This window comes from Schistocerca americana, chromosome X, assembly GCF_021461395.2.
Source record: "Schistocerca americana isolate TAMUIC-IGC-003095 chromosome X, iqSchAmer2.1, whole genome shotgun sequence".
Lineage (NCBI taxonomy): Eukaryota > Metazoa > Arthropoda > Insecta > Orthoptera > Acrididae > Schistocerca > Schistocerca americana.
The window spans coordinates 525,638,285-525,710,373 of record NC_060130.1 but is presented as its reverse complement, the minus strand read 5'-3'; positions in this window follow the sequence as shown (position 1 = coordinate 525,710,373).

Here is a 72,089-nt window from a genome sequence, read left to right as displayed (position 1 = left end):
TAAGGAATGTATGCTTTGTTTATTGTTTTTCAGTACACAAGAGAAAGCAGCTAGGCACCTTGAGATGAATGAATGGAGTGTCTTAGCGCTCCTACAGATTCAATCCGGGATGAGGAGCAGCCGTGGGGCTCTAGGTCAATGGCCCAGTGGATGTGCTGGCGCAGATGGCCGAGGGTTGAAGCAAACAGTGATGTACGGTGACGTAATCATACACACATATCTCTAAGGAGAAGAGAAGTATGCTCAGCTATAACATAAACAATGACTTAATAATATAATAACATGATTTTATTACCAAATAACTCATATGAACAGTGTAATTTTAGTAATTTAAAGAAATTTTAAAACGTATAATTTACTGATATGGGGTTTTAATAATTCTTGTATGCCACGTGAGCCTAGTAAATGGTTAGTATGTCAAAGTGTTCTATTTGAAAATGTAATAATATGTACAGTACGTTAGTGAATATGTTTTGCAGGTTCTGGTCTACTGACGTCATAAATAACATAACCGAGAAGTCATGAAATTTTCCTCCTCGACACCTTCAGAAAAATTGGCGGCAGCCCTATGCAGCAAAAGGCGAGGATTCAAATTTTGGCGAGAAATTCCCCCATCTGACAGGAATAATTACGGTACGTATGAATGTCGATAAATACTAATTTAATTGTAAAATTAAAAAATGGTCGGAAATAAAAACATGGCCCAACTGGGCTAGTGTGTTTCCCCACTCCTGTGGAAGTAGGGTTGTTGTCTATACTTATTTTAATGTAAAATTAAAAAATGGTGGGAAATAAAAACATGGCCCAACTGGGCTAGTGTGTTTCCCCACTCCTGTGGAAGTAGGGTTGTTGTCTTGAATAAATTGGTGGGAAATCCAGTATATCGCAGTCTCATGTTGGTTTCTCTGGAATACTGCCCCTGGCTCTGCGGCGTCGAAAGGCAATAATTAGAATACCATATGACACTTTCCACATCATTAGGAAGTGTCGTATTCATGATCTATGGAACAAGTACTAATCTAATCTAATCTAATCTAATCTCTAAACGTTATAATCCAATATGGCTGACTAGGAATACAAGATGGCCATCTACGATGGCGACCAAACCATAACTGCACAGCTCTATGATGGCAACAACCGAGGTTTGGGATTCTGGCGCAGCCTTAGTTGGAGTTCAGAATCTGCAATCTCTATTATTGGCACTGATTTATTATGACGTCATTATTCGAAATGCTATAACGAAGGAAAGCAACTTGCCTGTAGAGACCCATAGGAATATTAATTGCAGCCAGATCACTGTGTATTTCCATCCTCTCATACATCTCATACACAAACAGCAGTTGACCGGCGTTGCCTCGTGAAACGCAGTGTGATGCCTCGTGTAAGGAGGAGAAATGCGTACCATCACGTTTCCGACTTTGATAAAGGTCGGATTGTACCTTTCGCGATCTCGGTTAATCGTATCGCGATATTGCTGCTCCCATTGGTCGAGATCCAATGTCTGTTAGCAGAATATGGGATTGGTGGGTTCAGGAGGGTAACTCGGAACACCGTGCAGGATCCCAACGGCCTCGTATCACTAGCAGTCGAGATGACAAGCATCTTATACGCATGGCTGCAATGGATCGTGCAGCCACGTCTCGATCCCTGAGTCAACAGATGAGAACGTTTGCAGGACAACAACCATCTGCACGAACAGTTCGACGACGTTTGCAGCAGCATGGACTATCAGCTCAGAGACCATGGCTGCGGTTACACTTGGCGCTGCATCACAGACAGGAATAATTAATATTGGGTGATGGTTTTAAAGTAATTCGCGCTACATGAAAACTCATTAGAAATGCGTCGATTTACTGGAGGCTAGTTTATCCCACGGAAGTATTCAGTGTTGACCACGGCTGGGGGCGCGTGCGGCTGGGGAGCAGCGAAGGGAAGCGACAATAGGCAGCTTAGGGCGGCTCAAACTCTGTGAGAATGCGGTAACGGGGCGTAGCCTCCAGTTGCCTTAAGATGAGTGACAGTGAAGGAGTGGTTGACCCCATCCTGATGTACCGGGAAGCAGACAGAGAACTTGTACGCCTCTTGATAAATGTCAGTCGTCATGTTTTCAGTGAAAGGCCCGAAAAGCTATGGTGGAGCGGTCAGCAGAGCCAAAACATTCATGTTCGTGACTATAGCAACTTCATACTGAATTTATGGTCCGCAGAGTCTGAAGTAAATCAGGTGGAGAGCGACAGAATGAATTACGCCGGCCTCCGATGGGAACATAGGGAAAAGGAATTTGAAGTGCTCTCCTGAGAGTCAGAATTCCGGAAAAATAGGTGTTTTGTGCAGACGATAACTTTGATGAGTAGCCTGGGAGGAGCTAAATAGCAGAGGTTGAGAGGAAGGGATATTTTCTGGGAATTTGTTCACTTTCCAGAGCAGGCATTGGTCGGCGCTGGGAAGTGACGCATAATTAACGAGACTGGCGTTGCAATTGGCGTAAGTGATTTTGCTGGATGGGAAACCGAGGCGATGAGCAGACTTGCAGAAGTCTCCGTAGAGGACTTCCGTTCCCGGCTTGCCTAGAGTGTGGACGTGGCGTTCTTTACTCAGTTTTCCTGAGAGAGAGTGAGCGTCTCTGCAGTTTAGGGCTTAGCAAACGGAATGATTGAGTTTGGAGATAGAAAGTTTTGGTTCAGATATGTACTGAGCAAGATAGCTAGGAGTGAATAGACGAGCGCAGCCTTGCAGCACCATAAGGCCGACCAACGTCCGCACAACGACGACGCCCCGCCACGCTGACTTCAGTGATGTTGCACCCGCTCCGGCTTGAGTTAGGCCACTGATTAATTTGTTGAATCACGTCGGCAAAGTTTCCATGAGGGTTGCATGGGCCGTGTATTGTGGAATTCTTCTCGCACTTCGCATTACGCCTGGGTTTGTTGATAGGAATTAATTTTGATTTATCGCACTTTACTCCAAGTAAACGCAATTTATTACCACTGCCTGTTAGGAGAGTCATGTAATGTGATGATTGAAGGTCGGGAGTTAAAATAAATTTTTGCTAACCGACTGCATCTGTTTTCAATCAAGTAGTTGAAATCCCGTCACTTTCTTAATTAATTTTATGTTCAACACTTGCATCTGGTGTTCAATCAATGTGCACCCAATTTTAATTAAAAGTGATCAATTCTGAATCAGTTAATGTCAACACTGCCACCGCAGTTCAATCAGGAGTCACAGGGCCTTATTACTTTCTTTGCGTTATCCGATATTGCGGCGGTTTTGCACTCTCTGTTGATCTGTTAGTCAATTAGATGGGGTGAACACACTCCAAAACCAGGTAAGTGACGGGTGGGGGGTTACAGTGTAATAAAGAATCAAATAATCTGTAGGTATACAATTCCTCTGTTTCTTTACAATCAAAAGACGTAAAGAAACGTGTTAAATACATGAGCACAATATGTTAATGCACAAAAATTATCTAAGAAAACTGAAAAAGGGAATAATGATTTATATATATTTATCAGGATTTATATATATATTTATTCCAGCAGTAAACAATAAGATATATTACTTTATGTTGAGTGCTCCAGGAAGAAAGAAACTGAAATCACTGAAATAAGATACGAAGTAAGAAGTAAGTACTGCATCATAAACAGTGAATTGTGAAAATTCATACAAGTTTTCGATGTCATTCTGATCTTGTTAACAATAGTGGATATGACAATAGAAACAAAAATAACTGAATTGCTATTTGATAATGGTATTATCTTAACAGAAAGCGAATGTAAGGAAATCGTTAGAGCTAGAAGATACCAGTCTGTATCGATTAGATGATGTGGTGGATGATGTGCTAAGCAACTTGTGTCGAAAAAGATAAAAGTAACTAGAAGGACGTTGGAAACATTAAAGATTGCGAAAGAAGTTGTTTTACTGGTTGAATTTGAGGGCAATGAATCAGTAACATCTGAAACAATACGTAATACCTTTTCTCACTATAAAAATACACTCTCGGATGTTACGATAACTTGTTCACTTTTCCAGTGCTTGTGCTGAGTTTGTGAAAATATTTAGGAGGGATATAGAATAGAAAATGCTTTCAGATTACGTAATTTGAAGGAATAAGTTTGTAAGAAGAGAGTTCCACTGTAATTTGTTAGGTATCATAGTTTCCTGAACTATTGTAATTAAAGTCCGATTAGAAATTAGACACAAGAGATAAAATACGATTTCTTAATATAAATATGAGAGAAACAATTAATTTATTTAATGTTAATATAATAAGACAATTCTAGCATGTTGTGTGGGTCCTCTATTTACATGTTTTGTTCTGTTTCGAGACATGTGTGTAATGCTATCTTGATGCGGTGCTAAGAGTGTAATAGAATGGTAAGTTTAAAATACACAAAAGGCGCATATAAGTAGACAATATTGTCAGGTAAAGATAAGCAAGTATATTTCAAACTTATATCAATTTCTGTAATTACTAAGTAGTGTACAGTTCCTGACTTCCTTTTTACCGACAACAATGAACAGCGGGTGCCCCACAAGAGAGCAGCGCACATGGGGGCGTTAGATACGTGGGTGGTCTTACATTGTATACGAAAGTGTGAGATCACCCACTTATCCTCATGCCTTCCACGTGATGACGTCAGAGGGTCACCGCAGCTGAATGTCTTCCGTTCAACATGGTGTTGCTGTCACCACAGACATGACTCTGTACAATGCCTGTGTCTTTGCATTTTCTTATTATCACATATGAAGTCTGATACATATCTTTAAAACCATTGTTAACACTTTCTTGTAGAAAATACATTTTGTTTACATAACCTTATATATAAATGGCATTAGAAATTCATGTTTATCAATATTCAGCATATAGTGAACAAATAAATTCCATAACTGAACTAAAAATTGAAACTGTACCGAAATGACATCTAGCTTTTTTTTGTAAACTCACGACTTTCGAGCACCTTCTGATGATTTACATTTATTGTGATTGATAAAAGTCTAATTAATTAATTTCGGCAAATATATGTAAGTGTTTGGCATACTCCAATACTATCTGTATTTATAGCTGAAAACATGAAATTCAGAGTGAGATGTATATCTTTGTATGTGTCGAAGGCCTCATCTTAGTGGTAGTGTACACACACATCTGATGGTACAAAGTGTTGATAATGATCTCTGGCTTTGTGTAAATATCTCTCATAGAGCCACATTTTATTACATTTTCTTACTCTCTTAGTGCTGATAGCTGTTATAAGCGTCAACAGACATGAAAGGGTAGCAGTAGTTGAGAAGGCAGTTAGACCAGGTTGTGACCTGTCCTCGGTATTCAGTCTGTACATAGAGCAAACTGTGAATAAAGCCTTAGAAATATTTAGAGTCTAAATAAAGTTCGCGGAGAAAAAATAAAAACTTTGCGGTTGTCAGCGATATTGTATTTCTGTCAGAGACTGCAAAGATCCGTACCTAAGGATTGGAAAGTGTCACAGGTCACAAAAATATACAAGAAGGGAAACAGAAGTTGTCCACTGAATTTTCGGCTCATGTCACTGGGATCAATTTTTAGTAACATTTTGGTGCTTTACTTTAGTTTACATTTCCGTGTCCAGATCAAATTTTATTTTTCCAATAGCAGGTCACTAAAACTGCAGGGCTCCGGCAGTAGTCGGCACATGAGCAGATGTGCCTCGTCTTGTACGTCTCCGCATCCGCAAAGAACGTCGTCATCGTTAGTCAGCAGTCCCCACTTGCACAGATTAGTTTTGCATCTGGGTACACCAGCCCTCAGCCTATTTAGTGTTCTCCACACTGAATAAGGAAGTTTGTTTCCAGGTGCCATTTGCTCTTTTGGTATTATCTGCAGTGCGGTTTGTTCATTCCCCCATTTACGGACTCTATTATCTTCCTGTGAACCGTCAAGGATCTTGGTTCTTGCAATAAAACTATTTCTAGACTTAAGCCTCCGGGCCTGAGTGACGTGCCCATTCAGTGGGTGTCGAGAATCTGTTTCTTTCTTTGTTCTCTCAGCGTCTGCTGCCAGCTGCCTTCTGATCTTGGATGGGGCAATTCCAGCAAGTAGGTACAAATTACCCGTTGGTGTGGGTCTGAGACAGCCTGTAACAATGCGCATTGTCTCATTTACACTTACATCAACCTGTTTAGCATGTGCAGATGCTTCCCATACTGGCGCTGCATAGTCTGCCGCAGAAACACACAGAGCAAGTGCTGATGTTCTCAGTACTGATGGTAGAGCTCCCCATTCATAGTTTGTCAGCCTGCGGATGATGTTATTCTTGGAGCAGACTTTAGCCTTGGTGTTTTGGCAATGCTGCTTGAAGGAAAGCGTTCTGTCAAGTACAAACCCAAGGTATTTAGGTGTTGGACAGTGCTTTAGCTTCTTACCTTGCCATGTAACGTTGCGCTCAACTCCAGCATCTCTATTGCGCAGATGGAAAGCACGTACTTGGGTTTTGTCAGGGTTTGGCTTGAGGTGATTGGCGTCGTAGTATTGAGCAAGTTCTTCAAGCGCTCTAGAGAGATTTCCAGATGTGGCATCAAAATTGGACCCCTGAACCACCACGGCTGTGTCATCAGCATATACGAACAGTCTTGCATCTTGAGGTATAGGTTGGTCATTAGTGTACATATTATAAAGGATGGGAGAAAGGACACCTCCTTGTCGTAAGCCATTCTTCTGCAGTCGCCATCTACTGTTCTTACCATTTAGGGAGACATAAAATCTTCGATTCTGCAGAAGACTACCAATAACCATCGTCAACCTACAGTCCTCTGTGAGGTGATATAATCTGCACAATAGCTTTCTGTGGTTTACCGTGTAGTATGTTGCAGTAAGATCTATGAAAGCAGCTCCAGTTATTAATTTTTTTCAAACCCATCTTCTATATGTTGCGTCAGATTAAGTATTTGCCCACAACAAGATCTTCCTGGTCTGAAACGGCTTGTTCCTTTATGAGTTTTCCATCTGTAGTTTCTGCCAACCGGCTGAGAATCATCCGCTCCAGTATCTTATAGAGATGGCATAGAAGTGACACTGGTCTGTAACTTTTGGGGTCCTTTATCTCCTTGCCAGGTTTTAGTAAAGCCACCACTCTCGCCTGCCGCCATAGTTTTGGAATATTCAGCTCTTTAACACAGGTGTTCATCATTTGTAGTAACCAGTTTCGAGTTTTGGGCCCAAACTGTTTTATCTGCTCCGTTCTAAGGTCATCAGTTCCAGCGGCCTTATTCAGTTTCATACTCTGAATGGCGTCTTGCAGTTCGGTTGCTGTGAATGAAGCATTGAGGAGTCCGTAATCTTTTTGTTCTTGGGGTATAACTCTTTCCCTTTCTCTTTTCCCTTTGGTTTTCCCATTCTTCAGAAGTTGGCTAGCAGTCTGATTTGCTGTTACCCCGTTGTTCTTCTACTGGCGGTCAGTCGGGTCCCCACTTACGTTTTTCAGTAATTTCCATGCACGTCTGCTGTTATGTTTCATGTCAAGATTCTCGATTAGTTTGCACCACCGTGATCTCTTATCCTCAGCAATAGCCTGCATTAGTTCCTTCCCAGCCTCCATCGTATCTTCGCTGAAGGGGTCCTGAGTGAACAGCTTTTGGTACCTGTCAAGTAAGACCTTGCTGCTGCCGGTCAGACCCTGGATGTACTGGGTACGGCAACCCTTTGGGATGTTTTTCCTTGAGATCCCTTTCACAAGATCGATAAATCTACCATACTCATCTGGTCGAGGAGGGATTTTCTGAATCTCTTCGTCCAATTGCTCTCTAAATTTCTGCCAGTCTGCCTTTTGGAAATTAAACCGTCTTCGGAAAGACACCTCCTCTGGTTTAACCATGGCATTCACAACACAAATGACGGGTCTGTGTTGTGTACTTGAAATAGGTTCTTCAACAAGCTTCATGCACTGTGATGCCAACTTCCTACTCACAAAGATGTTGTCAGCATTATATCCCCTTCTCCATCTTCTGCTGTTGAACGCTGCTGGCTGTTTTGGGTCATGAACGAGTTGTAGGTCATTAGTGTCAGCCCAGGATTCAAGCTGTACACCATTCTCATCAGTCTCATTATATCCCCATGCATCACCATGGCAGTTGAAATCGCCCATGACAAAATTAATATGGTCATATGTAAAATTGTTTGGTTCATGGAAAACAAAGTCCACATATGGTGGTTTATACACAGACGTCACAGAGAACTTCTGGGCGCGAATGGTGAGTACTTAAATGTTATTTACTTCTGTCATTGCGGCTGATGTTACGTTGAGCCCGGGTCTCATGAAAATCGCACTCCCATACTTGTCGTGAGGTCTTTCAATGGCCAAATCCATTCCTGCTAGTTTAGGTCTGTGGCTAGTGGCTCAACGGTGTGTTTCCTGCACCAACAACACGTCGCATTTGTGCTTATAGCACATGTCTGCTAATAAAACACTCTTATGACTAGAGAATCCCTCAATATTTATGGAGATCGTCACAAGGGGTGGTCTTGATAAAGGCCGTTGCATCTTGATGTTAATTTAGTTTTGGACTTTAACTTAATCTGGTGTTAGAAGGATTAGCCGGTGCAATCTTTCACCGTTTCCAGGGTACGCCCGATTGTGCCTATCTTCAGTCTTTAGGCTCACAATCTTCTAGGAGGCTCCTTCTTTTTGGTGCTTATTCAGTGTGTCCAACATTATAAAATATCTCTAAGAAAACGAGCTGTTCATACATATGCAGCTCGGATTTAGAAAAGACCGTTCTTGTGAAACACAACTGGCTCTTTACTCACACAAGTAATGAATACTATCGATAGGGGACCTTAAGTTGATTTCATATTTCTACAGTTGTAGAAGACTTTTGATTCCGTTTCACGCAATCGACTTCTATTAACACTCTTTCTCTATGGAGTAGAGTGTCAGCTGTGCGATTGCATTCGTGATTTCCTGTCAGAACGATCACACAGTTCGTAGTAACTGGCGGGAATATCTAGGGTTCCCCAGTAAAACGTGACAGCCCTCCACTGTTTGCAATTTTTATAGATTATTTAGAAAACAATCTTAGCAGTCTTCTTTTCTTACTGGCGATTGGTGATCACGCTTACCCACAAGTAAAGTTATCAGAAAATCAAAACGAGACACAAATGATTTAGATAAGACATTTGCATCGTGCGAAAAATGACAGTTGACCCTAACCAACAGAAAGTTTGAGGTCCTCCAGATGCGAGCGGTACTAAAAAAATTCTGTTTCATTTCATTTACACTATAAATCACACTAATTTAAAGGTTGCCGGTTCAAGAAAATATATGGGGATTACAACTATGAACAACTTAAAACGGAATCATTACACAGAAAATGCTGTTGGGAAGATGGACTGAAGACTGCCTTTTATTGGCAGAACACTTAGGTCAACAAATCTACTTAAGAGGCTGTCTACGCTACGCTTGTCCGTCCTCCTATGGAGTATTGCTCCACGGGGATTGGGTCCTTACTGGAAAGGATTTATGGAGGACATAGAAAAAGTTCGAAGAAAGGCAGCTCGTTTTGTACTGTCATGACATAGAGGAAAGAGTGTCACGGATATGATAAGCGACTTAGGATGGCAAACATTGATACAAAGTCGTTTTCGTTGTAGTGAAATTTTTCAATTACAATTTTTTTATCTAAATGCCAAAATATTTGGTTGTTTCTCACCTACCTAGAGGGAAATGACTATCATGAGAAGATAAAATAAATCAGAGATCACACGGAAAGGATCCTGCGTTCATATTTTCCACAAGCAATTCGAGTGTGGAACGACCGAGAAATAGTGGTTCTATGTATCCTCTGCCAAACACCTAAGTCAGAATTGCGGGGAAATCATGTAAAAGGAGATTCTTATACAGAATTCGAATCAGTCACTGAATCAGAGCACAATGTCCTCCTGCAGTTTATGAAAGGTAGAGTATCTGGCTCAGCGAGAAGTACGTTGCATGATAAGGACTTAGCAGCAACTGGGCATGGTGTCAGTGGCAAATTAATGGAAAACTACGGTGACAAAAGAACTTCGGACTGCTGTACATGTAAGATGTTTTCAAGCAGACAAGAAAAAATTAATCTGTAGCCCAATAGGACACTTATTTAGATGGTTTGCAGTATGAGATCTCAGAGGCAATTCACAGGCTGAAGTAAATGTCATGACTTCATAGATGCTTACAAGGGGATGGTCCTATCAGACATGACGAAACCTATCCTAAAATTTTACACACAGGAAGACTACGCCGAAAGTATGTCCTGTCAAAATTTTAGCTGACAATGCGCGCTGCAAAGTTTAAAAAAATGTTAAAGCTACTCATTTTTGACGCACTTAGTACCACTTATAAGAGCGGTCTGCATAGCCCTTCGTGCCTAGTGCGTGATTCGACGAATAAGCTGACGTAGCCGTGACGAAAGGAAGTAGCCCCATGTAGCGCGAAGTCCAAAGTGCAAGCAAGCGAATTTTAAGCACTTAAACCATACCAAAATGTCTCCAATCATTAATTTTTTGAATAACTTACCGTTCATATCGACAACGAAACTGTTGGAGGTGTGTTACACAAGTGACTAGCAGAGGAAAAACAATCGAGGCAGTGCATTATGTCACGTTACAGACGACTTCCATCAATGGGGACTTTAATTTGTTGGCACTACATATTTTATAACAATAACTGTAGCACAGGTCTCATGATAATATTTTGCTAACAATGAAGCGGTTCCTTGTTTATTTATTACTAGTTTTATTTAGACATAACTACAATGGAGTAAAAAATGGTTCGGCCGTTGTTGTGCGTACTACAGTGCAGCCTTCCTGACATGCTGATCAAATTCGTAATGTGTGGTGATGCAAACTGACGTTGCAGAAACGACTGAAGTTTAACAATAGTATTTTCCTGACAAACCTGTCATGACAAAGAGCTAACGGAAATTATATTACCTGACAGTTTTCTGAAAAAATCCATCAGACTGACGAAAAATTTTTTCATCGTGAGGCTGAATCACAGTGTTAGCTCCTGGCGGAATCCGTATTATATTAACAGTCCTTTTGTCATCCTCCGAAAGACACAGCTCTCCTTATGTCCAGGCCAAGAACCCAACAAACGCAATGAATTTCACTCGAAATGATTAGGTGTGGTTTGCACGAAACCTGACTGATTCGCTTTATACATGGCATTTTAGGGGATAACAAGAAGCTTCGCCTTCACGTCAGTTACGAATTTCTGTATAGTATTACCTTTTAAAGATGTCCCCTCTACGCGTTGAGTTGAGGTAAACTTCGTAATATTGCGGCTTCCTTTGCCGTATAATTTCCTGAATCTCTTAATTAGGTCGGAAAGCATGGAAATCAGTAATGTTCATCTCACTTGGAAATCAAAGCGCCCAGTCTCCTAGGCCTCCCTCTTACGAGGAGTTCTAAATCTTTAGAATAGTTTTTGTTTCACACTTTTGCAAGTTACATATTGGCTCATATTTGGTACTTCGTATACATCTTTCTTCAGTTTGTACAATTCATGTTCTTATTTTACGTAACGAAACCTGATTTGCACACTGCTTGTATATAAGCGCTTTCTCCCTCTTCGTTTCACCAAAAAAGTTATATCGTTTTCTTTCTCACTTGAAGGTATTACTCTGAATGTTTTCTGTGGACTTGGGAGCTACTCTGGTTTTGCTCTGGACTTCAGTTAGTAGAACATCCATAATCAAGCGATTCCAGCTTTGCAAGAACGCAACTGCCTCCACACCACTATTTTCATGCAAGGTAGAGCGACACTACATTTCGCTTCGAGAAACCTACAGCAGTGACGAACGCGATTTCAAGATGTGTGGTCTTCCAGATTCCACGCCCGTAATGCGTGTGTCTTCGGGTTGTGTGAATATCAGAGAGATGTTGTCTATCAGTGATGTATTCGGACTCTTCCTGATTAGAAGGATTGCACACGATGACATATCACTCTGAGTACACCGGATACACTGTGAGAAACTGTCAACCATGCTGTGTTACGGATGCTCCATATTACCGAGTTGGGAGACCATATTGTACAGATGTTGTAACTTGTAACCACATCCTAAAACATGAGCCACAACCACGGTTGTCATGCCTTTGAATGTCCCTCCCATTTTCTGCATCTATCAGAATTTGACTGCCTACACCGCCATAATTTCACCAGGTGGTAGAAAGTGGAACTATTTTTTTTTCTGTATACTTGGCGAGCGCAAGCCGCCTATGGCGTGTAAATCCTGCACTGCAGCAATCGAAGCACCGTCAGCTTAATTACAACCACCCTGTACAACTGACTATAAAATTTGATACACAGTTGTGACTAACATATCTGTCAGGTCGCAGTCAGGTCTTAGCTAAGACAGTGCTGTTGTCGAATTTGAGCGGTTCTGTGCTCTGAAGTAAGGGAGATACCAGTCGCGGCAGCATATTGAAACTCATGAGGATGTGTCTGTACCGACGTCTGTCATTTTCCGGTTGGAGTAATAGGCAGATCACTCGACATTAGAATTGGAGCGATGCCACTATTCGAAGATTCTGTCAGGAATGGGTGAACAATGGCTGAACACAGTGTCAAGAAGAAGTGGTTGCCCTAGAGAGGAGACGGAAGGTCTTGACTCAACAGTCGTCTGAGATGCACTCAGATCCCCAGATGCATCTCTCTCATCGATCTGACGTGCAACTGGTGCCTGAATGACAACAAGACGTATTAAGGGAGGGCTCACAAAAAGGGAGGTGAGCTCACGGCTCCGCTTGACCTCTGTACACCGTCAAGCCCGTTTGCAGTGACGTTGGGTACATTGAGCCTGGAATTCATTGACTAGAGTAGAATTGTAGTCAGTGATTAGTCCCGCTTCTAACTGAGCACTTAAGATCAGCGAAGACGCGTCTGGAGATGCCTCCGGTCAGCGGAGGGATATCAAAATGACTGTCACCCAGCATATGGCCAACAACCAGGAGAGATAGCCCAGATTTCCATTTCATGTTATAGCAGGACCCCTTCAGTTTATATCAGCAACACCCTTACGGCAAGTGGTACGTCGATGATATTCTACACACCGTTTTGTTATTCTTCATATAAAGTCATTGTGGGCTTACATTTCAGCTAGATAATGCTCGCTCTTACACAGTGAGAGTTTCTTCTGCTTGTCTTTATGATTGCCATACCTAGTCTTGACCAGCAAGGTTACCGGATCTGTCCCCAAGTGAGAACGTTTTGAGTATTATAGGCAGGGCTCTCCAACTAGCTCGGGATTTTGACTATCTAACGCCCCAGTTGGACAGAATTTTGCACGATATTTCTCAGGAGGACATCCAACAAAACTATCAATCAATGCCAAACCGAATAACTGCTTGCACAACGCACAGAGATGGATCAACACGTTATTGACTTGATCAGTTCGTGAAGCCCTTACTTTGATTGCTTGAAAACTGCAGATTCGCATAAAGCAGTTGCTTCGATTTTAAAGTACAATATTTTCTCCTGCCTTGGACCTAACAGAAGCTTCACTTTCCTTCCCGCACAGCGTCTCCTTTGTTGAAAACTATCTGCATCTCCCTGACTGCAACCACTGCATGCTTTGCTTTGTCGCAGCTCTTCTCTGTGCAGTCTGCTTGTGTTTACTCGCTTGCCTTGCAATTTAGGAGCTACTTTCACACATACTTTATCCGACAGTTTCTGATCCAAAAACTCTCATTTGCATAGTCAGTTACGACTGTGTAGTAAAGAAGTCTCTACCACAGGATGGGGCATCACGGCAACGTTTAATTCATGTATCACTTCCGACTACCACATATCGTTAACCTTAAATACCCTTTCACGACCGCTACGGTCGCAGGTTCGAATCCTGCCTCGGGCATGGATGTGTGTGATGTTCTTAGGTTGGTTAGGTTTAGGTAGTTGTACATTCTAGGGGACTGATTACCTCAGAAGTTAAGTGCCATATGCTCACAGCCATATGAACCATTTACTCTTTCTTTTCAGTTTTGTCACTTAGCTTGCTATGCTGTCAATTCTTATTTCTATTTTTTGGATTGCCAGAACTCTCACCCGGGTAGCCATGCAGCATTTCTTGTATATAAGACTGATTTGTGCGTCACTGTCCACAAAAAATTCTCGTCATTACGTTGTGTGTAGACTTAGTCAAATTCATTTTTGTTCTCACAATCTACGGCCAGCACTCTCGCCCAGGTAGCCATGCGTGTTAAAGCGCCTCTTTCGGGAAGGGGAGGTATAATAGCCCCAGATCGTATCTGCCCGGCAGACCAACGAAGGGGATCAGTTTGCCGGCCAGCCTATATGTGGTTTTTAGGTTGTTTCCTACGACCTACAAGGTGAATACTGGGCTGGTACCCAAGTTCCGCCTGAGTTACACGCTTCGCAATTGTTTAGAAAACTTTCGCTCACTTTCAAGTAAATAACGCTACACGCAGGCTGCTTGGGAACACATCTTCCGTCCCCAAGGAGTAACGAGGTGCCGACAGAAAGTACAATTGGCAACTCCTTCAATTAACCCTGACTGATCTGTGTAATCGTGTTCTGCAAATTTTTTTTTCTTTAGGACCAGCAGCACAGTATATGTCTGACAATGACATGATTATTAGAATACATTCCCCAATATAGTTGATTATTAAACTAATATTTGACGGCCGGTGTGGCTGAGCGGTTCTAGGCGCTTCAGTCTTGAACCGTGCGACCGCTATGGTCGCAGGTTGTAATCCTGCCTCGGGCATGGATGTGTGTGATGTCCTTAGGTTAGTTAGGTTTCAGTAGTTCTAAGTTTTAGGGGGCTGATGACCACAGCAGTTAAGTCCCATAGTGATCAGAGCCATTACGAACCTGATCTGTCAATAGCCATTCCGACCACGCGGCGATGCGGGACTTTTGTCCTTGCACAGACCGGGTGGAACATTATTACGTGTCTTTACTTTTCTTCTGTGCAATTGTAACATGCTATTGATTTATCTTCCTTGCAAACACCATTGTGTGTGCCCATAAATTGCACGTTTCGCACTTCACGATTCGTAATTCCTGCATTTCTCTGCAACTACCACGGTAATTCCTTGTATCTATTTGTTCATTTATTCATACTCCCTCTCTCAGTTAACACAGTTCCTTGATTATTTCTTTATATTCCCTGTATGATTGTCTGTATGGTGGCATTGAATCGACCGTACTCATCCGTTTATCTTTTCTACAATCTCTTGTACTGTGGTTACTTCTACTGCACTTTGGTTGTGTGTTCACATGTTCCTTATAATGTTATCTTAATTGTCTCATCATGGATCCCTTTGATGAAAAGAGTGACAATTAACTTCTAGACAAGCACTAACAAGGGATCTGTCCAATTTGACATGTCGAAACCTGCCCTGGAGTTTTTTATACAGCTATGATACGCCGAAAGGAACACCATCTCAAAATATTTGCTACTAAGACACACTGCAAGTATTTTTTTTATTGTTCAAATTTGTCAAATTCACCTGGCAGCTGGCGGCCTGGATAAATGTGCGCTCCTACCACAGCAGTAACAGTCAACACATGCACAACACGATGGGCACGTACTCTATGTTCATGGCACTTCGGTAAACAGACACCACGATACACTGTGATAGTAATTTTTATAGCGAACTTCAGTTTCTGTCCATAATTCCTCTAACACAATTGTTCATAGTTACTATTTGCTCAAATTTGCAACTTATTTAATGTCCATAAAAATAAGAAGTGGCCTTTGCGGTATCTCCAAGTGTTAAAAAAGCAAATTAAGCTGAATTAATTTTCTTTGTAATTTCTTCGTACATGCTTGCTAATAGTATCTGTCTTTGAGCAGGTTCCATAGTGTCACAGTATTGTGGAAACCAGTTAATGTTTCCAGCGTCCCAGAGATGAAATATGAAGAATATGGCATGCAATCGAAATAACCCACTCACTTGAAGACGTACATATGTTTAATTTATTAGTTAATTTCTTGGAGATTCGTTCAAATAATGTGGAATGATTGTGAAAACATTAGAAGAAACAGGAAGTAAGTCCGTTGAGTGCGTGAATTGCAGTTCAGATGGTCCGTACAACGAGCAAATGTCACTGTAAATTCACACCTGCGTAATATCGTGTAGGGCACGCAGAAGTACCGCAACACGTCGCGGCCTGGATCCGACTAATGTCTGAAGTAGCGATGGATGGAACTGATACCATGAATCATGCAGGGCTGTCCATAAATCCGTAAGAATACGAGGGTTGGAGATCTCTTCTGAACAGCATGTTGCAAGGCATCCCAGTGTGCTGATTAATCTTCATGTCTGGAAAATCTGGTGGGCAGCGGTAGTGCTTAAACTCAGAAGAGTGTTCCTAGAGAGCCTCCGTTGCAGTTCGGGACGTGTGGGGTGTCGCATTTTCCTGCTGGAATTGCCCATGTCCGTCGGAATGCACAATGGGCATGAATAAATTCATGTGATCGGGCAGTGCGTCAAGGCTGCCACCTCTCTGCACTGTTGTATGTTTTCGCCGGGGAGCTGTTGCTTTGCAGCCTCTGCCAACGCGTCTCTCGGTGACGTTGTATTCAGCTGAACTGCATACGCAGACGATCTCGTCATCGTTTTTCGTAACGGTGCTGAGATTACGGAGTCGCTGGCATAGGTTACCATCTACGTGAAGCTTCTGCTAGCTGCGTTAGTGTCCTCAAGTCGTGTGCAATGACTATATGTGCAGTGCTTCCTGCAGAGAACGCTGCTCCATTGCGTGTAGCTGTTACTACCCTATGCTCAGGGCTCGATTCCGCAAGTGATCTGCTGAGCGCGATTGCCCTCAACTGTGGGCGTCTCCTGTTCCAACTACGAGCTATGCTCCTAGATCACCGTTTACGAGCACTCGATCTTCTGCAACGTACACGGTACGTAGATGTATTTTTATCGTCACGTATCCCCCATGCGGCATAGACTCTTGCTAGTGGCATTGGGTACGTATGTTTGCCACGGCTTGCTGTTCAAGATAGGGCTCGAGACCCTCACCCTTCCTCAGCGCACAGGTGATGTCCCTGACAGAGCGATAGCCGATTTAGTCAACTCTCAAATGCTACTGTGGCGACGGTCACCTACGTGCCTTACCAGACTGTTTCTGAAGACCATTGCACCTCTCTCCCTCTAGCTCATATACAACTTTCGGACGTCCCGCCGCCCTCCTTTTACTTCCGACATTTTTTCGCGAACGTCCGTACATCGATACTTCTAACGCACTTGACGCCCACGAAAGCGACCTTTGGCTTTCTTCAGCAGCTTAGTTCACCGAATGTTGTCAGGGGATGCATCCCACGTCGACTGGCGTGTCGTCTGGCTATCGGTGTGTTTCCGGTATCTTACCACTGACGTCCAGTCTGCATGGTACTTTACGGACAATTGGAAGCAAGTATGGTGGTCACACCTTCAAGGGATTCACCTTGCAGACATCCCGTTGTGTGTCGCCTGTAATGTTCTGGACACGGACGAACATCGCCTTAAGTGCGAATTGGCGATATGTAGAGTATGTGATCAAAAGTATCCGCACACCTGGCTGAAAATGACTTACAAGTTCGTGACGCCCTCCATCGGTAATGCAGGATTTCAACATGGTTTTGGCCCACCCTTAGTCTTGATGACAGCTTCCACTCTCTGAGGCATACGTTCAATCAGGCACTGCAAGGTTTCTTGGCGAATGGCAGCCCATTCCTGACGGAGTGCTGCACTGAGGAGAAGTATCGATGTGGGTCGGTGAGGCCTGGCACGAAGTCGGCGTTCCATAACATCCCAAAAGTGTTCTATAGGCTTCAGTTCAGGACTCCATGCACGCTAGTCCATTACAATGATGCTATTGTCGTATTGTCGTGCAACCAATCCACCACAGGCTGTACATTACGAACAGGTGATCGATCGTATTGAAAGATGCAATTGCATCCCCGAAGTGCTCTTGAACACTGGGAAGCAAGAAGGTACTTAAAACATCAATGTAGGCCCGTGTTGTGATAGTGCCACGCAAAACAACATTGGGTGGAAGCTTCCTCCATGAAAAGCACGACCACATCGTAACACCACTACCTCTGAGTTTTACTGTCGGCGCTACACACTCCGGCAGATGACGTTCACCGGGGATTCGCCATAGCCACACCCTGGCATTGGATCGCCACATGGTGTACCGTGATTTGTCACTACACGCAATGTTTTTCCACTGTTCAGTCGTCCAATGTTTACGCTCCTTACACCAAACGGTGCGCCGTTTGGCGTTTACCGGCGTGATATGTGGCTTATGAGCTGTCGCTCGACCATGAAATCCAAGTTTTCTCACCTCCCACCTAACTGTCATAGTACTTGCAGTGGATCATGATGCAGTTTTGAATTCCTGTGTTATGGTCTGGATAGATGTCTGCCTATTACACATTACGACTCTCTTCAACTATTGGCGGTCTGTGTCAGTCAACAGATGAGATCGGTCTGTGCGCTTTTGTGCTGTACGTGTCCCTTCACTGTCACATCGGAAACAGTGGACCTAGGGATGTTTAGGGGTGTGGAAACCTCGCGTACAGGCGTGTGACACAAGTGACACCCAATCACTTGACCACTTTCGAAGTCTGTGAGTTCCGCGGAGCACTTTATTCTGCTCTCTCACGATGTCTACTGACTATGTTTTTGGGGGTGTCCGGATACTTTTGATCACATAGTGTACCTGTTTTTTTGTGCTACAGACGCTGGCCCTAGTTTCCCGTATGACACCTCACCAGATACATCCTCACCTGCTGCTCTTTCTGGACTCGGGTTACTTCCCAGAACAGAAGACGAACTCTGTGAAGGGAATTTATGGACCCGCAGTTCAGTTCTTGTTTGCTCAGGGCGAGAAAAATGTCCTTGATTTTTAGCACTTCCTTAATGAACGTCATTGTGCAGCTCTCCGTTTCTCAAATTTCCGTTGAAGTGTCTTACTTAAACCACCACAGAGCTTGAGTCTTCCTGAAATGAGGAGTTCATCCGCGCCTTTTCCAGTCTTAGAACTGCTGCATTCCCTGCTCATCGAAGTGTTCTCCAAAAAACTATGCGGCGAGAGTTAGACTGAGTCAGGCGAATTGGCGCGCCCTCCTCTCGACGTCTGTTTCCTGTTTTGTGTGTGTGTGTGTGTGTGTGTGTGTGTGTGTGTGTGTGAATTTATAACACAAATAAATTTTAAAACAGAATAAAAGAAAAGGAAAACCTGCTGCACTTTCAATGCCGATATTTCACTAGCATATCAGTTTTTTAACATGATATTTTTCAAAATTTTCGTTTAATTATTTCTCAGAATTACTTCCGCAGCTGGAGACGCTCAAGTAGTGATGAATGAAACTTGCTGGAATAGGAGAAAGCTCAAGCAGCTATCCCAAAAATTCCATTATTACAAGGGAAGACATGGGGGGGGGGGGGGGGACGATGAGGGTCAGTTTTTACCATTACAAAAAAAAAAATGGTTCAAATGGCTCTAAGCACTATGGGATTCAACATCTGAGGTTATCAGTCCCCTAGACTTAGAACCACTTAAACCTAACTAACCTAAGGACATCACACACATCCATCACCGAGGCAGGATTCGAACCTGCCACCGTAACAGCTGCGCGGTTTCGGACTGAAGCGTCTAGAACCGCTCGGACACAGCGGCCGGCTTTTTACCATTACCGAGAAAAACAATTTTCAAGCTTCGAAAGCCCATTTTTGTTAACATTTATTTATTAATTCACATTCAGTTGTGGTTAACATGAAGTATGCACATTAGGAATAATACTAACTTGTTTGTAATTAGTACTTTATAATAATAACAACAATGAATACTTTTCTAAAACTGATGAAAATTTAGAAGCGGAAAAGACGATGAATGTTGATTTTTGTTGACACATTTCACATTCATAGCGCTAATTGTTTTATATTAATGAGGTTTATATCTTAAGGAAGTAATACAATATTCAAATTTAAGTTCCCAAGACTGTGAAAAGGAATGAAACCTGTTCACACATTTAACACTTTTTCTTCAGTGAGGTACATTCTTATAACAGTTTTACGATGTCTCACTGGAGAGAAGTCTTGAAATTTCCTCAAAAATATGTGTAAATTATGTTTAGAATACAAGAACTAAGTTTATAGAAATATGCCAGTACATATTTGAGGACAGTTGAATAGTTACCTGAAGAGCTTCCCATTTCAACAGTGGAACTGGTATGAAGTCCGAGTGGGCTGGGCCAGGTAAGATGAATCCTCCATCAGCTACTTTATCTTCTGTTGTCTTCCTCTTCATGGTCATTACTGTAGTTTCATAAGACCCATTGTCGCTTCCTGACATCAGAGACAGGAGTCACGGCATCTCAACTTCAGTTTTAACTTCTTTCAATAGTCTATAAGGTATAGATAGTTTTGGCTTGTACAAATTTCTATGAGAAAAGAATTTTTTCCATTCTCTGAAAAGAGTTTGGTCACACTCAATTATTTTGAATGGGTTAAGTTTCACTCTGCAATCTCTAATAACGGTATTCCAGTCTTGAGGAACTTCAGTAGTTCATTTCTGTGGAATGAGGGCCGTATGTCTGTCGCATTCGTAGTAAGTGTGCCCTCTTTCAGGGAATGTCATTCTGATTTTCTATAAACGGCGACATGTTGTTACAAAGTAATGAATGTAACGGAAAACGGTGCAATTTTTACTCTGTCCACCACAAGAGTCACAGAAAATGTGTAGCTGTGTCATTTTAGGTGGAAGAATATTAAAGATATAGTGGTGAAGCATGGATATTACTTCATCCGATCCTTTCTTTGCAGTGATTTGATCGTAACAGTAAAACAGTGAATCACCAGATGGCAGAACATGGATATTAAACAGATGTATTGTCAACTGGCGTTTGTAGTTCACAACATTGCTTTATATATTTGGAACAGGTAAGTTCTTTGGGAAGTCCATAGCAATATGTTCTTCAGTGTCACTTCTTGAACATCTTTGTCGGCGTTTTCTTTTCTTGTCGTAGAAAGTTTGTGCTCTTCTTAGGTGGAGCTCCTTTCTTATGGATAGGTTTTTTAAAAGGTTTGTTTTCTGGCTGACTAAACTGGGATCGTTAGCTTCTGTTACGAGTGACGGCTTCTCATGCAGTTTCAGCCTTTATTGAATCACATTCACTACAAGTGTATGACCTAGAATAACCAAATGAAATGTTATACTCATTGTTAAAAAAGCGGAAGTAGCTATCATACGAAATGGGGTCGTTTGGATTAATGTCCATATACATTTTGTGTAGTCTTCTTGAACTGCATTCGTCTGGTAAATATATTTTGGATGCTTTTTTCAAGGAATAATGACAATGGCGACCTTTGAGGAACTGAATATGTTTATTGACCTTTAATTTTGTTCCATTACTTGTAGAGTGAGGCCTCTTATCGTGTTTCTCTCTTCCATCAGGACGTACCACCCCATACGTTGTCAATTGTTGAATAGTTTGCGGATGTCGTGCGATTATGCCATGAAGTGCTGTGAAGGCTTTATAGCAGACACTTTCTTCATGTAATAATTCACCTCTTTTTACCCGAACTTTGTATGTGTACGAGTGATTATGAAGATCAGACTCGGCTTGATTCTTATGAATCCGTCTTTATTTGATGAAATGGGCTTTTATTTCCATGATAAATGTAAATTCTGAGCATTCCTACCGGGTAACCCATTAAAACGCTTTATAATGGTCTACCTTTCACTTTCATCAATTTTCTCGAAACATTTTAATCTACTACACTCACATTTGTCCCGTTTCATGCTTGGTTTCTCATCTTCTTAGTAGCATCCTTTACTCGTCTACACTTCTGCCTTTTGCTTTGGATTAACTTTCCACTCTGGAGCAACATTTTCTTTTGGATCCATTGTGGAAATCTAAATAATAACATCTTCGCACTAACAAATTAGGACGTCTTGTCAATATGAGTCTTTCAAGAATGCTAAACTTAATCCGTGTGGGTCTTGAACCTACTGCCATTTTAAACAGTTAAATTAATAGTTCATCTAAACAACAATGGAAATACTTTAAACTGATATACAGCACTACTAACATTTAAATGCGAACATGAACCTGATTTCAATAATATTCAAACAAAATTCATTACTTTGCAAATCACCATGACAATCATCATTTTTCCTGCGTCCTGTGGTTCTAAATTTGTTTATAACTGCTGATATTCATTACTTTTCGAGAAAACAAATATACCAGCAGCCAATATGGACTTCAGTGTGTGGAACAGAAGCGTAAACAATATTTTGATGAAAGGTGGCATTCATCGCTTTTCCCCCCGTGTCTTCATTAGAGAAAAAGAGATCTGCGTGCTTCTACTGCCGTAACGTAGAGACAACCGCATCGGATGGGTCACGTTCTACACGCTAATGGTTACAGATTAATGAACAATAGTAAAGGCTCGGTCGAGCAAGTGCCTTGTAAGCCACTTCTTTAGTGGATGAATTACATTCCCTTAAGATTCTTTCTACGAATCTCAGCGTCGCACTTGCTTTTCTTTTATTAGGTCGTTCCACTTATGTCGCTCCAGTATGGTACTCCTCGATATTTACTGTTTCCAGCAATTTGTCATCAGTAGTGTATCTATACAGTAGTGGGTTTCTTTTACTATGTATGTGCAATGCTTTACATTTATTTAAGCTAAGGGTCAGCTGCCAGTCCCTGCAATATTCATCAATCCTCTGCAGGTCTTCCTGCAAATCGCTGTTGTCCTCGGTATTGCTTCCTTCTCATAGACAGCCGCGTCATCTGCGAACAGACTTAAAGAGCTTCCGACGCAGTCTACTTGATCACTTAAATACTTTGTGAACAGTGACGATCCTATCAGACTTTCTTGGAGAAATTACCCTTACATCTTTCTATTTTATTCCATTAACAGAGGTGTGTAGAGTTTTGTCTGCAAGGAAGTCTGTAGACCAGTAGCAAACCTGATACAATACTCGGTAAGGGTGTATTTTTTTCAGTGGACGGCAGTGCAGGACAGTTTCAAATGCCTTCCTGAAGTCTAGGAACACGACATCAACCAGAGCGTCAACGTCTACAGCACTATGGGTCTCATGGAGGAACAGAGCGAGCTGAGTGTCGCAAGATCTCTGTTTGTTTAATCCATTTTGAATTTTATAGAGGAGCTTTACGTTCTCCAGAAACGTCAGAAGTTGCCCCGTTTCTTCCTTTCTTCGTAACCGTGTACACAGTTTACGAGTATAAACCATAATGATGCTTGCACAGTGGCTCATTAGGTTTTATAACAACCACCTAGATTGTTATTAACACCCCTTTTTAATGTTTCTCCCACTAACGAAGTACCTTCTCGAGGTGGGCTGGGTTGCGTGCTTCTACTGCCGTAACGTAGAGACAACCGCATCGGATGGGTCTCTCTATAGACGCCAGTAATACATATGGGACCTCGAAGGAGGCAGCAGTTTTTTCAGAAGCTGGAGGGGCAACAATCTGAATACGTGATTCATAAGGCCTTGTAACATTAAGCAGCATGGCTCTGCTAAGCTGGTACTACGAACGACTGAAAGCAAGAGGAAACTATGACAGTTATATTTCATAGGGTGATGCAGCTCTAGTGTATAGCCAAATGACGATGTCATTCTGTCGGATAAAGAATTCTGGAGGTAAAACTGTCCCTCATCCGGATCTCGGAGCAGAGACTACTCAGGAGGACACTGTCATCAGAAGAAACATAATCGCCTGATTTACGGGTAAGTGTGTGGAACGTCCAGGTGAGTACGTCAGAGAATCTAAAATGAGAGTTAGAATTAGTGGAAATTAGTGAAGTGCAGTGGTAGTGGTAGGAAGAGCATGGCTTATGGTAGGACAGTACCAGCTTGTCAACACAAAATCGGATTGTACGAGAGATGAGAACGGGCATTTGAAGCTGACTGCCGCCAACATACATTGCTCGTAAGGTCCTTGAAGATAAGATACGATAAATTAGGGCTCACACGGAGGCATACAGAGAGTCATTTTTCCCTCGCTATATTTGCGAGTGGAAGAGGAAAGGAAATGACAAACAGGGGTACGGGGTTCCCTCCGCTACGCACCGTACGGTGGCTTGCGGAGTATCTATGTAGGTGTAGATGTAGGTGACTGTAATTTTCTTTGTGAATATATCTTCACCGTTACAGCTTTGATATCGCCTGCTGATTCACCCAAAGATCTTTGTACTCGGATCTGTACAGACGCGTGGGCTGCACTGTAAGGTTGCATTTGTTTTAGATGGCATTTATCTGTTGTTTTTCGAAGAATATTGGAACTCTGAGTGAAGGTGAAAAAGTTGCTATCGTCATCACTTATACATTGTACGCTGGTGGGGTGATAGGCAAGCGGACAGCTAGGTGGCTTGAGGAATCGTGCGAAGCGTGAGAGTGTACCTATCGTAGGAATTGTAGATGCCGGGGTTCACGCGACATTTAGACATAAACCAATTACTTTTTTCTGTATCAAATATTAATTATTATAATCCACTTTTAACAAAAAAACTGTAAGGGTTAGTCTACGGGATATTAAAGTTTCTTTATTATTATTACGCTACGCTGCAAACTAATTGCAATGTGAGACAAACTATTGTGCACAGGTTACCGACGAAGTAGGAATCCTTCCGATGTCGTACGAAGTATGCCAGCAATTTTTGTTGGTCACTAGGTTAGTTAGTTAGCCAGATAGTTAGTCATATGCTTCATAGATCATTTGAACGATTCTTTTATCGAAATGATGTGGAAACAGTCAGTTTACACGATATGTATATATGATTAGAGTTAACAATAATGATCACATTACCAGATATATATATATATATATATATATATATATATATATATATATATATATATATATATATATATATATATATATGTGTGTGTGTGTGTGTGCGTATTTCTTTTATTTTTCACTGGGGTCCAGTAAGTAGAAATTCATCAGTGGAATAGGAGGGGCTATCCAAGAAAAATGATGTTAAATTAGATTCAAAATTTGCTTCTCTGCCTGTCAGACGTTACGCTAGAAAATGATTCCCTACGACATTATTGAGTGGAAATATGCAAAATATGTCAGGAGGTTGATACGTCTGTTTCCAAGGTTAGCAATTATGCAAAGAGCAAAAGCAGCTAAACTAAGCTCAGTAATATGTTTCTTCCAATTCAAATTTTCATCAATATGTGCACTCAAATATTTTGAATATTCTGCCCTACTTAATGACTCCTGCACGTGTGCTACATCAGCTGTTGGTATTACTCTGTTAGTTGTAGAGAACTCAATTTAGTGTGTTTTTTCAAAATTTAGTGAGGGCCGCTTTAGGAGTACCATTTACTAATTCTTTGCAAAATATCATTTACTAACTGTTGTGTTCCTTTCTCTCTAGTGTGATTCATAGTAACACTAACATCGTCTGCAAAAGCACAAATTTTGCTTGCTGAATGTTAAGTGAAAGACTATTCGCATATATACATAATGAATAGGAGTGGACTCAAAATTGAACCCTATAGGACTTCCTTTGAGATTCTACCCCAGTCACTAAACTTTTCTACCTTTCCGATACTGTCTGAATTATTCAGCACAATGTTTTACATTCTGATCGTCAAGTATGATTCAAATCAGCGATGTGAAAAGCCATCAGTTTCATAAAATTTGTGTTTTCTAGGAGAGTATCATGATCTATAGAACCAAAGACGTAGGAGAGATACCAACTGGCTCTAATTGTTATTTAAAGCTTGCACTATTTGATGAGTAAATGTGCAAATAGCATTATCAGTTGAGCAACCTTTCTGGAGTCCAAACTGTGATAGGGTAATTAAACTGTTTCCATTTCAGTATGCGACTACTCTTGAGTAGTCTTACTTTTTGGAATATCATGGAAAAAGATGTCAGAAAGGAAACTGGACAATAATTTTTTAAGTAAGTCTTGTCACCTCCCTTATAAATTCGTTTAATAACTATATATTTTAAGCTGTCTGGAAAAATTTCCCAGTGATCCATTGATATATCACTAACGACATTACTTATTAAGTTGGAACAACTTTTCAGAATTCTGTCTGAAATTCCTTCAAACACACGAAAGCTTTTGTTTCTTAGAATATTTGTTGTTGAATTAATTTCAGGAGCTCAAAGTTCTGTGAATTGCATTTTCGCTATATTCTCTTGCTTCTTCAATTGAACCGTTTAATGCCGAATTTGCTGCTATGTTTAGATAGTGATTGTTAAAAGTACTTGTATCTTCTGAATTATCAGTCACAAAATTCTCATTTAGTTTGATTTCTGTGGAATGTTGTACACTGACTGGCTGTCCTGTCACCAAGTTGACAATGTGTCATATATTTTCAATCCTATTAACTGCATCATTAATTTCTGTCGGAAGATACATACTTCTGGACATGTTAATTACTTTCCTTAAAATACTACAGTATTTTTGTAATATGCAAATAATTTCGTATTGTGACTTACTTTGACATTTACATAAATTTCCATCTTCCTCTTACATGAGATTTTAATTCCCATATCTATCCACGGCTTCTTCTTAGTGGATCTTTGGATATTTCTTTTGGGAAACCGACTTTCAAATATTGATATAAATTTACTATTCTATACGTTGAATTTGACATTATCATCTCTCTACATATACCTAATCCCAAACCGCTACTTTAACTTACTTTTAAAGTACAGAATCCTCTTCTCATTAATAAGCCTCACTGTTCTGTATGAACCTGCATTCGGGTTGAAACGTTCCACACTGTTTGTTTGCATTAGCTGTGCATCATGGTCAGATGGTCCATTCGCAACTGGGTATACATTATTTGTTTATGCCTGAGCACAGTCTATAAAACCGGTATCAGTCAGTGTCATACCACATGTCTTGGAAAACTGACTGCTACAATTAGATTGAAACACTCTAATAATATTTCTAGTTCACTGTTTGTGTCTGCATCCTTTAAGCAATCTACTTTGAAAACTTTACAATCTACTGTTTCTTGTTGTCTGGCAGGTAGCTCAACAATATATCTAGATTTAATACAAACAGCTGAAAGATTCCTACAGGGGATCTGTAGACAGTTAATTTATCAGAGAAGTATTCTGTAGCAGCAACTGACAAACACATACTTCTAGGTGCTGCTTAACTCACCTTTTCCAATGATAACTCTACACGAAAATGATGCAAGTTTATCATCCCCGATATTTAACTTCTCCAACACTGTAGTTTCATGGTGTTCATAGAGGCACAGCTCATCTATTTCTTAACAGTCTTCCACATCTGCTTGGCATATAGTAAGCTCATCTATGTTGTTTTTCAACCATCTAACGTTTTGATGAAACAAATCAGTTTTACTTTTCTGGAAACTGTTACACGTATCATGGTCTTGCGCTGCTTTAATTTCTTTCACGACTCTGTCTATAACCTGACTCTACCCTAAGAAATGTGCTCCTTGATTCCTGTAATCACAATGATTTTGTCTTGTGTGCTTGTGGCACCACGTACAGGAAAGTCAGCCGGCGTTAGGTGCACGCCTGGTCAACCATGCTCTTGGTTTTCATTATTCTAAAAAATTAAGTGTGTCAAACTCAGTAACTGTAAACTAGTTCACGGTTTTCATCAGTGAACGCATCATAATGACATCCCGGACTATTATTTGAAACAGATTTGCTACCCATACATTAAATCATAGCCACATAATTAAATATCTTGTATCTACAAACGCTATTATATCTGCTGTGAGGCACGACCCCAATGAGAGCACAGCTCCGAATATGTAGGAGGAAGTCGTACATGCTGATTCAGAAAGGTAATCCACTAAAGGACAGCCAGTCTCCTTGCAGTTTAGGATGACAAGCAAAGAACAGTTTTATTGAACATCTCCTATGTCACCTCCTACAGAGCCGTGGTTATTCTGAGAACGGCATATGAAGATTTAGTGCACAAGGGAAACATGCAATATGGCATCCATATGCCAGAGATGATTTGGAATGCCTGTGCTGAGAATAAGAAATACAATTTCACAGTTTATTGGAGAACTAGGTTTAGAGCAAGAAATGATCTCAGAGTTAGAAATGGTTAAAATACGTGACTTGCAGGTAGCAATGGAAGGTTGTGATAGTTTGCGTAGCGGAGTTCACAAGAATAATAAGTCGCGTTGCAGAAAATTAAGTTTGTGTCCAAGGATTACGAACATTTCGTCTGTGGAATGTTACGAACAATAATTTCTAGGTAAACACTACCAAGATGACGGAAGACGGCAGTGGCCGAGCGGTTCTAGGCCCTTCAGTCCGAACCCGCGCTGCCGCTACGGTCGCAAAATCGAATCCTGCCTCGGGCATGGCTGTGTGTGATGTCCTTAGGTTAGTTAGGTTTAAGTGCACTACTGGCCATTAAAATTGCTACATCATGAAGATGAGGTGCTACAGACGCGAAATTTAACCGACAGGAAGAAGATGCTGCGATATGCAAATGATTAGCTTTTCAGAGCATTCACACAAGGTTGGCGCCGGTGGCGACACCTACAACGTGCTGACATGAGGCAACTTTCCAACCGATTTCTCATACACAAACAGCAGTTGACCACCGTTGCCTGGTGAAACGTTGTTGTGATGCCTCGTATAAGGAGGAGAAATGCGTACCATCACGTTTCCGACTTTGATAAAGGTCGGATTGTAGCCTATAGCGATTGCTGCGGTTTATGGTATCGTGACATGGCTGCTGGCATTGGTCGAGATCCAATGACCGTTAGCAGAATATAGAATCGGTGGGTTCAGGAGGGTAATACGGAATGCCGTGCTGGATCCCAACAGCCTCGTATCACTAGCAGTCGAGATGACAGGCATCTTATCCGCATGGCTGTAACGGATCGTGCAGCCACGTCTCTATCCCTGAATCAACAAATGGGGACGTTTGCAAGACAACAACCATCTGTACGAACAGTTCGACGACGTTTGCAGCAGCATGGACTATCAGCTCGGAGACCATGGCTGCGGTCGCATACGTGTTTGGCGACAGCGCGGTGAACGCACATTGTAAGCGTGAAATCGTCATCGCCATACTGGTGTATCACCCGGCGTGATGGTATGGGGTGCCATTGGTTACACGTCTCCGTCACCTCTTGTTCGCACTGACGGCACTTTGAACAATGGGCGTTACATTTCAGATGTGTTACGACCCGTGGCTCTACCTTTCATCCGATCCCTGCGAAACCCTACATTTCAGCAGGATAATGCACGACCGCATGTTGCAGGTCCTACACGGGCCTTTCTGAATACAGGAAATGTTCGACTGCTGCCCTGGCCAGCACATTCTCCAGATCTCTCACCAATTGAAAACGTCTGGTCAATAGTGGCCGAGCAACTGGCTCGTCACAATACGCGTCAGTACTATTGATGATATGTGGTATCGAGTTGAAGCTGCATGGGCAGCTGTACCTGTACACGACATCCAAGCTCTGTTTGACTCAATGCCCAGGTGTATTGAGGTCGTTATTACGGATTGAGGTGGTTGTTCTGGATACTGATTTCTCAGGATCTATGCACCCAAATTGCGTGAAAATACAGGGTGATTCAAAAAGAATACCACAACTTTAGGAATTTAAAACTCTGCAACGACAAAAGGCAGAGCTAAGCACTATCTGTCGGCGAATTAAGGGAGCTATAAAGTTTCATTTAGTTGTACATTTGTTCGCCATTTCAACCAATAAAATTTTTGGTCCCTTTTTCTTCGAAGGTGCTACTGTAACTGGACTACAGTATCTGGAGATGTTAGAGAATTGGCTGTTCCCTCAGCTCGAACAAGAAGCACAACAATTCATATTTCAGCAGGATGGAGCGCCACCACATTGGCACTTATCTGTCCGTGACTACCTGAACGTCAACTACCCGAGGCGATGGATCGACCGCCAGGCAGCCCGTGACAGAGCACTTCATCACTGGCCTCCTAGAAGCCCTGATCTTACCCCCTGCGATTTTTTCTTATGGCGGTATGTTAAGGATATGGTGTTTTGGCCACCTCTCCCAGCCACCATTGATGATTTGAAACGAGAAATAACAGCAGCTATCCTAACTGTTACGCCTGATATGCTACAGAGAGTGTGGAACGAGTTGGAGTATCGGGTTGATATTGCTCGTGTGTCTGGAGGGGGCCATATTGAACATCTCTGAACTTGTTTTTGAGTGAAAAAAAACCTTTTTAAATACTCTTTGTAATGATGTATAACAGAAGGTTATATTATGTTTCTTTCATTAAATACACATTTTTAAAGTTGTGGTATTCTTTTTGAATCACCCTGTATAATCACATGTCAGTTCTAGTATAATATATTCGTCCAATGAATACCCGTTTATCATCTGCATTTCTTCTTGGTGTAGCAATTTTAATGGCCAGTAGCGTAGTTCTACGTTGAGGGGACTGATGACCTGAGATGTTAAGTCCCATAGTGCTTAGAGTCATTTGAACCATTTGACGGAAGATGGTGTCAACAGGCGTGGTGAGTCCAGCCGCATACTCGTATACAGAGGACGATTCGCAGCGCACTTGGAGCGCCCAGAAGGCAGTCCAAATCACAGCAGTAGCAGCAAGGGATGTGCTTGGGACGAACATGCGGACGTCTGGAGTTCAGCGGGCGGTCGCGGCGTCGCACATTCTTCTACCAGTTACGCCTTCTGGAGAAACTTACGAACAGTGAGTCGCGTCTCTCATTGGTTATAAAGTGTGCCTGAATATTAGTAATTAGATATTGATGAGTATGTTTATATTGAGAAAGTCTAATTGAATTAGGGCAGACAGAGCAGGTGATTTTGAGGAAAATGAAGAGCAGGAAATGCCACGGGTAAGTGTAGTTTCAATAGAAAATCTTGCTGAAAATGATCACGTAAATATTAATAAGAAGGAAATGTAGTAATTTTTTTTGATTAAGGAGAATTGGATTTTAATAGTAAATTGGAGCATATCACAGATCCCAGCCACAAAATAGAAGCATCTGCTGTTGATACTAACAGTAAAATATACAACAAAATCGGAAATGTCATTAAAAATACTTGCAGAGGAACTGAAGTGTTAAGAGGTGTTAGGGAAGAACGAAAATTAATAATATATAAGTTGTCAATAGAATGAGTACGGTTGAGGGGTTCCACGTAGAACAGTCTAAAGATACCAATGAAAATAATAAGACTATTAATACCTTACAAACTAACTTCACTGAGGAAACTGAGAAAAGTAAACGGGCAGTCTCTGAAATAAATAGTAAGGTAGCTCATGCTCAGGCTATGTTACTTGTCACAGTAAATTCTGCAATAATTTAGTTTTCAGCCACTCACAGAAAGTACTGGAAAAAGTAAACACTATTCGGCAAGAGATAAGATTTTAATAACATGCTGGAAATTTAGAGAAGAAGTTTAAATCCAAAAAAAGTACAGATACAGCAAATAATAATAGCGGAAATATCGTCACTGAAGACCGCTGTTTGAAAGTAAGTATTTTTCGCAATATTGCTGCTAAAGTAAAATGACGCCATAACGTCTTTATCTTTGATGTAGTATTACTGAACGAAGACATATAGTACGGAAAAGAGATATGCCGAGAGATGTAGTTCTGAGTCAAAGAACTGAACTGGACTTCGTGTAAGGTTCAGTTGCGAACTGAAGTGTTCCCGGGCGGATTGCAATTAACCGGTTAATAAAAGATGATATTGAAGATGTAGAGCAAGCACTTTTTGAAGAAACTGAGACTCAGTGTGATGCAGAATATCTGTTTAGAGGGAGTGTTCAGGTTAACGGTGTTCAGGTAGTATAAGTCACTGACACGCGTAGCGAATTATGTGCAATAGCAGAAGGACTTTACAAGCAAATAATAAACGAAAGGAAAACAAAAGTGTTGCCATTACAAGATTTTAAGGTCGTATGTTCTGTTGAAGGAAAGAGTAAAATAGTAGAGAACTGTTATTAAAAGCGTGAGTTCAAAATATACTATTGGAAATTAGTGTCATGTTGGTAGCAGATTACCCATGGGAAAAACCTAGTGGGAATCTTTTTACGTCAGATACCATTTACGTTGAATGTAAACTGAATAAGGTGCTATCGAAAGCAGTGGGACAGGCTGCTACAGAAACACATCGGGAGGTGATTTCCGTGATTGTAAATGTGAAAGCGAGGAGGGTGACGTCATAATTATGTCACTGTAGGTATGCTGGTAGGGTAAGTAGGGTAACTATATTTAGGAAAGCACAAAAATTAATAATAAATAAGTTGGCAAATAGAGCGGCTATGAGTGAGGATCATCACGCCTAAAAAATGAAAATATAAAGGCCATTACTAACTTACAAACTTATTTCATAGACGAGACTGAGAAATGTAAAAGGGCAGTCTCTGAAATAAATAATAAGTTAGCCCGTGGTCTAGCGTCTGTTAATAACTTAGTCGTCAATCATCCGAAGAAGCTCCTTGAGAAATTAGATAGTATTCAGCATAACACTCGTAATTTTAATAACATGGACACTGATACTGTTACTGAAAATGTAGACAGGAATTTGAATTCTACAATAAAAAGTATGGTACACCAAATAATAATAGTAGACAAATTGTCAATGAAGACCACTATTTTTTCATAGTTTTGCTGCTAAAGGATAATTACACACTAACCCTTTATCAAACAATTTAATGGAGTTTTACCAGACGGAAATAATAACAATGTAAACTGTATGCCAACAAACGAGAACGAAATGTAATGTCTTTCCCAGACAAGGAATAGGTGGTTGGGACAGAGGTGGCTCAAATTTTCATGGTAGTTGACAGACAGTGACCATGACAGCGAAATCACTGAAAAGAGGGGAAGAGAGTAAGGCCAAGAAATATAGTTTTCAGTGAGAAACGTGAAGGGGACTTCGTGCAAAGGTACGATCACAAACTTCAGCATTTCAGGACCAATTGCAATTACACAGGTAATAAAAAATGATGTTGAAGATGCAAGGGAAGCTCTTTTTGAAGAAACAGACACTTAGAATGAAGACGTTTATCAACTTGCGGTTAATGGTATAGAGGCAGTAGCAGTCACTGACGCAGGCAGCAATTTATGTGCCACAGTAGAAGTATTTTACTAGAAAATAATAAATATAGGCTAAGTACCAGTGTTGCCACATAAGAATGAAATGGTAAAGAAACAAGCGTTATTAGTGGTGAGAATTCGAGACACTGTATTGCAAATTAGTGCGATGGTGGTACCAGTTATACGTATTGGTGTTACATAGGCACAGATTTGTTAGTAAAGCAGGCTGGTGTCAAAAAGAATAAAATGAAGTTTGTAAATAGTGTTAGCGCTCTCGAAGAAGCACAGGATAGCAACTACTTCAAAGCGATGTGTGAATGTTTTTAATGAGAAATCAATAAGAAAGAAATTAACTCACAACGGGGGACCGATGACCTCAGCAGTTTCGTCCCATAAGAAGTTACCACAAATTTCCAGAAACTTAGAAAGGAAGGAGTGGTAGGAACAGCATTGTAACATACGTAATGGACAATGAAATAAGGAGTAAAGTAAACGAAATTAAAGTAATTGACAACAGCTTAAAGGGATAATTAGAGAAGTAACCTGTGGAACATCGGAGATCATTCAAGATTAATGACGAGGTAAAGAATTTTTACGAAATTGTTGAAGGCCCATATATGACATGTAGGCCGAATGCAGTAGAAGTGTCACATTTTATGTCCCAGTCAGTAAAAGAGTATATACCAAAGTAGCTGTTAAAAGAGAAATCCGTTATTCTATGAAGAAGACGTACTGGAAAAAAACTGGAAAAACACATAGAAAATGTTGTGGGGAAAGCGAACCAAAGACTACGTTTCAGTGGCAGAAAACTTAGGATATGCAACAAATCTACTAAAGAGATTACCTACACAACGCTTGTCCGTCCTCTTCAGCAGTAGTACTGTGCTGTGTGGGCTCCTTCCCAGACGGGATTAGCGGGATACATATAGAAAGTTCAGAGAAAGGCAGCACGTTTTGTATTACAAAGGGGACCGATGACCTCAGCAGTTTGGTCCCATAAGAAGTTACCACAGATTTCCAAAAAATCATAAAGGAAGGAGTGGTCGGAACAACATTGTAACATAAGTAATAGACAGTGAAATAATGACTAAAGTAAACGAAATTAAAGTAATTGACATCATTTTAAAATGATGATTAGAGAATTAACGTGTAGAACATCGGAGATCATTCAAGATTAATGACGAGGTAAAGAATTTGTTCGAATTTTTGAAGGTCCATATATGACATGTAGGCCAAATGCAGTAGAAGTGTCACATATTATGTCCCAGTCAGTAAAAGAGTATATACTGAAGTATCTGTTAAAAGATAACCAGGTGAGTAAGAGGAATTCGTTAGGCTATGAGAAAGACGAACACCATGTACTGGAAAGAACTGGAAAAACACATAGAAAATGTTGTGGGGAAAGCGAATCCAAGACTACGTCTCAGAAGCAGAACGCTTAGAAGATGCAAGTAATCTACTAAAGAGATTGCCTACACTACCATTATCCATCCTGCTCAGCAGTAGTTCTGCGTGGTGTGGGCTCCTTACCAGACGAGATTAGCGGGGTACATAGAGAAAGTTCAAAGAAAGGCAGCACCTTTTGTATTATAGAGAAGTAGGGGAGAGAGTGTAACTGACATCACAGGATTTGGTGAGATAATAATTAAAACAAAAGCGTTTTACTTTGTGGCGGGTTCTTCTCATGAAATTTCGAACACCAAATTTATGCTCCGAATGTGGAAATATTTTGTTGACACTGACCTGCATAAGGAGAAACGATAATCATAACGAAATAAGGAAAATCAGAGATCGCACGGCAAAATGTAGGTGTACGCTTTCTTACCGTGCCGTTCGAGAGTGGAGTAATAGAGAATTAGTGTGAAGGTGGCTCAGCGAACCCTCTCCCAGGCACTTAAGTGTGATTTGCAGTGTAGCCATACAAATGTAGATGGAAATGGCATCTAATTTGTCGACAAAACACAGTATACGCAACACAAAGTATTGTTAATGAATGGAACACAGAGATTTAAGATTATAAAGTAAAGTAGTAGAATCCTGGTAATACTGTAAAAGCTCATGAGAAGAGCACGACAAATGTACTGGACCAGTAACTGTAAAGAATGTATGCTTTGTTTATTGGTTTTCAGTACACAAGAGAAAGCTGCTAGGCACCTTAAGATGAATAAATGGAGTTTCTTAGCGCTCCTGCAGAGTCAATCCGGGATGAGGAGCAGCCGTGGGGCTCTAGGTCAATTGCCCAGTGGATGTGCTGCCGCAGCTGGCAGAGGGTTGAAGCAAGCAGTGATGTACGGCGACGTAATCATATACACACATCACTAGGAAGAAGAGAAGTATGCTCAGCTATAACATAAACAATGACTTAATAAAATCATAATATGTTTTCATTACCAAATAACTCATATGAAGAGAGTAATTTTAGTAATTTAAAGAAATTTAAAAACGCATAATTTACTGATGTGGGGTTTTAATAATTCTTGTATGCCACGTGAGCCTAGTAAATGGTTATTATGTCAAAGCGAACTATTTGAAAACTTAAAAATATGTACTGTACGTTAGTGGATATGTTATGCAGGTTCTGGTCTACTGACATCATCAATAACACAACCGAGAAGTCATGAAATTTTCCTCCTCGACACCTTCAGAAAAATGGGCGGCAGCCCTATGTAGCAAAAGGTGAAGATTCAAATTTTGGCGGAAAATTCCCCCATCTGACAGGACTAATTACCGTACGTATGAATGGCAATAAATTCCTATTTTATAGTAAATTGAAAAATGGTGGGAAATTAAAACATGGCCCAACTGGGCTAGGGTGTTTCCTCACTCCTGTGGATGTAGGGTTGTTGTCTTGAATAAATTGGTGGGAAAACCAGTATGTCGCAGTCTCATGTTGGAATACTGCCCCTGGCTCTGTGACGTCAAAAGGCAATAATTTGAATACCATATGAGACTTTCCACATCATTAGGAAGTGTCGTATTCATGATCTATGGAACAAGTACTAATCTAATCTAATCCCTAAACGTTATAATCCAATATGGCTGACTTGGAATACAAGATGGTCATCTACGATGGCGACCAGACCATAACTGCACAGCTCTATGATGGCAACAACCGAGGTCTGGGATTCTGGCGCAGCCTTAGTTGGACTTCAGAATCTGCAATCTCTATTATTGGCACTGATTTATTATGACATCATTATTCGAGATGCTATAACGAAGGAAAGCAACTTGCCTGTAGAGACCAGTAGAGATATTTATTGCAGCCAGTTCACTGTGTATTTCCATCCTAAATTAAGCAATTCCCTTTTCTTAAAGAGTTGTTTATGTTTGCTCAGCACATAATACAATACAGCATTGTAAGTGAATGTCTAAACTATAAACTGTGTAGCAGGAACAACTGTGTCTTTATTTAAATAAACGCCAGGGGAGGGAAACGGCACACCACCACGCGCCACCAGCCCGCGATAGTTAACCGGGTGCCGCGAACTACTTGTGCCGCTCTGGAGCTCGGGCCGTAATTGTAAGTCTACTTACTCCCCTTAGTTAAAGTTTAAATTGTATGCTGTGTAGTAGATATAATCACGTCCTTAATTAAAAAATAACTTGCCAAGGAAAGTTCCATATCCACGATCGCAACGTTCGTGACGACCAGACTGGTCGAGAAGTCCGCCACCAACCTGTCTGCGGTACCCCGCTAAAAGCCGAATCATTGCGTACCAATGACGCGATCGGAAGATTGGGCAGAGCTGAACCGTCAATACTCGGAGCCGCCATGCCACGTAAAACATGCAAATACCAAGTTAAAATGACGGGAAACACGAAAAATGCAGGAAACGTACTTTAACCGAAATGACAGGAATCCAAAAATTAATTGAAAGTAACCTCTACCCACACCTACGTTCTGATGAAAACTGAAAAATCCCTGAACACGTGGGCTGAAAGCCATGAAGGGATATGCAGTGAATTAATTCATGGACCGCCCGGTCACAGTAAGTACTTCTGACAAACATATTGTTCTGTTGACAGTTAAAATTAACATGGGAACACAAACGTGTCCAGCAACACAGCATTCACTCACTTATTGACGTCAGTGTTATAATAATTCCAGTACAGTCGGACATACTACCTGTACAAATATATGAAGCCGGCCGGGGTGGCCGAGCGGTTCTAGACGCTAGAGTCTGGAACCGCACGACCGCTACGGTCGCAGGTTCGAATCCTGCCTCGGGCATGGGCGTGCGTGATGTCCTTATGTTAGGTTTAAGTAGTTTTACGTTCTAGGGGACTGATGACCTCAGAAGTGAAGTCCCATAGTGCTCAGAGCCATTTGAACCATTTGAACAAATATTTGAAAATGATCTCCCTGAAAAATTCAAATCAGTGCAAAATTTATCCTTGAGCGAAGGACCTTTCATACCAAATACTTCACACAAAGACACTACTGCAACTCCATTCACCCCAATCCATAAACATGCAAATACCTTGGTATAAAATATCGAAGAATACGATACCAGACAGTGAAAAGAGTAGTGAATATAACATGTGAACATCATCTCTCACTGTGTCACATGTGGGAAGAAATGTGTAGACGCGACAGCTAAAGAACAAGATTTATGTAAGAGACGACATGGCTACATCGTAATTATTCGAAAAATTGACACTCATTGATCGCTGCCACATCAGTGCTCTGAGCATGGAGATAAATATTGCCAGAACATTAGGTTTCCTTCGCACATTCACACGACATACAATACCTTTTCTGTTTCTCCAGCTGTCGAAGAAAGTTGCGCCTGGATGCGGTGTTGAAGGGAGAGTGCAAATGTCACAGGCAGAGGGAGAATTATCTGCGGTTGTACCACAGAGTCTGAGACATTCGTAAGACGTGCGTGATATCCTTCCTTCAGCCGTGGAAGTTGGCTCGACTGGACCGTGTGACTGTTTGCAGAGGTGGTGCCGCATATGACATCAGACAGCATCGGGGCCAACGATTTGCGAGGCAGTACGGAAGGCTCCGCGCAGGGCATCTTTGACATTGGTACGACTGATGAGAGCTCGTTGTCTTATAATGACGCCATTGTTCTTGTCTGGGAGATTGGTGTTACTTTCAACGGTCAGATGACAGAGAGAAGGAATATCTCTTGTACGAGCAAATAGGCAGTGCGTGCTGGAGTAGTTCTTGAGGTGTCAGGATACTACCTTACTTTATGATAGATGTGTTAATAGTGGTGATCAAAGATAACTTCATAATGGCCAATAGTAAGGCTTTGTTCTCCAAATAGAAAACCTGAAATAGTGGGTATCGTGATGAATACAGGGATTAGAGACCACAAGGCAGTTGCTGCTAGGCTGAATGCCGTAACACCTACAACCATAAAAAACGCAAAGTATATCTATTTTAAAAATCTGATAAAAATACTCTTAATGCAGTTTTGAGAGACAGTCTACACTCCTTCCGATCTGGTCATGTAAGCGTAGAAAAGTTGTGGAATGATTTCAAAGAGATAGTATCGACGGCAGCTGAGAGACATATACCGCATAAATTAATAAGTGGTGGTACTGATACCCCATGGTACACAAAACGGGTCAGATCGCTGTTCCAGAAGCAGCGAAAAAAGCATGCCAAATTTAAAAGAACGCAAAATCCCCAAGATCGGCAAAGTGTTGCAGAAGGTCGAAATATAGCGCGTACTTCAATGCGAGATGCTTTTAATGATTTCCACAACGAAACTCTGTCTTCGAATCTATCAGAAAAGAGATTCTGGTCTTACATAAAGCACACCAGTGGCAAGACGCAATCAATACCTTCACTGCGCGATAACAACGGTGAAGTCACTGATGACAGTGACACTAAAGCAGAGTTATTAAACACGGTTTTCCGAAACTCCTTCTCCAAAGAAGACGAAGTAAATATTCCTGAATTCCAATCAAGAACAATTGCCAAGATGAGAAACATAGAAGTAGATATCCTCGATGTCCACCCTCACACGCACCGGTCTACCTCTCGTCTAATTAGTCAGAGATAAGGTTCTGCCAGTGAACTGGTTTGGCACGTGGCTGCGGACGTCCCTCAATAGGCCGGCTAGGGAGAACCGCGGCCATCCGCACTCCAGGAGGGCCGCTTCTTGCAGAGGCCTCTGCGTGTCACTGCGCTCGCACCCTGTGTGATATCTGCCTCGCCCGCTCTCCAGGAAACCGATCACGTGTTGACTTACCATGTGGCCTATCTCCTGGGCGCCACCTAGACAAGTCTTCTTTATGCCGCATAAGCGATCGGTCTCTACAACTCCTATGCATAACATTGACGATTCAAATACACACTTCAGCGATTTAACTTATTCGTAGTTACACATAATAGTATTAAACTAATGCACAAGTTAAGGCTTTGCATCATACACATAATAATACTAAACGTAAAATGGGATGTGGGAGTAACTGTGTGTGGTGTCAGAGTCCAATAATTGGTCAGTTCTAACGACACTTACAAATAGCCCAATATGAGTCAAAATGACTGCAATCTCAATTGCCAATAGCCTGCCCATCACCGTTGGAGCATTAGTGCTTTCATCAGGAATATATATAGTTCCTCTGACAACCTAACCTAACATGCACGAAATCAACAGAACGTAAGACTAACTGGGATCCAAATTACGCAGGTTTCCCATTTGTTCACCAACTCATCGTTGTCTTTCTTGGGAAAGCCCAGATGGTTGCCTTGGCACTTCTGCAAGCAACACAGGGCACACACAAAAAAAATGTAGATTCACATGGCCTCGAAGGGTCTGGTCTACATTCTACTCCTACCTCTTACCTTTCAGTGAATAATTACCTACTAGGATGGATGTATCATGTGCCTTGGGTTGACTGTCCTGTTGCTGCCTCATTGAAGTGCCCACTTAAACATAAATTGACGGATTCCTCATCATGGCTTCCCCTCCCCCCTCCCCCCCCCCCCCCCTCACCCTTTGTTCTGTTACTGAAAATCACTAAGCTACGTTAACCATACACTCCACATTTATAATTCAGTAAGATAAAATACAGTGATCAGACATTACATGCATAACGGTGTTCATTTGTGAAATACAGTAAATGTTACTCCTTCCATGGGAACCAAGTCATCATATTCCTCCTCTTGATCGACCGGATTTTTCGTCCTTCGTTTTGTGGACTAATGGCGCCCTACACTTAATGTGTGATAAACGACGTCTACAGCGAGAGAGAGAGAGCGCCAGTGCGATCGTCTTGCACACGTACATAGATGTGGGGCGTTCACAGATCTCTCGCACATCAGTAAAAACTGGGTGGGACCACTACCCTTGCGCCTTGCTGGGACCAAACCCTTTAGCCTCATCTCGAGTAATACGTATCACCATGCCGGGGCAGAGACGTCAAAACAACCGCCAGACAAAGAAAAAAAAGAAAGAAAACAATCAGAGGCACATAGCCGCAGTCGCTTGGCCATGCATATTCCCACAAAACGGGATACCACCCACGTTATCAACGAAAATGACGAAGTTTAGCTCTTTGGGCTCATCTCGAATAATACACGTATCCCTGGTGGAGACACAGCCGAATACACCCACCAAAATCTAAAGCACTACGCCTCAGTAGTGTGGCGAAACGCAACGACAAAAAAGGGGCACAACGCTGTCTCACAGTGGAAAGACTACCAAGTCATGGAACGTAAACAGTTTGTAACACGGAATGTGGCTCGAGGCAGCAGATTCCCTCATGTAACACGCAATGTGAGTTGAAATAATGGTCCACCTCACTTTCCTGAATCATCACTCCAGAAAAGTAACAACAGTGACGTCTGACTCTGATTTCTGCAGCATAACCGTTTCTTTTCCCTATACAGGGTGTTACAAAAAGGTACGGCCAAACTTTCAGGAAACATTCCTCACACACAAAGAAAGAAAATATGTTATGTGGACATGTGTGCGGAAACGCTTACTTTCCATGTTAGAGCTCATTTTATTACTTCTCTTCAAATCACATTAATCATGGAATGGAAACACACAGCAACAGAGCGTACCAGCTTGACTTCAAACACTTTGTTACAGGAAATGTTCAAAATGTCCTCCGTTAGCGAGGATACATGCATCCACCCTCCGTCGCATGGAATCCCTGATGCGCTGATGCAGCGCTGGAGAATGGCGTATTGTATAACAGCCGTCCACAAGAGTCTCTACATTTGGTACCGGGGTTGCGTAGACAAGAGCTTTCAAATGCCCCCATAAATGAAAGTCAATTGGGTTGAGGTCAGGAGAGCATGGAGGCCATGGAATTGGTCCGCCTCTACCAACCCATCGGTCACCGAACCTGTTGTTGAGAAGCGTACGAACACTTCGACTGAAATGTGCAGGAGCTACATCGTGCATGAACCACATGTTGTGTCGCACTTTTTTTTTTGTTTTTTTTTTTGTTTTAGGGCGCAGTGTCGCACGTGTAAAGGCACATGTTCTGGAAGCACAGGTAGAGTATCCCGTATGAAATCATGATAACGTGCTCCATTGAGCGTAGGTGAAAGAACATGGGTTCAATCAAGACATCACCAACAATGCCTGCCCAAATGTTCACAGAAAATCTGTGTTGATGACGTGATTGCACAATTGCGTGCGGATTCTCGTCAGCCCACACATGTTGATTGTGAAAATTTACAATTTGATCACGTTGGGATGAAGCCTCATCCGTAAAGAGAACATCTGCACTGAAATGAGGATTGACACATTGTTGGATGAACCATTCGCAGAAGTGTACCCGTGGAGGCCAATCAGCTGCTGATAGTGCCTGCACACGCTGTACATGGCACGGAAACAACTGGTTCTCCCGTAGCCCTCTCCATACAGTAACGTGGTCAACGTTACCTTGTACAGCAGCAACTTCTCTGACGCTGACATTAGGGTTATCGTCAACTGCACGAAGAATTGCCTCGTCCATTGCAGGTGTCCTCGTCGTTCTAGGTCTTCCCCAGTCGCGAGTCATAGGGTGGAATGTTCCGTGCTCCCTAAGACGCCGATCAATTGCTTCGAACGTCTTCCTGTCGGGACACCTTCGTTCTGGAAATCTGTCTCGATACAAACGTACCGCGCCACGGCTATTGCCCCATGCTAATCCATACATCAAATGGGCATCTGCCAACTCCGCATTTGTAAACATTGCACTGACTGCAAAACCACCTTCGTGATGAACACTAATCTGTTGATGCTACGTACTGATGTGCCTGATGCTAGTACTGTAGAGCAATGAGTCGCATGTCAACACAAGCACCGAAGTCAACAACACCTTCCTTCAATTGGGCCAACTGGCGGTGAATCGAGGAAGTATAGTACATACTGACGAAACTAAAATGAGCTCTAATATGGAAATTAAGCGTTTCTGGACACATATCGACATAACATCTTTTCTTTATTTGTGTATGAGGAATGTTTCCTGAAAGTTTTGCCGTACCTTTTTGTAACACCCTGTATACATTGGATAACCTAGTTAGCCACAATTCAAAACCACCGTGCTGAAATTAGTGCACTGGAAAAATACACAATTTATTAATCACACAGTTACACACTGCCATCCATAGTTCTCTAATAAGAAACCTCTATTTTTTTATCTCATAGAAGCTTTTTCAACAATAATCTATGCTACGACATAGCTTAGAACTATTCAATCTACCATAATAGCAAAAAAGTGCTATCTTTCACTTCCTCCCTTATCCTACGAAAAGTTTTGTATGGATGACATGGTGGACGCCGATCTACTTTCTAGATTTTAATGTTACAAGTTCAACAGCATAGTGGTGAGCAGTTCTTTTGATTCGTACTGCTTCACTGTAGACAGAAAAGACTTTGTGACACATGTGCTTCTGTTTGTTGGAGAGTCGGAACGCTTTAAGCAAAACATTTTGTCCACTGACAAATTCTCGCTCTCAGGTTTTACTGCCAGAGCGATCCTTCCTTCTCCTTTCTGCAAACTGTATCTTGCGCAATGCATCCTCTACTATCTTCTTGCGCTGTTCTCAGGTTCTTGGGTGGAAGTCAACGATTTCTCGTATCAGATCGTTAGGCTGAGGATTCTTAAGTCAAGTAACAGGGGACTCATTGTTATTCCATGGGGAACCTCGTTCATAATATCACGTCCTCATCAACCAGCTAGAACTTGCTGGTACCGGATGGGGAGCTTTATATAACAGAATCGTATAATGTCACTTGAGCTCCTTGGTGGATCTAGAGACTGATCCTTCTTTATCATTGACTCAAAAAGTTTCAGTGGGCTTTGGAATCATCGTGACGCCAGGGCCCTACACATCATAATATCTTGCTTGATCTTATCCTGCATCTGTTTCGACCAGTATATTTCGAGGAACACCTCCCTTAATTACCGATACAGTCAATAGGTAACCGCAATATCTCCCATAGTAACGCCCACCGAATCCTGCATGTGTCCGCAAATAAATTCAAGCTTGTAGCGTAATGGCCAAGTAGGAGGCAAAGGTTTGTCATGTTGAGCTATCCAGGATGTAGTGAGTTTCCGTTATGCAGATAGTTTAGAAAATGTTGCATGGACATAAGACGTTTGTGGTCGAAACCCAGGTCTTCAGTTGCGTGTGCGCCCATTCCTAACTCTGTGACTCTCATGCATTCCGTGAAACAATGTCCTGTCAACTATTATGGCCACGCACTTCACTGTTCCGGTCATAGATTTGCGCATTTTACCTACTAATCGGCACACAATTATACGACATCGCCGCCAGTGTGGCAAGGCCCGCCGCTTGCGTTGCGCATACTCGTGGTGGGCAAACATAAATAGATCTCTTGCTAAAAGGATTCAGCTATGGTTACCGGTTCAATAACATCGGAGGGGGTGCCAGTCCTACTCGGCTCCGGTTCGGATTGTCTCTGCTGTTTCTTGTCAACCTTCTATCTATTAGGGCCCTGTATTTCCAACTGCTTTATACGGTCGCTAGTACCCGTCATATCATTCATAAGCTCAGCTTGTCGCTCAGCAGCATGCTTATGGTCTTGCACCAGCTGTGACAATCTTCCAGTATCTTAATTTTCTTAAAAGGCTGTGAAATCTGCCCCTGACTTTCACAAATTATCTCGTGTCCCTGTTCCTGCATCATGGTAAGAAGTTTTCGAGTTCGATGGGTGACACTTTTGGCTGTCCTAGCATACTTCTTGGCCAATAGAGCGTCTTTCCGTGCACCACTTGCCTCCATTCTGCAGCACGGCCGCCCCTTTTTGCTTCCTTTGCAACTTCTTTTACTTCGTCTGCTTGCCTCTTGCATGTAGCTACCTCTCCTGACACATCCTTGATACTTTGTGTTAACTCACCTTCGAATTCTGCAACCGCCCTTTTTGATTCTCCTTCTTCTCTGTCCCTTTCTTCTGCTTCTCTTTTCAAAAATTGAGGATGCTGACCGTTGCATTGCTACTTTCGGTATTTGCTCTTAGAGATGGGACCGACCTTCTATTGTCAGCCTATGTGGGGTTCCTGCTGTGAACTGCTACTGCCACATGACATTCCATATCTTCACCTTCGCTTACGTCACAGTCGGTGTCAGAGTCCTCAAAACGTGATGCTGGTTGAAGGATTGGATGATTCGGGGGAGCGAACCAAACAGCGAGGTCACCGGTCCCATCGGATTAGGGAAGGACGGGGGACTAAGTCGGCCGTCTCTTTCACAGGAACTATCCCAGCATTTACCTGAAGCTATTTAGGGATATCAGGTGCCGGCCGTTGTGGCGGAGCGGTTCTAGGTGCTTTAGTCCGGAACCGCGCTGCTCCTACGGATGCAGGTTCGAAGCTTGCCTCGGGCATGGATGTGTGTGATGTCCTTCGGTTAGTTAGGTTTAAGTAGTTCTAAGTCTGGGGGGTTGATGACCTTAGATGTTAAGTCCCATAGTGCTCAGGCCCATTTGAACAATTTAGGGAAATCAGGATGGCCGGATGGGGTTCTGAACCGTCGTTCTCCTGGATGCGAGCCCAGTGTGCTAATCACTGCGCCAGCTCGCTCGGTACGTGACGCTGAATCGTGCCTATTAGCTATTTCTAAATCTGATTGTTCCTTGAAAAAAATAACCGCCTCGTCTCCTGATTCGTCCCGATGTATTGTCCGATTGTTCACCTTGTTAAGAGAGCCCGCTACTTCACGCTTTGCATTAATGATCCTCGACCTGCTTCTACTTATCATTCAGACATCATACAAGCATCTCAAAACTCGAATCTACAGTGAACAAAATTCGTCTAAATACCTTCGTTATTCAAACGCACAAACACATCAGGAAAACATCCTTCCAAATGTTCACAGCGCTGCTGTCCAAACCAATAAGCATAGAACGCAAATGATATAGAAACCACAAAACAGAAACATATAAAACAGACAATACATTAAAAAATGGTTCAAATGGCTCTGAGCACTATGGGACTCAACCGCTGTGGTCATAAGCCCCCTAGAACTTAGAACTACTTAAACCTAACTAACCTAAGGACAGCACACAACACCCAGCCATCACGAGGCAGAGAAAATCCCTGACCCCGCCGGGAATCGAACCCGGGAACCCGGGCGTGGGAAGCGAGAACGCTACCGCACGGCCACGAGATGCGGGCAACAATACATTAAACAACTGAAAAGAGAGCACATATATTAATATATATCGCACCAGCAACTTAAGATTATCAAAACTCTAATTTTTCTACAATCTCTTTTTAACATGCAAAATTAAAAGGTAAACGCTACCTATCTGACTGCATTACGTTCTACGGGTACGATTTTGGCAGGCGTCTCCAGTTTGTAAGTTTTCCTGCACTTATTACATACCCCCAACTCGCAAAAATTTACTAAATTCAAATGGTCAGAATGACCAGGGTACTAAAATGGAACTGCTCAACGGGTGATACGGAGACTAGCCACAGGTGCGCAACTCCAAAGGCTGCGCCCAGCGTACTCTAGCGCCGAAATGTGCAGAGAATCAAAGCTGGTGCGCCGAAAAAACCAAAACCGTCCTCTGTGGGGTTCTCCGCCAATTTGTCGAACGTACAACGTACCTCGGCCAGACTGCCCAGACAGAATGTCACTAAAATCTCCCCTGTCTTCCCTCCTAACACCAAATTCACGTGGAGTCGCCAAAAATAGCCCTGTCCAATGGCCAAGCTGCCCGCGCAAATTGCGCCAATGGTGCACTTATAACAGCAAGCCAGAACTCCCGCCTACACACGGGATAGTGATATTCCTCCAATGAGAAAGTTTGCCACCAAAATCCGTGCTCTAACCCGCTAAACGTCGCATCAGGGAAACGTGCGTTCATTCCACGCCTGCGGCGGACAGTACACTCCTTCCCAGAACAAATTGTGGAGCTAAAACTGTGCCCCCTCGTGGGCCGACTTTATGGTGAGATGCCACCGCCTGTACTCATAAGCAATTCCATGCAGAACGTAGTTGTGGTTTGTGGTTATAGGTTACTGGATTAGTAGCAGGCGGTAGTCCGCACACATAACAATGTATGTGCATGTCTTGGTGATTAACAATTTTTAATGAAAGGACTAAAATAGGAGAATACTTTCATAAATGTTGCGTATTTTATGATCTGAATAATTATTGCTAATAATGATCAATCTTCGTTCTGCAAGTTTAATGCATTATTTTCGTAGAGGGTTTTGTTTCCTTAAAGAATTGATTCAGAACGTTGCACACTCCTTTTAACATAATTGTATTTGTTGATGATTTATCTACAAACGTTACTAAATCTTGATGTTTCGGGGGCATGGAAGATAGTATATTAATTCTATCATCATATAAATAAAAAGAAAATTAGTGTGAATTTGACGTATATATGATCCTATAAAGCTTGTTTAGTTCGTAGTAAGATTCGAAAGAGAAGTCACTTAGCCTAATGAAGAGAATTCGTTACGGTGACATATATCAGAGATCCATTTCATGATCACCAGAGACATTTACATTTCCTATCAAAAGGCTTCATTAAAATTCTGTTTATGAGGCTTAGGGAACCTTTAACGTTTGGACCATAGAAAAATAACAATAACTAAAGGCTACCCATAGTACCACGGCCCAATTTACTTTGAAGATCAACATTTCCTTTTAAAGATTCCCACGTAATAAAAGAAAACATCGAGGACGTCATGTGAGGTTCCTCTTGTTTCAAGTACTTGTTATCTGTAATTTTTCGTTGTACGTATGAACGCTGAGTGTAAACTGAGTAAGTTTCTACCGTGAGAGATGATACAAACAGCCACAGAAACGCATCGGGAGTCGGTTCCCACGGTTGACACGCAGACAGGGAGGAGGGTCACACAATATGTCGTTATAGGAACGCTGGTAGGGTAACTGACAAGCAGACAGCGAGGATGGGCAGAGGAGCCAATCATGGATTGAAAGTGTATGTTAGCAATCATAGATGCCAGGGACCACCTGACATTATGTGCAAAACAACTATTTTTTCTGGGTCAAACATTAATTATTAGAATCCACTTTTAATATAACAAATACTAATGGCTGTACACTATGTTGGCAACTAACTGTAATAAGAAACAAATGAAGGTGGACACACTACCGAGGAGTACGAATCCTTTTGATGTCGTACGAAGTTTGCTAGTAATTCTTCTTGGGCGCCAAGCAACTAAATCGGCGTTAGGGTAGCTCCTAGTCTGAACTCCGTGCCATTCAAGATCTCGGATTCCATTGTTCTACAAAATGAATTGTATCAAAAACAGGAACTATGTGTTATTTGGAAATCTGTGGTAAGGTCTTGAGGGACCAAACTGCTGAGGTCACCGGTCCAGTCAGTAAACTGTATATTATTTATTATTTAAGAAGTAATCACCATAACTGTTAATACATGTATCGCACTGTGAGACTGGAGGGTCAGTGCCTTCATGGAGAAGTTTCTGCGTTTGGCTACGGAACCGTGATTGTTGCCAGGCGTGCACCGCTTGGGTCGAAGCTAATCGTCGGCTACAAATATCTTTCTGCAGGTCTCCAAATATATGGAAATCGCATCAGTAGAGATCGGGAATGCGTAAAGGATGCGTGAGTGCTTCGCAACGAAACTTCTGCAGTATAGTCGAAACACTCTTTGCAAATTGTGAGCGTTAATTTTCTAGTAACACAATGATGCCATCCGTCAACATTCCTGCGCCTTTGGATTTGATGGTGTGCTTCAGTTGTTGCAAAGTGTTCACATACTGTTGTGCGTTGCATGTGGGGTCATGTTTCACAAAGTCGAAGAATAGCGGGTTGACTAGGGCATCATTCTGTTGCTGGCTAATGCCCACCCACATGTTGTCAAGGCTGTTTCGACTACACTGTAGATATTTAGCAGGGAAGCTCTTGCACATCTTCCTTAATTCCATGAAGAGGTGGACGCCCAGCATCCGTAGGAAAAAAGAACCATTTTTCCATGAAGGCATTGACCGTCTTATCGCACCATGGGATAAATGTACACTGACGGAGAAAATAGCAACACCGAAAAATAATTAATGAGGAATAATGAACATTCGGGAATAGATTGTTGAGGTACAGGGAGGGTTAATGCTGTTTGTGGATGACACTGGAGTAGTCGTCCGACGATATCCCATGTCTTCGATTGGAGATATATTTGGTGATTGAGCCGGCACTCTGTAGAGCATGTTGGGTTACAACAGCAGTATGTGGGCGAGTGTTATCCTGTTGAAAAGCACTCCATGCAACGCTGTTCATGAATGGCTATTAGTGATCGCTAGTCAGAAACATGCACGATGTACGTAATATCATTGCGCGTGCTGTCAGTTTGCAGAATGTGGAAGAGGTGATCTACCTGAATTTCACCGAGGGCAGATTGTGGTGCCCGGAGGCTGGCAACCATCATTTCGGAAACTGCACAACTTGTCGGGTGTTCGAGGAGTGCTGTGGTAAGTTTCTTCAACACGTGGCGAAAGCAAGATGAAACCACGTCCAGACGTCATGGGGTTGCTCACCCACCCATTATTACAAATGTCGCACATCGTAGGCTGAGCTGACTTGGTAAAACAGGACAGACAGGACCCTCTTTACAGATCACGTACACCTGTCCATGACAATTACATCCCCCAACGGCAGAGACATTTTGCAACAACATAATGCGCCATGTCACAACGCCAGGAGTGTGATGGTGTGGTTTAAGGAACACATTGGTGAGTTCCAATTGATGTGGCGGCCGCCCAGCTCACCAGATCTAGACCCGATCGAACACATCCGGGATGTGATTGAACGTGGTGTCAGAGCTCATGGCCCCTTCCCGGAAGGGAAGTAAATGAGACTCTCCCACGATATTGCGAGGAAAATAGCTCAACAGAAAGGTAATATCAGAGCCCTTAAAGCTGAACTGGCCAGTGGTAGGGAGGAACTGATGAGGTCAAGGTGGGAGAAGGGTGAAGAAAAGTGGGAAGTGGTAGCAGGGAACAGGGTCCACAGAAAGAGAACAGTACCTGACAGTTTCATCGTTGGTAGAAACAATAGATTGCATTACTACCTCAGTTAACTAAGGAAGACGGTCAAGTGGATGCAAGTCTGGTTAATACTCAACAGACTCTCACCAGGAAACCAACAGTTTAAAAGAAAGAGTAGAAAGTAGGAGGAAAGTTCTGTTGCTAGTAAATAGCTATGAAAGAGATGTGGGCCAGATTTTGCAGGAAATATTAGGTGACAGGTACCAGGTCACAAACTTTTTCAAGCCCAGGTGGTAGAGGATGTAGGATCCTTGTGCAAGGGCTTTACGAAACAGGTTCATGTTGTGATAATGAGTGGAGCAGGAAACAGTATTGATAAGGTTCAGGGGTGCAATATTGAGGGTGACATGGTAGAAATATATTCTACAAAGAACCATACAAATGTTGGGTTGGTGCTTGCTTTCATGCAGTATGATCGGCCCTAGTTTAACAGCTCTGTAACAAGGGTGTATGTGGAGTTGCATCAGTTGCTTCGAACTGCCACTGGGTCAGGCATAGGTTTGGTTCCTGTTGCTTCTATTGGTATGTGAGATTTCACTACGCATGGCCTGCACATCAGTAGGAAATGGAAGGGTAAACTGATGGGTTTGATATCAAAACCCTTATGGGGGGGGGGGGGGGGAGGGGGGGCACACTGAAACTCATATGGGTACCTCTTTTTTAGGCTAACATCAGTGCCCAATGATACAACATTTAAAGGAATCAATCATAATGAGTAGCTCAGACAGGCAGATACTACTTACGTTAAAACATCGCAAGATTCTCATAAAACTGTAGTGAAAAATAATGTTAGTTAATTTGCATCAGAATATCAAATGATTGAAAAACAAAAGTAAATGAAGTTCTGGTTAATTTGGAAGATTTAAAAACAGAAAATGAAGTAGATCTACTATACCTCTCTGAACGTCATATAATCACAGATATGGAAAGGTAAACATAAGCGGATATAAGCTTTCAGCACATGTAAGTAGAAACAATATTGGGAAAAGAAGAGTTTCCATGTATGTTGAAACTTTTCTCAGTGTGGAAAATTTAGAAACTAAAACGTTTTTGTAGAGCAACATATAGAGACATCTGCCTATGAGTTTAATCTAAGTAATGATAATTTTACAATTGTAACTTTGTATGACTCCCCATAGGGAAATTTTCAACTATTTCTGAAAAACTTGACTTCCTTGTGCTATCTGTCAGACAGAGGGAAGCAAATTGTTATTTGTCGGGATTTCAATGTAGATTTTATAAAAGAGTCTGATAGGAAGAATGATCTTGAAGTATTACTCGGTTCCTTCAATTTCACACTAGTTACTGATTTTTACACTCAGGCAGTACAGGAAAGATTTAATCAAATAAACATGTATGCTGTTAAAAACGGTCTTTCTGATCATGATGCACAGCTGGTTACAATATATGACATTGCTCTGTACAGCAATGCAAACAGTCCTCCGAAATTGTGCAGTCAATTAACTCTATGACAGTTGCAAATTTCAGAGAAAGCTTGCAGCAATTAGACTGCAATGAGGTGTACCAGGAACCTGATTCTAATTCAAAATATAACTTATTTCATGATGCGTTTGTGAATATTTTTCAAAACAGTTCCGCTAAGAAAACAGTGAAGTATAATTGTAAGATACAATGTAAAAACCCATGGAGTACCAGAAAGATATAAAAATTTTATAACCAGAAAATGGAATTGTGTAACTGCAAGAAAGGGTAATGATCTAGAAGCAGTCAAATATTATAAAAACTGCTGTACTATATTGAGGAAAGTTATTAAAAAGTCCAGAAGTATGTTTATTATGTCTGAGATTAGCAGCTGTGGTAATAAAATTAAAACAATTTGAAATATGTTTGAAAGGGAAACAGAGGAACCAAGAGCACAGGAAAACTGTGTTATTACCAAACTGAATAAAAGCTTATTAACAAAAACTCAGAGGTTGAACATATTTTGTATAAGCATTTATTAATGTTTTGAGGAAAATACGATCCAGATGTTCACTAGAAAAAGCAAAGTGAAATATGGAAGAGGAAATACCTATAACATTTAATAAAATTGAAATTCTAGCCCCCTCTCCTCCTGAAGTTAGGGAAAAAATTAATTCACTCAAAAGTAAAAGCTCACATGGAATTAATGGCATCTTCAACAAAGTACTAAAAGATTGTTCCCAATAGATAAGTAGTATTCTCAGCCACATATGTAACAGCATATTGGAATAAGGTATTTTTTCTGATAGACTGAAATATGCTATTGTTAAACCACTGAATAGAAAAGGGCGCAGGTCTGATGCCAACAACTACTGTCCAATGTCACTTCTGACAGCTTCGTCCAAAATTTTTGAAAAAGCAACGTATTCAAGAGTAGCTTCACATATTTGTAAAAATAAAGCGCTAAAAAAATGTCATTTTTGATTTCTGAGGGGCTTTTCAACAGAAAATACAATAAAAGGTTTCACTGATCTAATACTTAACGCTCTGAATAAGTGAACATCACCAACCAGGATTTCCTGTGATCTCTCAAAGGCTTTTGATTGTGTAAATCATGGAATTCTTTTAGGTAAGCGTAATTATTGTGGTATCAGTGGGACAGTACACAAATGCTTTAATTCATATTTAACTGGAAGACTACAGAAGTTTGAAATAAACACTTCACATTATGCGCAAAAGTCAGCAGATTCCTCATACAGGAAAAGGTATCAAGGAAGGCGTACGACAAGGTTCAGTCTTAGGTCCCTAATTGTTCTTAATATACACAGGTGTCCTAAATTAAAGCAACAAACTGCTGTTTCCCCGTCCTGTGTCTAATTCACGATATAATCATAAAAACTGTGCACAGATGTCGTTACGACATGTTCTGCACAGAAGATGGCATTCCGATCAACAGACAACCATACCAGCAATGATGACAGGTTTCCTATCAAGCTGGATAGTGTTTTCAAGATAGTCCGACATCCACAGTCGCTCTGTACACAGTCTCATACGATGCAGTATGGCACAGAGAAGACGACTACAGACACTCTGCTGTGAAAGGCCACATGAAGAATGGAACCAGGGGAGTCGCAAACTGATATGGCCTTATAGCTTAATATAAATCATTCTATTGTTTCTCGGATGAGAATACTGTTTATATACCGAATCTGTATCCTGAAAACCAGGGCACGTCGACCACGTGTGACATACGAAACAGAGGACCGTTATTTGGGTGTAAGGGCACGCCAGTATCTTCTTAGTTCTGATCATAAATTGGAATTTCTCCTCGTAGCATTCATTGGAAGTGTTGTATCGAGGCAAATGGTGTAGGGAACGCTTCGACAGAGTGGCCTTAATTGTCATAGACCTGCTGTACGTGTGCCTCTGACGCGTCTTCACAGAAGGGAACGTCTAGAGTGCAGTCGTCAACATTCCACATGGACAGTAGAACAGTGGCCCAATGTTCTTTTCACTTACGAGTCTTGATATTGTCTGGACAGTGACTCTTGACGGATTCGCATCTGGAGTGAATGTGGAACACGATTTCGAGACTGAAACATTGCGAAGAGAGACCGATATCGAGGAGGATCGCTAATGGCGTGGGCAGGGATTGTCGTGACCACTTGAACATCTCTTCATGAAATTGTACAGGTCAGTCGGAAAGGTTTAATTGCTGTCAGGTATCGCGACGAGATCTTAGTATCTCATGAGCGGTCGTTGCGAAATGTTGTGGGCCCAGACTCCGTACTGATGGACGATAATGCTCGAACTCGCAGAGGCGAGTGGTTGATGTTTTGTTGGAAATGGAAAACACTTCACGCATGGCGTGGCCTGCTCGCCCTCCCGACTTCGGTCCCATAGAGTATGTCTGAGATGCACTCGGGAGACTGGTTGCATCACGTCAGCATCCACCCTCCAAGACCTGCGGACAGATCCGCAGGAAGAATGGGCGTTATTGCTTCAACATCAAACTGATGACATCGTTCGCAGCATGCTCCGCGGTCGTTGGGCCTGTATTGCTGACAGAGATAGTCATTCTCCATAGAGAGCCCATGAACCAGTTAGCGTAATGTGTGAGCAAATTCGTTAAGTTGGAAAAGACGAAGAACGTTTTCATCTACTGTTATGAATGTTGCAGTTGATTACGTTCTGTATTCTTTACATTGTTTCTGCTTTGTTATCACCTGTTTGTACTGTTTTGTGGCAAAACAAACACAACCTTATAAAATTTCTGTTTGTTGCTTTAATTTTGGATAACAGTGTAGTTTGTGGCCATAAACAGCATAATTTTTTGAGTGTCCTTTCAACTCTACCTGGCCCGAAATGACACAAATTTCGTAATTGTTCATCGTTTAGGAACCAAAGAGCAGGAGAAAAATGACGGAAGTGGTCAGCAGAGGGACTAATGCGACATGGTAACATAGAAAGAAGAGCAGAATCACACATCTGTTCGTGTGTGCTTTAGCCTATACAGTTGTCCATTCATGATTTTTATGTATGCGCAATTCGACTAGTTACAGCATAATACCAGATAATCAGCTGATACGATTCCCTCATGCATCTACTATCACACTCATTTTCCCACATTTTCGTACTAATATTAAAAGGTTATTCTTGTAAGACTACTCCTTGGGCTGACATTTCTGAGGTCAGAAGTTATGCTACTTCTCTGACGTCTCGGACTAGTTTATTAACCTAGTACTTTTCTCGTGGCAAAGTAAAGCATTCGTCACAAGCTAGCATTGATAAGTGTGTAATTTATCCGATTTTTATAAACAAATTTTAATTCTGTCGACTATTGTATACTCCAGTTTTCTATACTCAATAAGCACGTTACAGTCACATTAATCGGACCGTCGCCTACGTTCGACGTCTTCGTGCAATAAACATTCACAGACGGCAGATGGCAGCAGTAGCAGTGGATGGTACGTACAGTGTGTCAGAGACGTGGAAAACAGTGCAGTCATTGTCTTAATGCCGAAGAGGAGTGAATTACACTAACGTGGTAAGTGGTGGTGGTGGTTAGTGTTTAACGTCCCGTCGACAACGAGCTCATTAGAGACGGAGCGTAAGCTCGGGTTAGGGAAGGATTGGGAAGGAAATCGGCCGTGCCCTTTTAAAGGAACCATCCCGGCATTTGCCTGAAACGATTTAGGGAAATCACAGAAAACCTAAATCAGGATGGCTGGAGACGGGATTGAACCGTCGTCCTCCCGAATGCGAGTCCAGTGTGCTAACCACTACGCCACCTCGCTCGATAATGGGGTAAGTCATGGGATAGCGATGTGCACATATACAGATGACGATATTATAGCGTACACAAACTATAAAGAGGCAGTGCATTGGCAGAGCTGTCATTTGTACTCACAAAGGAAATTACCCGTCGCATTCCCCTCAGATTTTGTGGTAAGACGGCCCAGCGGACAGCTGTTCACTTTTTGACGGGCTATCCACTGGGCCACTCTTACCACTAAATCTGAAGGGGATGCGATGGGGAGTTTCCCTTGTCGGGTGATTCGTGTGGAAAGATTTCCGACGTGATTATGGCCGGATGATGGGAATTAACGGCCTGCGAACACGGAATGGTAGTTGATGCTAGAAGCGTGGGACATTCAGTTTCAGAAACTGTTAGGGAATTCAATATTCCGAGGTCAATAGTGTCAATAGTGTGCCAAGAGTACCAAATGTCAGGCATTAACTCTCACCACGGAAAACGCAGTGACCGATGGTCTTACTTAACGACCGAGGCGTTCGCGTAAAGTTGTCTGTGCTAACACACAAACAACACCACGTGAAATAACCGCAGAAATCAGTGTGGGACATACGACAAATGTCTCAGTTAGAACAGTGTGGCGAAATTTTGCGTTAATGGATTATGGCAGCAGACGACGCACGGGAGTGCCTTCGCTAACAGCATGACGTCGCCTGCAGCGTCTCTCCTTCGTTCGTGACGATATCGGTTGAACCGTAGGCGACTGGGAAACCATGGCCTGGTCATATGAGTCCAGATTCCAGTGGGTAAGAACTGATAGTACGGATCGTGTGTGGCGCAGACTCCACGAAGCCACGGGCCCAAGCTGTCAACAACGCACTGTGCAAGCTGGTGGTGGCTTCATAATCGTGTGGGCTGTTTACGTGGAATGGACTGGGTCCTCTGGTCCAACTGGACCGCTCATTGATAGGAAACAGCTATGTCCGGCTACTTCTACATCTACATCTACATCTACGGTGTGTGGCGGAGGGTACCTTGAGTACCTCTATCGGTTCTCCCTTCTATTCCAATCTCGTATTGTTCGTCGAAAGAAGGATTGTCGGTATGCCTCTGTGTGGGCTCTAACCTCTCTGATTATATCCTCATGGTCTCTTCACGAGATATACGTAGGAGGGAGCAATATACTGCTTGACTCCTCGGTGAAGGTGTGTTCTCGAAACTTCAACAAAAGCCCGTACCGAGCTACTGAGCGTCTCTCCTGCAGAGTCTTCTACTGGAGTTTGTCTATCATCTCCGTAACGCTTTCGCGATTGCTAAATGATCCTGTAACGAAGCGCGCTGCTCTCCGTTGGATCTTCTCTATCTCTTCTATCTACCCTATCTGGTACGGATCCCACACTGCTGAGCAATATTCAAGCAGTGGGTGAACAAGCGTACTGTAACTTACTTCCTTTGTTTTCGGATTGCATTTCCTTAGGATTCTTCCTATGAATCTCAGTCTGGCATCTGCTTTACCGACGATCAACTTTACATGATCATTCCATTTTAAATCACTCCTAATGCGTACTCCCAGATAATTTATGGAATTAACTGCTTCCAGTTGCTGACCTGCTATTTTGTAGCTAAATGATAAGGGATCTATCTTTCTATGTATTAGCAGCACATTACACTTGTCTACATTGAGATTCAATTGCCATTCCCTGCACCATGCGTCAATTCGCTGCAGATCTTCCTGCATTTCAGTACAATTTTCCACTGTTACAACCTCTCGATACTCCACAGCATCATCTGCAAAAAGCCTCAGTGAACTTCCGATGTCATCCACAAGGCCATTTATGTATATTGTGAATAGCAACGCTCCTATGACACTCCCCTGCGGCACACCTGAAATCACTCTTACTTCGGAAGACTTCTCTCCATTGAGAATGACATGCTGCGGTCTGTTATCTAGGAACTCTTCAATCCAATCACACAATTGGTCTGATAGTCCATATGCTCTTACTTTGTTCATTAAACGACTGTGGGGAACTGTATCGAACGCCTTGCAGAAGTCAAGAAACACGGCATCTACCTGTGAACCCGTGTCTATGGCCCTCTGAGTCTCGTGGACGAATAGTGTGAGCTGGGTTTCACACGACCGTCTTTTTCGAAACCCATGCTGATTCCTACAGAGTAGATTTCTAGTTTCCAGAAGAGTCATTATACTCGAACATAATACGTGTTCCAAAATTCTACAACTGATAGACGTTAGAGATATAGGTCTATAGTTCTGCACATCTGTTCGACGTCCCTTCTTGAAAACGGGGATGACCTGTGCCCTTTTCCAATCCTTTGGAACGCTACGCTCTTCTAGAGACCTACGGTACACCGCTGCAAGAAGGGGGGCAAGTTCCTTCGCGTACTCCGTGCAAAATCGATCTGGTATCACATCAGGTCCAGCGGCCTTTCCTCTTTTGATCGATTTTAATTGTTTCTCTATCCCTCTGTCGTCTATTTCGATATCTACCATTTTGTCATCTGTGCGACAATCTAGAGAAGGAACTGCAGTGCAGTCTTCCTTGGAGACCATTGCAGCCGTTCATGGACCTCACGTCCCCAAACAACGATGAAGTTTTTACGTACGATAATGCGCCGTATTACCAGGTCACAATTGTTCGCAACTGGGTTGAAAAACATTCGAAACAATTTGAGCCAATGATCTGACAACCATATCACCCGACATGAACCCAATCGAACATTTATGGGGTATAATCTAGAGATCAATTCGTGAACTAAATCTTGCACTGGCAATTCTTCCGCAATTATGGACGGCTATAGAGATGGCGTGTCTCAATATTTCTCGTCCAGTTGCTGCACTACAGCGAGCAAAAGAAGGTCCAACACGAATTGGGAGCAATGCAATGAGTTTAGTCACCGCAGTGTATTTGACGTACAAAAGGGCAACGCCATTGGCTTTCGGGCCAAGGGTGGAAGCATTTCCTAAATGGCGTTTGTAAACTGTTCGTGTGTCGCCGTGGTGAGAGTATATCGCGCATAGAAAAACTGCACTATTCAGGAAACTGTTGTACCATGTGCCATAGAAGACAGCGCTGAACGACGGCTGTGTGGATGTGAACGGGCGAATAGACGGGCAACCGTTGAAGAACTGAGCACCCAGACGAGCCATTGGAATACCAACATTGTCCCCTGAACTACCGCTCAGCTAACATTGCTCCGTGTGGTTCTCCTCAGTAGGAGCCTGATTCATGCACCCACGATGATTCCTGTTCATCGGCGACGAAGGCTGGAACTTGCATGCCGCCACCGCAGCTGGACATCCGCTGAATGGCGACAGGTGGCCTTTTCAGATGAATCACGATTTATACTCCATACTCCGTGAAAAGTCTGCAAGCAAACATTCTGCAACAATCGTTGCCCAGGCCGGAGGAAGGAGCTTTATGGGCTAGGGAATGTTTTCTACATCTACATCTACTTTGTTACTCTGCAATTCACACTTAAGTGCCTGGCAGAGGGTTCAGCGAACCATTTTCATAGCACTTCTCTACCATTCCACTCTCGAATGACGCGTGGGAAAAAGGAACACCTAAATTTTTCCGTTTGAGCTCTGATTTCTCTTATTTTATTATGATGATCATTTCTCCCTACGGTGGTGGGTAACAAAAAAATATTTACGCATTCGGAAGAGAAAGTTGGTGATGGAAATTTCGTAAATAGATCTCGCCGCAAAAAAAACCGCCTTTGTTTCAATGACTGCCACCCCAGCTCGCGTATCATATCAGTGACACTCTCACCCCTATTGCTCGATAGCACGAAACGAGCTGCCCTTCTTTGCATTTTTTCGATGTTCTCCGTCAATCCTATCTGGTAAGGATCCCATACCGCGCAGCAATATTCCAGCAGAGGACGGACAATTGTAATGTGGGTTTGTCGCATCTTCTAAGTGTTCTGCCAACAAAGCGCAGTCTTTGTTTCGCCTTCCCCACAATATTATCTATGTGGTCTTTCCAATTTAAGTTGCACGTAATTGCAATTCCTAGGTATTTACTCGAATTGACAGCCCTTAGATTTGTGCGATTTATCGTATACCCAAAATTTATCGGATTTCTTTCAGTACCCACGTGGATGACCTCGCACTTTTCTTTGTTTAGTGCTAATTGCCACTTTTCGCACCATACAGAAATTCTCTCTAGATCATTTTGTAATTGGAATTGATCGTCTGATGATTTTACTAAACGATAAATTACAGCGTCATGTGCAAACAATCTAAGGGGGCTGCTCACATTTATCACCTAGATGATTTATATAAATCAGGAACAGCAAAGAGGACTATGACACTACCTTGCGGAATGCCAGATATCACTTCTGTCCTACTCGATGACTTACCACCTACCGGCCGGGGTGGTCGAGCGGTTCTAGGCGCTAGAGTCTGGAACCACGCGACCGCAACGGTCGCAGAGTCGAATCCCGCCTCGGGCATGGATGTGTGTGATGTCCTTAGGTTAGTTAGGTTTAAGTAGTTCTAAGTTCTAGGGGACTGATGACCTCAGAAGTTAAGTCCCATAGTGCTCAGAGCCGTTTGAACCATTTACCATCTATCACTACGAACTGTGACCTCTCTAAGTGGAAATCACGAATCCAGTCGCACAACTGAGACGATACTCCATATGCACGCAATTTGATTAATAGTCACTTGTGAGGAATGGTATCAAAAGCCTTCTGGAAATCTAGGAATATGGGATCAATCTGAGTTCCCATGTCGACAGAACTCATTACTTCATGGGAATAAAGAGCTATCTGTGTTGCACCTGAACGATATTTTCTGATTCCGTGTTGGTTATGTATCAGTAAGTGATTTTCTTCAAGGTGATTCATAATGTTCGAGTACAGTATACGCTCCAAAATCCTACTGCAAATTGAGGTCAGTGATATGGGTCTGTAATTCAATGGGTTACTCCTATTTCCTTTCTTGAATATTGGTGTGACCTGTGGTACTTTCCAGTCTTTAGGAGCAGACTTTTCGTCAAGTGAGCGGTTGTATATGATTGCTAAGAAAGGCGCTATTGTTTCTGCATACTCAGAGAGGATCCTGATTGGAATACCGCCTGGACCGGAAGACTTGCCTTTCTTAAGTGATTAGAGTTGTTTCGCAAAACTAAGATATCTACTTTTATGTCACTCATGCTAACAGCTGTTCTGGTTTCGAATTCTTGAATATTTACTTCATCTTCTTTCGTGAAGGAATTACGGAAAACTGTATTGAGTAACTCTGCTTTAGGGGCACCATTATCGGTAACATTTCCATCGCTATCGCGCAGTGACGGTATTGATTACTTTTTGCCACTGGTGTACTTTTCATACTACCAGAATCTCTTTGGGTTTTCTACCATATTTTGAGACAATATTTCATTGTGGAAACTATTAAAGGCTCTCGCATTGACGTCCGCACTAAATTTCGAGCCTCCGTGAAACTTATCCAGTCTTGGGGATTTTGCGTTATTCTGAATTTGGCATGCTTTTTTCGTTGCTTCTACAACAGTGTTCTGGCGTGTTTTGTGTACCGTGGTGGATCAGTCTCGCCTCTTATTAACTTATGCGGTATGAATCTATCTATAGCTGTCGATACTGTATCTTCGAATTTGAGCCATATCTAGTCTATAATATCCCTGTATCTGTCATGACGCTCTCTATTAGATCAGGGTTATTTGTGGCTAAGAGGTCAAGCGTGTTTTCGCAACCATTTACAGTTCGTGTGGGCTCATGAGCTAATTGTTCAAAGTAATTCTCAAAGAAAGCATTTAGTATAGTTTCGGAAGAAGGTTTCTGTCTACCACCAGCTTTGAACATGCATTTTCGCCAACAAATCGAGTGTAGATTGAAGACTCCACCAATTATAACTGTATGAATGGGGTACTTATTTGCAATGAGCGTTCAGCTATTATATCATCTGAGTCGGGAGATCGGTAGAAGGAGCCAATTATTATTTTGGTACGGCTGTTGAGTATAACCTCTACCCATAGTAATTCGCAGGAACTATCTATTTCAACTTCACTGCAAGATAAACTACTACCCACAAACACAAACACACCAGCACCTACTTTATTTAATGTATCCTTTCTGAACACGTTTTGCGCCTCTGTAAAAATTTCGGCAGAATTTATCTCCGGCTTTAGCCAGCTTTCTGTTCCTATAATGATTTCAGCTTCAGTGCTTTCTATCAGCGCTTGAAGATCTTGTACTTTTCCAACACAGCTACGACAATTTACAACTAGAATACCGACTACTGCTTGGTCGATTCTAGTCATTTCTTTGCCCTGTACCCTTTGAGACTGGAGCCCTTTTTGATCTTTCCCTAGACTGCTTAACCTAAAAAACAGGCCAGTCCACGCCACACAGCCCTTGCTGCCCGTGTAGCCCCCTCCTGTGTGTAGTGGACAGCTGACCTATTTAGCGGAACCCGAAACCCCACCACCCTATGGCGCAAGTCGAGGAATCTGCAGCCCACACGTTCGCAGAACCGTCTGAGCCTCTGATTCAGACCCTCCACTCGGCTCTGTTCCATAGGTCCGCAATCGGTGCTGTCGACGATGCTGCAGGTGGTGAGCTCTGCCTTCATCTCGCTAGCAAGACTGGCGGTCTTCACCAACTCAGATATCCACCGGAAACCAGAAAGAATCTCTTCCGATCCATAGCGACACACATCATTAGTGCCGACATGAGCCACCACCTTCATGACATCCGGAAGGATCCTTTCCACATCTTGGATGACTCCCCCCCCCAGTATGCACACGGAGTGCACATTGACTTTCTTCCCGTCCTTAGCTGCCATATCCCTAAGGGGCTCCATCACCCGCCTAACACTGGAGCGCCCAATGACAAATAATCCCACGCTCTGCGACTGTCCGGACCTGTCAGGAAGAGCGGCCACTGCTGCAACAGGCGAGGCCACCCTTGCTGGCTCAACAGTACTTTCAGCAGTGGGCAGCACCTCAAACCTGTTACGGAGGTGTAAGGGTACAGCCTTGAGGCCAGCACCAACTTTCGCCTCCCGCCCAGGGATTCACGACCCCGCCACGGTTCGCCAATCACCGTCAGGCAAGTGTAGATCGGCAGGGACGACCGAATCCGAGGGCGCAGTGGCATCAGAGATCCCAGGCGACGCTACAGGTTCCAGAGGCACCAAAGCGCTCGCCTCGGCTGTCCCAAGTCACCGCGGCCCAGGGCAACAACCTGGAGACTGTCGACCACGGCCAACACAGCTTCCAGCTGTGGCCAATTGCCCCTGAATCGGTACACAACAGGCACAGTCCCTATCCATCCCTAACAAGTTTTTTTCCTCTCTTTTATCTCACAAGCCGTTCAAAACAAACAGATGACTGATGACTACCCGATTTTACACTATACGAGTGCTAAAACGCGATGCTACAACTCTCAAACACTATAATACGCCCGAAGTTTGTGAATTAAACTACGTAAGTACTCAAAAGCACGCAAAGAAATTAAGAATTAAACTATGAAACAAATAAGTGAGCCCAGAGTACGACTTGCTGCTGGCTGCTGCTTATCCAACGGCGGCAGGGAGCTTTATGGCATACCCAGGGGGGTCTCTTCATTGTGGAAGGTACAATCGATCCTGTAGACCACGCCCACCCCTACATGCACTTTGTTTTTCTTCAGCATGATAGCGTCTTCAAGCAGGACAATACAATGTGTCAGACAGCTCGTTGTGTATGTGCACCAGGATGAGTTTACCGTACATCCTGTGCACCAAACTCCCCGTTTTTAAACAAGCCATTGATTTTCAGCTGAGAAACCTAGTGCAGCTGGCCACAGCACTGACGTCGGAATGGCTCCTCATTCCTGTGGGTACCTTCCAGAGCCTTACTGATTTTCTTCCTGCTGCAGAAGGTGGTTATTGAGGCTGTTGGCAGGTGGTCATATTAATATGACTGGACCGTGTATTGGGTGATTAACTGCCACACTGCAACTTTGTCATCGCTGTGTCAACACTATCTGACCTCAGCTTCAGCAGCCACAATGTTCTCACACCCTTCTGGGCAAAAATCATGGAATAAGAATAAATCACTTTTTACTCACGAAGGCGATGATCAGTATCATATACCGTAGACCTAGGCAGTCTACGCAAGGTGAAAACTCCTTGGTGGCAACTGGCTCCTGATGTAGGAGGGCGATCCTTGGAGATCACTGCGGCATGAGATGTTCAGAGATGGAGAATCGGGAAAATCTCTTGTAATGAGAATGTGTTTTTGACAGAATTGCTGTTTTTGGCCTGTCAGATTGCACCATTATACACACATGCATACAGATATAGTGTGGTTTAAAAAGAACATGCAGCAAACACCAGCTTGAGGGACTTCAATCTACGACAGCCTGAAGTGTGTATAGTCATATCAGGTATTACCTAAGATTACTTACTGTGGCAGCCGGACGTACTTTTTCTAAAACTGTAGTCTTAGTATCCCATATCAAATTTACTGTCGATTTGGATACAATATAATGACTTCTGTTGGCAGTGGTGTAAAACTTCCAGAAAACCAGGAACTCAACTGTAGAATCTTCTGCCACTGACCCACTGATGTGGGAGGACTCAGATGTTGTTGGCACTCCTGAATTAAGAAGAATGAGGAACAGTAATAACTGGTAGCCTGATAACTCTTCATATTAGTTCCATGCAGCATTTTAATAACAATAGGAAATGAAATACCGTAGGAACTATATCATCTGAAACGACTATATATTTTCAGAATGACAAAATTACGCACTGGGCTCTTGCATTCGGTTTCTATTTGTATATTTACATAAACGCCGGAAGCTACTTATCTTACTGATAGAATCTCCGTACCTGATGCAAAACGTCAGACATGTATAATATTGTCACGTAGAAGAAGGTGTAATTAGGTGAATGACGAACACTAACTTCACTTAACGAAGGTTTATTCAGCACTTGCACGTACAAGAGCACGGAGCGAACTGCCTACGGCCAGAACACATACGGTATATATACAGTTACAGAACAGTCCAGTACAATGATTCTTGACATTTGTGTATACTTCTAGAATGTACTGGAACCAAATGCAGAAATTAAAAATTCATAGTTCAGCTGAGTTTTAACTCAGAACCCTCCTTGTAACAGTCTACTATCATAACTACTACACCTCGGCGACTGTGCCATGCAGCGTCATCTGCGACATTTCTCCATGCTGAAGAGAACAGCGTCTCCGTCTTGCGTCGTCCTAGTCCGGGAGCGAGTCATCCATCCTGCATACTCCGACTCCCGATGACTGATTCTCGCCGTGGCGGTGATCATCTTAGAACTTCCTTTCCCGCTACGCTCTTCGTCACCTTTCCGCTTGTTGCCTGACGCTGGAGCTTCGAATTTACCCTGGGTTGCAGGATCCTTATAGGGCTTCATTCGAAGGACGTGGACTGTATCTCTGATCTTTCGTCGTCTTGTGTCGGGGTCGAAATCTCCAACTTCATAAGTAACGTCAGACAACTGTCGTACAACCTTATAAGGTCCAAAGTAGCGCCTCAGGAGCTTCGGCTGTTTTCATGGCTTTTGTAATGGCATAGGGTGTCAGATAATCAGTGCAAACAATAATTCAACTATTTCCACTAGCAGACGATGGAAATCGTCCAAGGAGATCAGTCCCAACATGCTGGAAAGGCGTTTCGGCTGGGTGGAATTGGTATGAGTCGGCCACGTGGTTTCTGAGGAATTCCCTTTCACCTCTGGCTCTCTCGACAGTGCGACAGATAGTGACTGACACTCCTAAAGAAACCTGGCCAGACAAATCTCTTGCAGATCCTATCGTATGTCTTAAGAAATCCTAAATGTTCGGCCTCAGGTGAGCCATGCAATTTTTGTAGAACACCTTCGCGCATGTGTTTAGGAATCACTGATGGCCAAACGGATCAAAGTTTTTCTTGCAAAGTAATCCATTAACTACCTTAAATTGTCCTTTCACACCCTCTGACCGATTTAAGGCAAGCATAATTTGAGATATCTTGGCATCCTTCTGCTCAGCAGAGACATCCTGGAGTGCAGGGAGACAGTCACTATCTTCATCAAAGTCTTGATGGTGTTGCACAGGGATTCTTGAGAGACATTCGGCATCTTGCTGTTTCCCAACACTTTTGTAGACTATGGTAATGTTATACTCATGAAGACGTAGTGCCCACCTGGCGAGTCGACCTGTTGCATCCTTAAGACCTGTCAACCAACAAAGTGAGTGATGGTCTGTAACAACTGTGAATGGCCATCCATAGAGATACTGTCGAAATCTGCACATGGCACAGATCACAGCAAGACACTGTCTTTCTGTAGTTGAGTAGTTTCTGTTGGCTTTTGTAAGTGTCCTAGAAGCATAGGCTATAACCTTCTCTTTTCCATCCGAAATCTGCACCAGAACAGCACCGAGCCCATACCCGCTGCCATCTGTGTGTAGTTCTGTAGGTCCTCTCTCATCATACAGACCAAGTGCAGGGTCAGTCGTCAGAGCTTTCCGCAGAACATCGAAAGGATCTTGTTCAGCACCACCCCAGATAAATTTAGCATCGGCATTCAACAATTCTTGGACTGGCTTGGATTTGACACAAAAGTCTCTAATAAAACGACGGTAATAAGAACGTAATCCGTGGAAGCTTCTCACATCTCTAATACTTTTAGCAATAGGAAATCCCGCTATAGACCTCACCTTTTCTGGGTCTGGCTATACCCCTTCGTTTGTCACAAGATGTCCAAGTATTCTGATTTCTTTTGCTCCAAAGAGACACTTTCTTGGATTAAGTTTCAGTCCGCCTTGTTGAAGACACTTAAGAACAGCCCACAGTCTTTTTATGTTTTCATCAAATGTCTCTGAGAACATTATTATGTCGTCTAAATAACAAAGACACATTGTCCACTTCTTCCGTTCAAAAGCTGCTGGTGCATTACACAAACCAAACGGCATTACCTTAAACTCACACGTGCCCTCGGGGGTGATAAACGCAGTTTTCTCACGATGAGCCTCATCTACTTCGATTGGCCAGTATCCCGAGTACATGTCCATGGTTAATAAAAATTTTGCCCCCTTCAGACAATCTAGTGTGTCGTCAATTCGTGGAACACGTAAACTTTTTTTAGTTATCTTATGAAGCTTCCTGTAATCATCACAAAAGCGCCAACTGCCATCCCTCTTCCCGACGAGGGCCACTGGTAACGACCATGGACTCTGCGAAGTCTGAATGATGTCATTCTTCATTCCACAAGATTTCGGGATTGCAGCCGGATCTCATCGACTTCTCTCCACGATATTTTGGCTGACAACCTTACAGCCATCTTCAGGCGAGTGTTTGACACTGGAGATTGCTAGTGCAAGTCGCTCTATTTATACGTAAAAGTGCCGCAGGCGCGCATGCGCAAGTTACCGTTGCATGCGCGCCACCTGTCGATTCCAAGGCCCTCTACAATATTACTGCATCTATGGAGCGCAATCGAATGCGTGAAAAAAGTAAAACATGCACGCAGACGTGTGCAAAACAATAAAATGCAAAATTTCAATATTAAAATTACTTGTCGCTCGACGTGTCAGAAGCCATAAAAAGTTTTCTTTTGGTTGAAATTAAAGAAACCAACGGGTCCCAGGCCTTATTCAATAAAAAGCCGCCATCACGATTAATGAGATTATCCGCTAAACGTATTTCCACGGATTCCTTCACAACTGAATCCCAGAAGGATCTCGATGGGGCCAAGATTTTCGTGGCCGAATAATCCATAGTATGCCCTGTGGAAATACAATGTTCGGCTATAGCCGACTTACTTGGCTGTAAAAGGCGAGTGTGGCGCTCATGTTCAACGCAGCGGTCGTGTACTGTGCGTATGGTTTGACCAATGTAGGCTTTCCCACACTCGCAAGGTACTTTATAAATTCCAGCCTTCCGTAATCCCAGATCATCCTTGGCTGAGCCCAAAAGAGCACGAGTCTTGGTAGGTGGCCGGAAGATTGCTTTCACACGATGTTTCTTTAAAATTCTGCCTAATTTCGATGAAATGTTCCCAACATATGGGAGAAATGCTCTGGACTTAAACACCTCCTTATCCTGTTGGTGGTCACGTTTTTTCCTCCTTAAAGCAGTACTGACCTGATGTGCAGAATATCCATTATGTTGAAATACCGATTTCAAGTGCTCTAATTCGTCTGCAAGGCTGTCTTTATCAGACACGACATGTGCCCTATGCACCAACGTTCGAAGGACGCCCATAGTTTGTGACGGGTGATGATAGCTTGACGCCTGCAGGTACAGATCCGTATGCGTGGGTTTGCGATAGACCAAATGCCCCAATGACCCATCCACCCTGCGTTTAACCATGACGTCCAGAAATGGTAGGCAACCATCTTTTTCAACTTCCATCGTAAACTGAATGTTTGTGTGGATGGAATTCAGATGTAAAAACCGTGAAAGCTCTTCTTCACCGTGAGGCCACACTACAAAGGTATCGTCCACGTACCTCCAGAAGACTGTTGGTTTCAACATCGCCGAATCGAGAGCCCTCTCCTCAAAGTCTTCCATATAAAAGTTTGCTACCAGAGGGGACAGAGGACTGCCCATGGCAACACCGTCAAGTTGCTCAAAATATTCATTATTAAATAGAAAGTAAGTAGAGGACAGGGCATGGTAAAACAGCGCCGTTATATCAGCCGTAAACTTATTGACGATAAGTGACAATGAATCCAAAAGAGGGACCCTCGTAATGAGTGAAACGACATCGAAACTTACTAACAAGTCCGATTCCTTCAGCTGTAGTGTTCTCAGTCTATTGATCAAGTCCGCAGAGTTGCGAATATGGTGCGTACATTTACCAACAAAAGGTCTCAGTAGCGAAGCCAAATGACTAGATAAATCATATGTTGGAGCACCGACATTGCTCACTATGGGGCGTAAGGGCACATTATCCTTATGGATCTTTGGAAGACCATATAACCTCGGTGGAACAGAACTGTGAGGTCTCAATCTTTTCACAACTTCTTGCGGCAGAGAAGAGGAGTTTAGCAACTCTGACGTTTTCCTTTCTACTTTCCGAGTAGGGTCTTTATCAAGCTTCCTGTACGTTGTCTCACTCAGCAAACTATATATCTTCTGATCATACATATCACGTGGCAACAGCACAGAAGCATTCCCCTTATCCGCCGGAAGGACCACCGTCTGAGTATCTTCCCGTAACTTGCGCAGCGAAGCCCTTTCCATTGAAGAAATGTTGCTCTTCTGAGGCCGAGTTCTCGTAAGGGCGCGACATGTTTCCCGCCTGATTTCTTCTGCTGCTTCACTGGATAGAGGCCTGACAGCTTCTTCAACAGCACTAATAAAATCTGTTAAAGGTAAGGTCCTAGGTGTCGGTGCGAAGTTCAGACCTTTCCCAAGTACCGACAATGTCACGTTGTCTAAATCCTTATCCGTGAAATTTACCACAGAGCGTCGAAAAACATCTTCTTGTCGTGACGTTGCTGAGAGTCGGTCGAACTTCGATGATTGTCTTAAAGAATACTCCTGGCGGACCCAGTCTGATTTGGCCCATGTTACACCATCGACCCATTCCCAGGAGAGGGAAGGAAGATTAGATGCAATCTCCATATGCAAATAAAACAGCTCTTTCGAAACAAAGTCCAGTTCCCGGCGAGTGAAGCGTATCCTCTCCTTCACAAGGGCTAAACTTGCTTTACGAGTGATGAACTTCGCAGCGGCGGTCTTGATAAAATGTGTCATTCTGGCGAACTTTGGAACAAGGCCATTATCCCGGCATTTCAGTAAGAAACATAAAGCACTTAACAATCTCACACGTTTGTTTCGTAACTTATCCAACTTCTGGATGTTGGATGCCATCTCCTCCCCGACGAGGTATTTGATGTGACTCTTGAAGTTTTCCCGGCGTATCGAATATTCCACAAGATTTCGGGATTGCAGCCGGATCTCATCGACTTCTTTCCACGATATTTCGGCTGACAACCTTACAGCCATCTTCACGCGAGTGTTTGACATTGGAGATTGCTAGTGCAAGTCGCTCTATTTATACGTAAAAGTGCCGCAGGCGCGCATGCGCAAGTTACCGTAGCATGCGCGCCACCTGTCGATTCCAAGGCCCTCTACAATATTACTGCATATATGGAGCGCAATCGAAAACCCACGCATACGGATCTGTACCTGCAGGCGTCAAGCTGTCATCACCCGTCACAAACTATGGGCGTCCTTCGAACGTTGGTGCATAGGGCACATGTCGTGTCTGATAAAGACAGCCTTGCAGACGAATTAGAGCACTTGAAATCGGTATTTCAACATAATGGATATTCTGCACATCAGGTCAGTACTGCTTTAAGGAGGAAAAAACGTGACCACCAACAGGATAAGGAGGTGTTTAAGTCCAGAGCATTTCTCCCATATGTCGGGAACATTTCATCGAAATTAGGCAGAATTTTAAAGAAACATCGTGTGAAAGCAATCTTCCGGCCACCTACAAAGACTCTGCTGTTCTGGGCTCAGCTTAGGATGATCTGGGATTACGGAAGGCTGGAATTTATAAAATACCTTGCGAGTGTGGGAAAGCCTACATTGGTCACACCACACGCACAGTACACGACCGCTGCGTTGAACATGAGCGCCACACTCGCCTTTTACAGCCAAGTAAGTCGGCTATAGCCGAACATTGTATTTCCACAGGACATACTGTGGATTATTCGGCCACGAAAATCTTGGCCCCATCGAGATCCTTCTGGGATTCAGTTGTGAAGGAATCCGTGGAAATACGTTTAGCGGATAATCTCATTAATCGTGATGGCGGCTTTTTATTGAATAAGGCCTGGGACCCGTTGATTTCTTTAATTTCAACCAAAAGAAAACTTTTTATGGCTTCTGACACGTCGAGCGACAAGTAATTTTAATATTGAAATTGTGCATTTTATTGTTTTGCACACGTCTGCATGCATGTTTTACTTTTTTCACGCATTCGATTGCGCTCCATAGATGCAGTAATATTGTAGAGGGCCTTGGAATCGACAGGTGGCGCGCATGCTACGGTAACATGCGCATGCGCGCCTGCGGCACTTTTACGTATAAATAGAGCGACTTGCACTAGCAATTTCCAGTGTGGAGGTTCGCGATGCCGACGAGCGAGGACGACGCGCGCGCGGCCGGGGCAGCCGCCTCGGACGCGCTGGAGTCGGCCGCTGGTCGGTCGGTTGGGCCTGGCCCGCCGGACGCTCCAGCGGCCGCTCCACACAGGACGGATCCCAGGTTGACGACCCAGGCTACGGCACCGGTTCATGACAGGATAGAACGACGATCGACAGGCGCTATTCGACCGCAGAAAACTACACACCACACGACGAAACCATATTCGGACGTCGGCCATACATCACCTCACGACGGACGCAGCAATGCAGACGACCGCCAGGACTACGCCAGAAGGCTCGATATATGTCGGGAGGAGGACAAAGAAACGCTGAAGGACATACAACGCCTTATCCGCTATTCACGGGAAACGCAAGAGCAGGAGAACGACACCTGTCTAGCATCTCCATCTGTGGACTCAGATGTCGAATCACAGCACTCCCACCAAACGGTCGACGACGCGGAGATGGCAGCGGCCTTTCCAGCAGACAACGACAACGACTCCCTACACGCAGAGGGGGACTTTACGCTCGTACACAACAAACGGCGCAGAAGCAACGCATTAGCCAAGGACTTAGCCAACCCGGCTAAGAGACGAACGGAGACCATCCCCACAACGAACCGATTCGCCCCACTGACACCTCAAGCTGCGCCTCCATCAACCAACAAGCCGCAGGGACAAACTTCTAATGCCGCAGAAGCCGTGGACAGAGACAAGAATGTGCTTCGCAAAGTGCCCCCAGTCACAATTTATTACACAAAGGATTACGTTCACCTCAACGAAACGCTCAACGGACTTCTAGAGGGCAACCTTAAAGCTATATACCAAAAGGACCGCATCAAATACCACTTTGAGTCCTTCGAAGACCAAAGGCGTGCAATAAAATTCTTCACGAACCACAACTTCTCCTATTTTACACATCAAGCACCAGAAGACAGGGAACTGAAAGTAGTTGTCAAACGCCTTCCGGCGGAAGTTACCGAAGAACAACTTTACTATGCCCTCAAGGAAAAAGGCTTCAAAGTGCTACAAGTCTACCAATTTAAGGAACGCGACGAGAAGACGAAACAATTGATACCGCAACCTGTGTACCGAGTCACCCTCCCATCCGGAAAAGACAGTGACAAGATCTATGATGTCAAATACCTGCTCTACACACGAGTGATAATAGAAACCTATAACAGTAAAGAAGGACCAGTCCAGTGCCGACATTGCCAACGTTTCGAGCATACAGCGAACTACTGCAGCATGCCAGCACGCTGCGTCCGCTGCGGTGGATCCCATAAATCATCGAATTGTACCCATCCTAGGACGGCGCCCCCAAAGTGCGCCAATTGTGAACAAGAACATCCAGCGACCTTCCGTGGCTGCCCCAAATTTCAAGAACTCCTACGGAAATATACTAGAAGGACACCAAAGAAGTCGACCCCACAACGGCCTATAATTTTTAAGAACTCGGCCATGGCTGCGATTCCGGCCACCCAACAACAAGCGGCACCTCTCCCTGTGGAAACAATCGCCTCTCGACCACAACCGGCACCCAGAGTGACTCTACGGCAGACAAGACAACAGCGCACGTACTCCGAAGCACTACATGCCCATCCGCCGACTCCAACACCAGCGGAGACGTCATCTGCCTGCTCGACCACCTTTACACCAGCGTTAACAGATATTCTTCAATTACTCACCGCCCTCCAGCAGAAGCTGACGTCTATCCTCTCGCTTGTAGAAAGCGTACTGACAGCTTTTCAAACACCCTAAATGGATAGACGGCATCACGCGAGGAATCTTAACTTCTGCATTTGGAATGCCAATGGCCTGAAACCGAAGAAAATAGAATTCACGGACTTCTTACATCGCCACAAGATAGACGTAGCATTTGTCTCCGAAACACATCTTCGCGAGTCAACCGACCTGCGCTTGAGGAACATGCACATCTACCGGACGGACAGACGGGACCAACGGGGTGGAGGGACCGCAGTTCTGATCAAAAAATGTATTCGTCACCACCAAGAACGTTTACCTCAACTCCAGACTTTAGAGGCCACGGCAGTAACAATCCACACGACGCTCGGAAACATTACCTGTATTGCGGCTTACCTTAGCCCAAAGAAGCCTCTCCACCCAGAAGATCTTTACTCCGTTACAGAGGGTTACGACAAGATCCTCCTTGGAGGGGATCTTAATAGTAAACATGTTGCCTGGAATTCCCGTAAGACTAACCCAAAAGGACATAT